At 38.4% G+C, this 64,308-nt stretch overlaps 1 protein-coding gene across 5 annotated transcripts; it reads right to left on the reverse strand.

Annotated features, from left to right (window-relative positions):
* Positions 1-27,454: 27,454 nt before the first annotated feature.
* Ube2v2 (ubiquitin conjugating enzyme E2 V2) lies at positions 27,455-55,660 on the reverse strand. Of its 5 annotated transcripts, XM_060391028.1 has the most exons (6): positions 55,527-55,568; positions 53,640-53,712; positions 43,708-43,784; positions 42,951-43,099; positions 40,041-40,166; positions 27,455-28,327 (listed from the first exon to the last, which is right to left on the reverse strand). In XM_060391028.1, the coding sequence occupies exons 1-6, from the start codon at positions 55,540-55,542 to the stop codon at positions 28,181-28,183; spliced, it is 588 nt and encodes a 195-aa protein (XP_060247011.1). In that variant the 5' UTR covers positions 55,543-55,568; the 3' UTR covers positions 27,455-28,180. The 5 variants fall into 5 exon arrangements, with proteins under 5 accessions (XP_060247011.1, XP_060247012.1, XP_060247013.1 ...); XM_060391029.1 differs by lacking the exon at positions 43,708-43,784 and having other exon boundaries at positions 55,527-55,579; XM_060391030.1 differs by lacking the exon at positions 40,041-40,166.
* Between the last annotated feature and the right edge of the window lie 8,648 nt (positions 55,661-64,308).

Raw genomic sequence — 64,308 nt, forward strand, 5'->3', positions numbered from 1 at the left:
GGAATCTGAAGGTCCCTGAGTCTGAACTTAAATTGAAATTGTGAAACAGCTACACAGGCTTTAGTTTGTGCTTGTCTTTCTATTTTGTTCCTGTGTTCCTGAATCTTTGTTTATATTGGACTGTGGGACTGTGACAGCCACTATGGGACAGACTTTCTCTAATCCCTCCCTGTTCCACCCTACCCTTCTACCTGCATGCTGTTCCCTCTCTCCCCCACACACGGAAGTGGGAATGGCAAGAGCTGTAGTCTGTTCCAGTGGCCAGCTGGTGGGGGGCAGAGTGCGAGGGTGGAATCAAGAATGAAATTGTCCAGGACTATTCCCAGCTAGCAAGAGGCCACCGCTGAGTGCACTTTCAGCCTGGCGGTGGTGCTGGACCATCCGTTCCAGGCTCTGGTGTAGTTGGGTGGAGCCTGATTTCCGGGCAAGCCACCCTATGGAACAGGGCAGAGGGCCCATTGAGAGACGGGCCACTATGCCTTTGGTTTCTCCTTCCTCTTCCTTTCTTTTTGGGTGCATTGTACCAGTACATTGTTTTCATGTGCTGTTCTTTTATGATTTTGTTTGTTTATGATGGTCTCAGTAGGCAGGTGACCAAACAGCTGTGCACCATGGTGACTTTGCCTGCCCCATGCTCTCAGTGCTATAAGCTGGGGTACCTCTAGTCACTGGTGGGAGCATGCCTCAGGGCAGGACAGATGGAGAACAGCCAAGAGCTGGGCGGGCTGTGCAAGCTTGCCCAGGATGATAAAACAAAGTTCTTGAAATTATGGCTGGATTGAATAAGAAAAGTTTTGTCTGTCTGGTTAAAATTATGTATGGCCAGTACATGTTTGTTTTTGACTGATCTGAAATGGTTAATATGCTCTGTGTGTCTTGGTTCTAGATTAACAGCTATTGGATATGTTTAAAGGTTAAGTTCAAACTCTTATTTAGAACATATATAGGTGTATATGCATTTGCAAGAGCTATAGAAGCACACATGTTTTTAAATAGCAACACTGTGGCTTGTCATGCTATGTGATGTGACTCTGCCATATTGAAATTGTCATGTGGCGTGGGGCAGAACAAAAGAAAAGAAAAAATTTACAGAACCTCTTAGTTGTAATGAATTCTGTATATCATACTATTTCCTTTTAGACTACGAAGACAAGTCTTTTAAATTGGTATTAATTTTAGAGATTGAATTGTTTGCACTGGTAAAATTTGGTTTTGACTTTTAAAATTATGGTTATGCTTTGTCACTTCACTCCTAAAAAGGGTATTTTATTTTGATATGCAAAAACAGATTTCTTCTAAAAACGTGTTTGAGGCTATGAAACATTTTAAAGCTTATCAGGTATTTTAAAATAATGACCTTGGGTGGCCGAACAAAGAACTTGGAACAGTTTCTCATCCTTTTGTGGAAGGACAAAAGCCTTTGGTATTTATTTTATTAATTTTACCAAATGAAACCATGCCATATTGTTTGAGCCAATTAAGGATATTAAAATTTTTACAGTATATTATGTCAGGATGGTAAAAACCCATGGAATGATTTAGTAAAGAAATGATGAGAAAGATTTTGATGGAAGTTTTTATGTTGTCTGAAAAGCAAGAGAGAAAGCAAGAGACTAGGATAATAAAGAAAGGAAAAATAAAATGTCTGGTTAAACCAGAAGAATGAAGCTAGGAAAAGCCTAATCTGAAGGTATGTAGAATGTTATGGAAGGTCAGAGTATATATGGAAAGCCAGAGGGCATATGAACTCTATTTGCTTTGGTTTCTCATACCTGCAAATATGATTTGAGAAAGAACTGTAAAATATGTTGTTCTTCATTTAAAAGGCTGGTGATACTTCAATACAAAATGTTTTTTATGCTCTTTAAAGGGGGAAGAGGACTGCAGCTCCATGTTAGCACAGGGTTATACAGGGCTGTAGTCAAGTCATAGTTAACCATTATATGAAATACATGCCTGACCGCCAGTTCCTGAGTGAACAGATTAATGCTGTTTCTTTCTGGCCTATAGGTTTGGTATGGCCAGAATAGTTCAAGTACAGTTTAAAATTGTTCTATGCTGTTCTGTTATGCAGTTGGTTCTAAAACTTATTTGATTACAATGTTAGAACTTGGTTACAGGAAACTGTAAATGAGCCACAGTATTATACCATGGGAGATAGCAACACCATTAGCGACACCTAATGGCAATGTTTTATGTTGGCAGCCACAGACTGTAGCAACACGTGGCTAGCTGCCATGTTGGTTCAGGGATAAGAAGGTGGACCCATGGTTTTACTGCCATCTTTGTTGAGGGCTGCCAGCTGTGGTCAGTTCCCTGTTTAGTGCTAAGTGCAACTTTTGTCCTTTCAGCTTTTTGCTGTTCAGTCTTAATGCAATGTGGTAGGAACAGCAAAATTGGCTAGTCCCTCTATGAACTGTATCTGATTAAAAGTTTTGCTTTGATTTTAGCTCAGAAATATATTTAAAGTTACGCTAATGACTACAGTTGATTACAAGATTGAGCGTTACCTAGTCTTTTATTTATGTTTTCAAGGTTAAGCTTAGGATGGGTAACTGTGAAGTTTGCCCATGTACATGTACTTAAAATAGATATGGTCCTAAAATGCTCATCTAAGGAATATGCCAGCATTAGCAATTATAGCATTCTGTCTTATAGGATGCAGTTTAGAGCAGATGACTAAAGACAGACAAAGAGTAACTCAAATATGCTGGCCCTCACGCTTGTCAGGATCTGTGAAATATGGCAGTTTAACATGTGTGAACTAATTATGACAGAGAGTTCCAAAATCCTGGCAGTAGCTCCCCAAGGTCTCCGAGAAGATTTGAGCATAACAACAGATGACTTCGACTCTGGATTGTGGCATGCTAACCACTGAGCAAGACTGCCCCAACTGGCCGAAGCTAAGGCCCAGGCTAAAATGTGGACAAAGCTGTGGACACCTGAAGAGTCATTGTTTCGTGTTGCTAAAGGTGAGGTAAGACCATCTTTCATGTTCTTTTTTTACACAAAAACAGTCATTCATCTTTTGTGCATGATGGTTGGACCACCTCTGCTCATGATACCATGAGACCTCAGGAGCCAGGGACAACTGCCTTGGTGGTAGACTGACTACTCATCACTGTCATTTTGACTGGAATATATACATATCTTATAATTTATTCTTCTCAGGTCTCTGATCACATTGATGATGAAGCCAAGCTAATGGCAGCTTTGCAGCTAAAGAGCAGACAATTATACCCACTGTTAATTCATTGGTCAATTCATTAGCTAGTTAGAACTACTATGTACTAGATCTTTTATTCAGAAAGGTAAAGAGGTTTGCCTTGCTCAGAGGCTTCATGTTAATTGCCTATGTCTTACAATAAATAACTGGATAGAAAGATGTAAAGTTTATATGAGGTCTGAGGATATGAATGTTTAAATTATGAGAGTCTAAGAAATATTGTCTAAAGGTCAAGGAAAATGTTTCAAAGTTGGTAAATGCAAGGAAGATTGGAAGGTCTAACTAGATGTTTTAAGATATATAAATGTAAGTTGTAATAATATAAGAAAGTAATTTAAGGCATATTGAAAATGGGAGATATTTCCGATTTCTCCCTGCTATTGTGCTTATGTTGTTTAAGATTTCTGAAGTTCAAAGTTAAGACATTGATTAATAGAGTTCTGATAAGCTGATAGAGCACTGACTCCTTATTATCCAGTTACAAGCTTGAGATTTTAATTTCCTTTTGGTTGTCTTCTGGAAATAGACTTAAATGTGCTTCTCATCATGCTAAAAACATCTGTCTAATGTGTATATCTGACCCAAAGACCATAGCTTTTACTAGGTCTTGATGGCATGAGTCTACTTCTGCTGTCTTGTAGACACCTTTTAACTGCTTTTTCTAAAGTATGGTGACACTAATATAGTTCCTTATGTAAACTAAAATTCATATGAATATCAGGAAACCAAAAAGTCATGACACCTGGATCTGGCATAGCTCAAACTGAACCCTGATGAATTTTTCCCTTGGTCTTGGGATTCTGTACTTTCCCCACTTACTAGACAAATTTTAATTTCTGTCTCTAGTCTGAATTTGTCTCAGCAGAGTTTCACCTGGCTGACAGAATATATGTGGGTATCAGCTATGGAGTACAAGCTGAGATCTGGACTTGCTGGAAGCTGGCGTGATTGCTCCCTGCCTCTTCAGATGGATCAACTAACTAGACACTTCTGAGGACTGCCCCATTGCCCAGCCTTTGGCTGGCATTTCAGCCTTCCTAGCCCCTGATGTCAACAGCCCCATGGTCAGCACTGAAGCAATACAGAAGAAAAGACCTCCACCTTCATCCCGCCTAGCAGGCTGAAATGCTAAGTCAAAAGGTCAAAAGGGGCTCCCTGACATTAACTGTTATCTTGGGGACCTGCTTACCTGAAGTAAAAACTGGTATTGCAGCACTGGATGTACAATCATTTAGAAAAGAATGTTGATTCCCTAGTAGAAGTAGTGTTATGAAATAGAAGGAGCTAGGATCTCTTGTTTTTATAGCACAGTGAGCCATGTGCAGTCCTTAGAGAAAAATGTTTTTATGTAAACCAGTCAGGAATGATTAGGACATCCTTAGGAAAAATAACAAAAAGCTTGAAGAGATGCTAGAGCAAAAAGATTCCAGAGGATGGTATAAACCTGGTATAATAGTTCTCCTTGGCTTACTATCCTTATAGCCACCCTGAAGGGACCCCTACTCATTTTGATTTTTGCCTTTGCACCTTGTATTTTAAATTGCTTGATGGCTTTCATGGCTTGGGTGCAATACAATTAATGGTACTCCGATCCCATTGTGGAAAGGTAAATCTGGCAGACTCCATGAGTCAAACCTGGAAGACCCATGATTAGGTCTTCAAATGATCATGGGAAAGGGGGAATGAAAGACCAAAGAATTAAAAATTAGTTTTTTGAGTTATTGAATCAAAGTTGAAAGCACAAGCCTGAACAAAGGCCAGACAGATGAAGACATGTCCAGCCACCTGAGGAGAGGAACAAGCCTTACTGCATTCTTTTCCTGACCACTAGAGATGCAATTGCTAGGAAACTGCCCCAGATGGCCAGGCCAGAACCATTTATGGTCTTGGTGCCAAAAGTAAACCAATCATTTCAAAAGTCAATTTCCCTTACCCAATCATGTAACACCAAGGCTCGGAGCAACCGCCACCCCACTTACAGTTTTGCTCTTTAAAAACCTTGTTCCCCTAGACTGCCCCACAGCATACCTCTCTGTTTCCACAGGGAGCTTACAACCCGGGCTCAAGCTTGTATCTAATAAACACTCTTGTGTTTGCAGCAGAGATGATTCCTGGTGTTCTTTGGGGGTCTCACGAACAGAGCATAACATCTACAATCCCAGGACTTGGAAGATCTCTGGAGATCAGGAGTTGAAGATCAATGGCTATTACAGTGATTTCATGGCCATCTCAGGCTACATAAGATCCTGCTTCATTCTTAAATAAATATATATATAAATAAACAAGAAACATTAATTGCTGAATTAAAATTATAAAAATAAAAAAGCAACACATGTGGGGTTGCAAATGTCTATAATATCAGCATTCGGGAAGTGGAAGCAGGAAGATTGCTGTAAGTGGAAGTCAAGGCCAGCCTGATTTATGTTGTGAGTTCTATGCCATCCAGAGATACATAATGAGATCTTGTCTTGACTGGTCAAAGCAAGGCAGACCTCTTCTTTTCATCGGTTCCTCAACTGCACTCTGGCATTCCAAAACCTGATCCAGTTGCATGCTTATTTCCTGCAGGACCTTTTCACTGGGAAGCTATGCCAACATCAGCTGATCAGAGGCCTGGAGAGGCCTGAGGGTAACAAACACATACCACTGCAAGCCAATTTGCTACCTCCTGCAGGAAATAATGTCTCTACCTCCACCATTTGCCTTAAGTTGTACAGTTTATGGAGAAATGAGTGAGAGCTTCAATCTTTAGTTGAAAATGTAAGATCAGAACTCCTTCCCAGAAGGGAAAATACTTTCTTTATACAAACTCCATTTGATTTTCTCTGTTTTAAAAAGAAAAGGAAAATAATGCTTATCTGTTCTGAAAGAAAATAGCCACATACCTGAGAAATGAAGAAGCTGGTGTTCATTCCCAGGCAAGGGAACATGTATTCACAAGAAATGAATGAAGTTCTGGGAGCTGTACAGCAGTGTCTGGAAATGCCAATTGAACTGGGGCAAAGAGTTTTGCGTCACTTAGATTTAGAGCAATGTGGGCAGGCAGCTGCAAGTAACCTCAGAGTTCTACAGAGTCCCCCTGGGGCTGTGAGGCTGCAAGCACATGAATGTATCACTGTTTACACAGTGCTGGCAACTCTCCTGTCGCCAAGAGCAACATTCAGACAGAAATTATTGTACAGATAGTTCAGATAAAATGTCTAAAAAGAAATTCCCATCCTGATGTGGCAATGTTAAATTTAGATGTTTGGAAAAGCATTACCACCTCCTCCTCCCCTCGTCCACCAGTGCAAACACACTTTGAGAGCAGAGCCTAAACAGCAGAGGAATTTATAACCATAGATAGCCAGTAGGGAGTTTGGGAAAGAAAAGCAAGGTGGGCTGTGGCTGAGAAGGCCTCTGTTCCTCTTTGAAGAAAAGGAATAGAATGTATGCACCCATAATAAAGTATTTACTTCTGATTCATAAAATGTAGTAGTCTGTTATTTGCTACCTCCCCAAGAAAAGGCATACTTTTCTACTCGAAATATGATCTACTAACTAGTAAACTGGAAACTTACTAGAAATACCTTAGTTCTTGTTCTAGACCTTCTGAATTAGAAAAAAAAATTACATTTTAACAAAGCCCCAGTAATGCCATTAAAGTTTACTGGCAAACCATACAGTAAAAGCGAATCAACTCTCTGTTTGCCTCCTACAGGACCACCAGAGACCAGCACATGGCCTATTCAATACTACCTAGAACTCATGCTTTAAAGAGTGAAATGACTGAAAGCTAAGCTTAGCAATGACTGCTGCTCTAACAAATCTACTCCAGTCTTTTCTGTTGACTAAACCTTACCAAGACTATGTGGGCTTTCTCTGTACCTTACTAAAGATGGTTGTCTGAGAAGCACATGTTTGACTTGGCCCCTCAGAACCATTATTTAAGATATACAAGCTTCATAACCAGAGTTATGGGCAGAGTACAGGGAATCTTATGAAAGTAGGGAGAGATGGTAGGACCTGGATAGAACAGGAGCTCCACAAGGAGAGCAACAGAATCAAGAAATCTGGGCACAGGGGTCTTTTCTGAGACAGATACTCCAACCAAGGGCCATTCATGGATATAACCTAGATAACCTAGAACCCCTGCTCAGATGTAGCCCATGGCAGCTCAGTATCCAAGTAAGATCCCTAGTAAGGGGAACATGTCTCTGACATGAACTTAGTGGCTGACTCTTTGATCACCTCCCCCTGAGTAGGGAACAGCCTTGTCAGGCCACAGAGGAGGACAATGCAGCCAGTCCTGATGAGCTAGGGTCAGATGGAAGGGGAGGAGGACCTCCCCTATCAACTGACTTGGAGAGGGGCATGAAAGGAAATGAGGGAGGGAAAGTGTGATTGGGAGGGAATGAGGGAGGGGGCTACAGCTGGGATACAAAACAAATAAACTGTAATTAATATAATAAAGTAAGAAAATAAGTGACAAAAAGACATACAAGCTTAATAATTTGCTTATAGAAATTGCCTTCTACTGTACTGAATGAGAAGACCAAGGTAATTAATTGTATTACTTCCAGTATGGATGCTCAGTGGTTTCTCATTATCCCATTCAATCTAAAATATTACCATTTGTGTCTTTAGATGATTCTATTTTTTGTTTTCTTAGTCAATGAACTCTTAAATTCTAAAAACTTACCTTTTATTTTGTAAATTCATTATCTATGTTAATCTTTTTTTCTTAAATTTTCAGGTTTTTCTACATGGAATTATTAATCAAGTGCTAAAAATCCTTGTCCAATCTATTCTCATTCATTATTTTATTTTGTATTTTGAGAATATATTCTCGATTTTATTTAGTTTTTTAAATTTATTTATATTTTTATTAATTATTTTATTTTATTAATTACCATTTATTCACTTTGTATCACCCCTGTAGCTCCTTCCTTCCTCCCTTCCCAAACCCATCATCCCTCTTCCCAATCCCTGTCCCTCTCCCAGTCCACTGATAAGGGAAATCCTCCTCCCCTTCCCTCTGATCCTAGTATATCAGTTCTCATCAGAAGTGGCTGCATTGTCTTCTTCTGTGGCCTGGTAAGGCTGCTCCCTTACCAGGGAGGTGATCAAAGAGCAGGCCAATCAGTTCATGTCAGACACAGTCCCTGTTCCCATTACTATGGAGACCACTTGGACACTGAACTGCCATAGGCTACCTCCATGCAGGGGTTCCAGGCCATCTCCATGAGTGGTCCTTGGCTGGAGTATCAGTTTTAGAAAAGACCCCTGTGCCCAGACTTTTTGGATCTGTTGCTGTCCTTGTGAAGCTCCTGTCCTCTCTAGGTCTTACTATTTCACACTTCTTTCATAAGATTGCCTGCACTCTGCCCAAAGTTTGGCTATAAGTCTCAGCATCTGCCTCACTACCCTGCAGTGTAGAGCCTTTCAGAGGCCCTCTGTGGTAGGCTCCTGTCCTGTTCCCTGTTTTCTCCCTCCTCTGATGTCCATCCTCTTTGCCTTTTTAAATGGGGATTGAGCTTCTTAGCCAGAGTCCTCCTTCCTGTTTAGCTTTCTTAGGTGTACAGATTTTAGTATGTTTATCCTATATTATACGTCTAATATCCACTTATGAATGAGTATATACCCTGTGTGTCTTTATTTATATTTTTATTTACATTTTATTTACATTTGATTCACTTTGTATTCCAGCTGTAGGGCCCTCCCTAGTCCCCTCCAAATCCTACCCACCCTCCCTCATCTCCTCTCATACTTCTCCCTAATTCTGCTGATAGGGACTCCCCTACCCTCTGACCCTAGCCTATCAGGTCCCATCAGGACTGGCTGTATTGTATTCTTCTGTGGCCTGGTAAGGCTGTTCCCTGCTCAGGGAGAGGTGATCTAACAGCCAGCCATTGAGTTCATGTCAGAGGCAGTCCCTGTTCCCACCTAGTGTCCTAGGGAACCCACCTGGACACTGAGCTGCTATGGGCTACATCTGTGCAGGGGTTCTAGGCTATCTCCATGCATGGTTGTTTGGAGTATCAGTCTCACAAAAGACCCCTTTGCCCAGATTATTTAATTCTGTTGCTCTTCTTGTAAAGCTCCTATCCCCAACAGGTTTTTCTATCTCCCCCTTCTTTCATAAGATTCCCTGCACTCTGCCCAGAGTGTAGCTATGAGTCTCAGCCTCTGTTTTGATACCCTGCAGGGTAGAGTCTTTCAGAGGCCCTCTGTAGTAGGCTCCTGTCCTGTTCCCTGTTTTCTCCCTCTTTTGATGTCCATTCCATTTGCCTTTCTGAATGAGGATGAGCAACTTACTCAGGGTCCTCCTTTCTGCTTAGCTTCCTTCAGGTGTACAGATTTTAGTATGTTTATCCTATATTATATGTCTAATATCCACTTACAAGTGAATATATACCCTGTGTGTCTTTTGGCTTCTGGGATACCTCACTCAGGATGATCTTTCCTAGCTCCTATCATTTGCCTGCAAGTTTCATGGTTTCCTTGTTTTTTATTGCTGAGTAGTATTCCATTATGTAAATATACTGCAAGTTCTGTATCCATTCCTCTGTTGAGGGACATCTGGGTTGTTTCCAGCTTCTGGCTATTACAAATAAAGCTGTTACAAACATGGTTGAGCAAATGATATGATAGTATACATGAGTGACACCAAAAATTCTACCAGGGAACTCCTACAGCTGATAAACAACTTCAGCCAAGTGGTTGGATACAAAATCAACACAAAAAATCAGTAGCCTTCCTGTATACAAAAGATAAAGTGGCTGAGAAAGAAATTAGGGAAACAACATCCATCATAAAAGCCTCAAAGGACATAAAGTACCTTGGTGTAACTCTAACCAAGCAAGTCAAAGACTTGTATGAAAAAAAATTTCCGTCTCTGAAGAAAGAAATGAAAGAAGATAACAGAAGATGGAAAGATCTCCCATGCTCATGGCTTGGCAGGATTAACATAGTAAAAATGGCCATCTTACCAAAAGCAATCTGCAGATTCAATGCAATGCCCATCAAATTACCAACACAATTCTTTACAGACCTGGAAAGAAAAATTCTCAACTTCATATGGAAAAGAAAGAACCCAGAATCACTAAAACAATCCTCTACAATAAAAGATCTTCTGGAGGTATCTCCATCCCTGGTCTCAAGATGTATTATAGAGCAACAATACTAAAAACTTCATGGTACTGGCATAGAAATTGAATGGTGGATCAATGGAATCTGATAGAAGACCCAGAAATAAACCCACACACTTATGGGCACCTGATTTTTGACAAAGATGCCAAAACCATACAATGGAAAAAAAGATAGCATCTTCAACAAATGGTCTAACTGGATGTAGAAAAATGCAAAGAGATCCATACTTATCAGCCTGCACGAAACTAAAGTTCAGGTGGATCAAAGACCTCAATATAAAACCAAACACACTAAACCTGTTAGAAGAAAAAGTGAAGAAGAGCCTTGAACTCATTAGCACAGGAGACAACTTCCTGAACAGAACACCAACAGCACAGGACAGGCTCTAAGAGCAACAATCAATAAATGGGACCTCATGAAACTGAAAAGCTTCTGTAAAGCAAAGTACACTGTAATCAGAACAAAACAACAGCCTACAGATTAGGAAAGGATTTCACCACTCCTATATTTGACAGAGGGCTAATATACAGTATACATAAAGAACTCAAGAAGTTAAAAAGCAACAAATCAAGTGATCCAATTAAAAAATGGGGTACAGAGCTAAACAGACAATTCTCAATGGAGAAATATTGAATGGCCGAAAAACACTTAAAGAAATGCTCAACGGCCTTAGTCATCAGGGAAATCCAAATCAAATCAACCCTGATATTTCACCTTACACCCATCAGAATGTCTAAGATCAAAACCTCAAGTGACAAAACATGCTGGACAGGATGTGGAGAAAGGGGAACCCTCCTCCACTGCTGGTGGGAATGTAAACTTGTACAACCACTCTGGAAATCAATCTGGCACTTTCTCAGACAATTAGGAATAGTGCTTCCTCAAGACCCAGCTATACCACTCCTAGTCATATATCCAAAAGAGGCTCAAGTACACAAGGACATTTGCTCAACCATGTTTGTAGCAGCTTTATTTGTAATAGCCAGATATTGGAAACAACCCAGATGTCCCTCAACTGAGAAATGGATACAGAAATTGTGGTACATCTACACAGTGGAATATTACTCAGCATAAAAAAAAAAAAAAAAAAAAAAAAAAAAAAAAAAAAAAAAACAAGGAAATCATGAAATTTGCAGGTAAATGGTGGGAACTGGAAAAGATCATCCTGAGTGAGGTATCCCCGAAGCAGAAAGACATACAGGGTATATATATCCATATAACATAGGATAAACATACTAAAATCTGTACACCTAACGAAATTAATCAAGAAGGAAGACTCTGGCTAAAATGTTCAATCCCCACTCAGAAAGGCAAAGAGGATGGACATCAGAGGAAGAAGAAAACAGGTTACAGATCAGGAACCTGCCACAGAGGGCTTCTGAAAGGCTCTACGCTGCAGGGTATCAGTGCAGATGCTGAGACTTATGGCCAACTTTTGGGCAGAGTACAAGGAATCTTATGAAAGAAGGGAGAGATAGTAAGACCTGGAGAGGACAGGAGCTCCACAAGGAGAGCAACAGACCCAAAAACTCTGTGCACAGGAGTCTTTTTTGAGACTGATACTCCAACCAGAGATCATTCATGGAGATAACCTAGAAGCCGTGCACAGATGTAGCCCATGGTAGTTCAGTGTCAAAGTGGGTTCCATAGTAATGGGAACAGGGACTGTCTCTGACATGAAATGATTGGCCTGCTCTTTGTTCAGCAACCCCTGAGGGGGGAGCAGCCTTACCAGGACACAGAGGAAGACAATGCAGTCCTGATGAAACCTGTAGACTAGGATCAGAAGGAAGGGGAGGAAGACCTCCCCTATCAATGGACTGGGGGAGGGGCATGGGTGGAGAAGGGGGAGGGAGAGTGGGATTGGGAGGGGAGAAGGAAAGGAGCTACAGGGGGAATACAAAGAATAAATTGTAATTAATAATGTTTTTTTTTTTAAAGAAGGCAGGCTGAGCAAGCCATGTGAAGCAAGCCACTAAGCAGCACCTTCCATGACCTCTGCATTAGCAACTCCTTCCAGGATGCTAACCTGCTTGAGTTCCTATCCTGAATTCCCATGGTGATGAACAGTGGTGGGGAAGTGCAAGCTGAATAAAACCCTTTCTCTCTAACTTGCTTTTTAGCCATGGTATTTCATCACAGCAATAGGAACCCTAAGACAGAAAGGCTTCAGTTTGGCTTACAGTTCTACTACATAGTGCATCATTGAGGGAAATCAGTACAGAAACTCAGTCAGTAAAGGGACTTGCAGGCAAAAGCTGATAGAGAGGTCATAGAAAAACGCTGGTTTTTTTGGATTGTTCCTCATGACATGCTCAGTTTGCTTTCTGTTCCAACTCAGGACCATCTGCCTGGAGTGGCACCATGATGACCTTGATTTTTTTAAAGCCTACTTTATTTAGGGTTATTAAACACTTCTACCTCCCTTCCAACCCCTCAACACTGGGTAGGAGGGAAAGATTAGTGGAGACAGGGGCGGAGTTCTCTCTGCTACTTCCCATTGGGTAGGATCATAGGATTCTTTTGGGGACAATACCAATACCAGTTGTCCAGAAATTCAGAAGTTCAGGTAACCAGAAAATCAGCAAACAGCAAATGCAACAGCAGGACAAACCAGCAGCAAGCAGTCTTCCTCCAAGTAGCCATGTCTTCTTCCTCTGGGCTGTCATATTTATACCCCTCAAAGTCCTCAGAATTCAACTAATTCCACCTAGCGAAGACCATGCTCCACATGAGACACTTAACAGGTATGAACAAACTAAAATCCCCGATTTGAAATTTTAAGAAAAACATGTTTATATATCATAAACCAAGACATCCACAACAGCACCACTTCAAATAGGCTGGGCCCTCTGATATTAATCACTACTTAAAAAAATGTACTACAGGCTTGCCTAAAGGCAAATCCTATGATGGTAGTTTCTTAATGGAGGCTGGCTTTTTTCAAAAGATCTAGCTTGTGTCTAACTGACATAAAACTAGCCAGCACAATTGGGGAGGACTGCTACAAACCTGAGCATGACATAAATGTTCACACAAGAACTCACAGATGGTTTGGTTACCTATGTAAGTGTTGCACAATATCAGCCAGTAAAATTTCAGAATGAGTGGAGGAAGGGTTTGTGAAGTTCCATCAATATAATAGAAGAGCTATTAACAGTTGTTGGCTGCTGGGGGAGAGAGAAATATTTGTTGTTCTTCCAGAGGACACAAGTTCTAGTTAGCTTAGAACCATCTGTAACTCCAGCTCCAAGACATCTGGTGCCACTGGTGGCCAACATGGTGTTCCATAGGCACTTGTCTGTGGGTGTACATGCCCAAATGCAGACACACACACCTAAATACAATTAATGAAGGAAAGATTGCAGATTAACAACGATGTGTTTGTATGTCATATTAACAGGGGTCAATTGTGCTGAATTGTTTATGTCAACATGACATAAGCTAAAGTCATCTGAGAGGGAACCTCAATTAAGAAAATGCCTCCAAAAGATCATGCTATAGGCAAGGTAGGAGATTTTCTTAATTAGTGATTGATGGGGGAGGGCCCAGCCATTGTGTGTAGTGCCATCCCTGGGATGGTGGTCCTGGGTCCTATAAAAAAACAACTGAGAAAACCAGAATGAGCAGGCCAGTACAAATCAGTCTATCATGGCCTCTTCATCAGCTCCTGCCTTCAAGTTCCTGCCCTGATTTCTGTGCTGGCTTCCTTCAGTGATAAACTACAGTGTGAGAGTAAAAGCCAAATAAACCAATTCCTACACAGGTTTCCCCAATCTGTTCTGTCCTTAACAGACTCAAAAACCAATACAAAAAGTCCACATGCCCAAGTCACATTGCAAAAATACCAAAAATATGAAAGATCGAGCCAGTACCTTCTAGCAAAGCATGCCAGTTCTGTGGAAATGTTTGCCAATGAGAATTGCCTGGGTGAATGCCAGGACAGAAAATTAAAAAAAAAAAGTAATGAAAATAGTCATATAATTCAAGAAGTTTAAAGAAGACACAAATAAACAGCTCAATGAAATTATAAAGCACTTAAGGAGAATAAAAAACCTGAGTGATGCCCAAGAAAATACAAACAGAAGGCTGATAGAAATAAATAAAGCAGTCTAAGACTTGAAAATGTAATTCAATAAGAAAAGTAAAAATTAAAAACACTGAAAAGGGCATAAATAACCTTTAAGAATTTATATTTAAATATAAATATATAAATATATAAATATAATATCTGGGCACAGGGGTCTTTTCTGAGACTGATACTCCAAACAAGGACCATTCATGGAGATAACTTAGAACCCCTGCACAGAAGTAGCCCAAGGCAGCTCAGTATCCAAGAGGGTTCCCCAATAATAGGACCAGGGACCATCTCTGACATGAACTCATGGCCTGGCTTTTGGATCACCTCCACCTGAGGGGGGAGCAGCCTTACCAGTCCACAGAGGGAGACAAAGAAGCCAGTCCTGATGAGACCTGATAGATTATGGTCAGATGGAAGGGGAGGAAGGCCTCCCCTATCATTGGACTGGGAGAGGGGCATAGGAGAAGAAGAGGGGGTGAGGGGGGCTTGGGAGGGGATGGGTGAGGGGGCTACAGCTGGGATACAAAGTGAATAAACTGTAATTAATAAAATAAAAATTTAAGTAAAAAAAAAGAATTTATATCCAACAAACCAAACCTAAGGAAAACATGGAAAGCAACATTTCTGAATGAAAAGGGAACAAGCATGGCAGAGACACTATGGTAAGAAATAGGAAGCCATAATTATTAAAACACTAAATACCTTTAAGGACACGAATGCCAACGACATTTTAAAGTGGCCACAATTAACACATAAATTTCAAATACTAACTTTAAATATCAGTGGCCTCAATTTTTGCATCAAAAGACACAGACTGACTAGATCAAGAAACAAAATTCATCTATAAGTTGTCTACAAAAGAAAATCTTACTTTTAAAGGTATCCTTAGATACTTTTACTCCTTTATCTTTTACTGCCTTAGAGTAAAGAATAGATAAAAGTACCCCCAATCAAATGGGACCAGAAAGTAAGTAGGTGCTGCTATCCTAATATCTTACAAAAATAAAAGACTTCAAACTAAAAGTAATCAGAAGAGCTTTAAAAAGCACACTCCATGCTAATCAAATCAATAGTTAAACAAGACATTACTAACCTGAAAATGTATGCACTAAGCTCTGGGGCACCCACTTTCTTTAGAAATGTACTACTGGATTTAAAGACACAAATTAACACCAAGGCACTAACAGTATCTGTATTAGCCAATGTTCTCTAGAGAAGCAGAACTGATATAATGAATCTAATGTATATGTATGTATTAAGAGAATTTATTAGAGTGGCTTACAGGTTGTAGTCCAACTAATCCAGCAATGTTCTACCCACTGAAAGCTCAATAATCTAATAGCTGTCCAGTCCATGAGTCTGAACATCTCAACTGGTATTTAATATATTTCTGCTGTGCGGTATTTACCAGAGAAAACTGTTTGGACATGTTTCATGTCAATAAAAAGTCTTTATTAGCTGGCTAAACACCACACTGGGTGCTCAGGATCCTAGTATAGTCGCAAGCCTTTGTCAGGGTGAACTTTTGAACACAAAAACCATGTCCTAGGTTGACATACCCCCAGTTAACAAAAAATAATAAGACAGAAACAGAACTACAGATGCCAAAAAGCAAGGATAGTGCATTTAGAGACTTTCTCAGGTCTATAGATTTGATGGATTAGGCCTTTGTTTTAGTTTTGGAGGGTGGTACTCTCTACATGCTGAGTTTTACAGCCTGAATGGCACTTCCATCATGGAGTCAGTTGTGCAAAGGTCTGGGGCCTAGTAAGATCTAGTTCTGTTACACCTCAGAATCTGGGTGCTAATACAAATGAAAGATTGAACTTGCCACACAGAGTGAGGGCAAATAGGCAAAGAGCAAAGCTTCATTCTTCTACATTCTTTATATAAGTTCCCAACAGAAGGTGCAGTCCAGTTTAAAGATGAATCTTTCTACCTTAAAAGATTCAATCTCAAATGATTCAATCAAGAAAAATCCCTCCTGATACATCCAACCACTTGGATTTATGTTAATTACAGATATAGTCAGGTTGACAATCAAAAAAATAACCATTACAGTAAATGATTTCAATACATCAACTTCTCCAATAGGTTAGATATCTAAACAAAAATTAAACAAAGAAACATCAGAACTAATTGAGCTCATGGCTCACTCTTTGCAATGTGAACCCACTCATTAGTTCTGGCACAAATAACTGGGCTCCTGAAAGGACCCAGTGTCCCATCTCTGAGTATCTGCCAACATTTTGGGTAAGCTTCTTCCAGGATTATGAGATGGTGATTTCACCTTTCTTGTCACAAGGTATCAAACCTAGGATACCTGGAAAGGTAAGCATGCCTAGCATCAGCAAGGCAGGAACCTCAGGAGCTCAAGGGAGCCTGGTCTATTAATTATTTTTTATTGCTGTGGTAAAGCTCCATGACAAAGGCAACTTTTACTTTTACAGGTTGGAAGCTTAGCTGGGTGGGGTCTAGCTCTGAGGCACCCCTTCTATTATCCATTTTGATCTTCTCATATCTTTCAGCACAACCCTTGGCTCCAGTATTAAATGTCCTGGTGTTCTTTTTCTCTTCAAACTATTTGTTTTTCTTTTTTTCCCACTTGCTCTGGTTCATTGTAAAACTGCAAAAGAGTGATTACTAATAATCAGGCATCAGAGTCAATATTTGGTCTCTTTCTCCATCAAACACTCAGTTCAATCCTTTTTTAATTTACCTTCAGGCAAATTCTTAGCATGAAAGCAGTCACATTCTTTGTCAAAATATCACATGAATGATCTCTACCCCAGGTGCTATTGCTCCTCTCACAGTCCACATGGCTGTCTGCCCTGTTTTCTAGGCTTGTATGAGAACAGCTCAATAAATCCCTCTTACAGCATTCAACTGATTTTTCTAGTCCAAAGTCCTAAAATCTTCCACATTCTTCAGAAAGCCACACACTTAGGCCTGTTACAGCAAGAGCCTACTCCCTGGTACCAACTTCTCTATTAGTCATTTTTATTGCCATGTTAAAACAGCACTGCTAGGGCAACTTATAGTTTAATTGAGCTTATGGTTCCAGAAGATTAGTGTAGGCATGGCTGAGAGCTCACATCTTAATCCACAAGCCAGAAGCAAAGAGAGATAACTCTAAATGGTATTAGCCTTTTGAAACTCAAAGCCCACCCTCAATGACATACTTCCAATTCTCCCCACCTCCTAATCCTTCTGTCTTCACTGGATTTTTATCACTGTGATTAGACAAGAATTTGTAGAGGAAAGAAATTATTTAGCTTACAGTATCACAGCACAGTTTAGCATGAAAGGAAGTCAGAGCAGGAACTCAAGCAAGGCAGGAACCTGAAGGCAAGAACTAAAACAGAAGCCCAGGAATAAATACTGCTTATGGGCTTTCTCCCAGTGACTTGTGCATGTGTGAAATGATGTCTCCAGGGCACGGCAGAAGTCTCCAGGACATCTCCTGGTAAGAGGACAGACCCCCTGGCTACCAATGAACAAAGTTACCACACAGGTCCATATGCCTGAGGGGAGCAGTGGCAATTCCTGAGAAGCACCGCCATTCAGTTGACCATACCCAAAAAGCTGAGCAGGCCTCCTTCAGAATCCTGTCAAGGAGATTCTCCCTACCCCAAGATTCCAGCAGGCACCAGAAATTAACAGCCAACACCTGAGACAGCCAGATGGGTAGAGGCCAGCACAAAAGCACAATCAACAAAAGGCAAAGCAATATGGCATCTCCAGAACCCAGTTATCTAGGGGCAAGTAGCCCTCGGCACCCTAATATAAGTGAAATTCAAGAAGATGACCTTACATCTATGCTTATGGAGAGGATAAGAGGAAACAAATAAAATGTGTAAAGAAATAAAGGAAAATAAAGTCAAACAGATTATGGTCATCCATAAAGAAATACAGGAAGATGCAACCAAAGACTTTGTGGCCTTCACAGAGGAAATAATTAAATCACTGAAAGAAATAAAAGAAACAGGAATGTTCAAGCAAACTGCTGAAGGAATTGAAGGAAAAACAGGAAAACAGTCAGACATGTAAAGTATATCAACAAAATGGTTCAAGATCTGAAGATAAATTTGGAAAAATTTAAGAAAACAGAAATGAAGGACATCATGGCAAGGAAGAACTTCGGGAAGAAAACAGGAACTACAGAGGTAAGCATAACCAACAGACTATAAGAGATGGAAGAAAGTAATCTTAGGTGTGAAAGATACAATGGAAGAAATTGATGTATCTGTCAAAGAAAATGATAAATCTAAAAAATTCCTGACACAAACCATCCAAGAAATCCAAGACAACATGAAAAAACAGAACCTATTCTTAGGTTTCTGTTTATTCTTAAAAGGAATAGAGGAAAAAGAAGATTCCTATCTCCAAGGCCCAGAAAACATTTTCAACAAAATCATAGAAGAAAATCTCCCCAATTTAAAAGAGAGGCCTATAAGCATACAAGAAGCCTACAGAACACCCAATAAATTAGACCAGAAAAGAAAATCCTAGGCTGGAGAGATGGTTCAGAGTTAAGAACACTCGCTGTTCTTCCAAAGGTCCTGAGTTCAATTCCCAACAACCACATGGCGGCTCATAACCATCTATTGTGAGATCTGACACACTCTTCTGGTGTGCAGGCAGAATGCTGTATAAATAAATAAATAAATCTTTTAAAAAGCCCACGTCTTAAAAAAAAAAATTAAAAAGAAAAAGAAAATGCTCCCGCCACATAATAATCAAAATAGTAAGTATACAGAACAAAGAAGAAAAAAATACTAAAAGCTGCAAGGGGAAAAGGCCAAGGAACAGCAAACCCATCAGAATCACACCTGACTTCTCAACAGAGACTATGAAAGCCAGAAGGGCCTAGATGGATATCATGCAGACCCTAAGAAAAAAAGTACTTATGGTTGGACATACAAGTTTTGGATGGAGATGCTAAAACTACACTTTGGAACTCACAGCTGGTCAGTGAAAGGGTTACAGAACTTTGAGAGTTGAAAGGTCTGAAAGAAGTTTATAGAGAGAAAAATGCTACAAATGTATGGTGATGGGATAGTTCAAGAGAGAATGCCTTGTCTAAAAAAAAAAAAAAGAAAAGAAAGAAATATCCCTCATGACTTTTGATGAGGATTAAAAGGCATTGTTTTATCACCTAAACCTGTAATTACGGTGTGAACATGCATCTTAGTGCTGTATGTGCTTTTTATTCTGCCTTTTCTTCTATGCATCAGTCATTTAACAATGTGTCAAGGTGTTTACTAAAATTTAGTTTTTTCTTTTTCCTAACCACAGGGAAGGAATAAAAAAATGTACAATCCGGCTAGAGAGATGGCTCAGTGGTTAAGAGCACCAGCTGCTCTTCCAAAGGACCCAAGTTCAAACCCTAGCACCCACATGGCAGCTCACAACTGTCTGTAACACATACACGCAGGCAAAACACCAATGCACATAAAATAAAAATAAAAAAAAAATGTACAATCCAAGCAGAGAAAATGTTTAGTGACATGTACTATGAAAGAAAGGGAAATTAATTAAGGCGGGCGTGGTGGTGCATGCCTGTGGTCCCAGGACTCTGGGAGGCAGAGGCAGGCAGATCTCTGAGTTTTAGGTCAGCCTAGTCTACAAAGCGAGTCAGGCTAGCCAAGTCTACACAGAGAAACCCTGTCTGGAAAAACCAGAGGGGAGGGGCATACAAGACTAACTTAAACTCAGAGGTGGGAAAGACCCTGTACTTTAACTTAGAGGGATTGTTGACAACTTCAGCACAGATCGAATCTCAAGTTCTTCCTTAGTTAAGGAACAACTGCCAGCTTTTCTCAGTGTAGAGGCTAGTACTAATGATCTATGGAAAACTTGCAACCTGAGACACTATACTTTAAGAGACTGCATTTCTCCCCCACCCCCAATTAAATGAATATTCAAGACATACTAGCAGTTAGCTAGGACTAAGGAAATTCTGAGCAACACTCATTCTGCTAGTGGGAAGTAGGTAGACAGTGACTCTCACATTAGAGTGCAATTTTCCTTCCTGACTTGAATAAAATCTTGTTAGGGAACCCTGACTGGCCACTTCTCTCTACACATCACTAATATTTGATGCATAGGAAAAGCTGATTCTGTTGGGAAGGAATTAAAAATGATGTTCGTGTTATCTGATTTCATCTACAATATGACAATTCATTTAACCAACCCAAACCAGTATCAGATGCAGTACCAATAGGACAAATAATATGTACAAAAACCTAGATACTAAAAAAAAAAAAAAAAGTCAGTCTTTCCTAGAATTAAAACTATCCACTACACATGACGGATACTATGAAATCAACGTGATTAAAAGAAAACCTAGAATTAAAAGATAGCGAAGGAACCAGTGTGGTTAAAGCATATGATAACACATGCAGAGGGTTGGGGAGATGGTTAAAATGCCTGCTTCCTTTATCTGTTGCCTTTACTTTGTTAGGCCATAATGCCTTCTCCAATTTTTTTTTCAATAATGGATCTAACAGAGCTGCTAGATGTAAATGGTCTGTAAGATACACAATGGATAGATGTGATGATATAATCCAGGGATTTCTTCTTTAGAGGCTTTATCACTTTCTCTCCTGTAGACTGTTTTCCTCTCTACTCAGCTTCATTTCTAATAAATCCTAGGAAGAACCATCCTAGCATTTTATTGTATCAAACAACATATAACCTCTATATGAATAAAATAGGGTGTCTGACCAATAAGAACTGTGAACTCAGAGAAACAGGAGGTTTGGCGGATGTGCGTGACCATATTAAAAGATTCAACACTGCCAAATAAACTTTTATTATGGCAGACCTAAGCCAAACTACCTTAGACTTCCAGTTGCTTTGAAATACATATCTGAATATACATCCTCAGCTAGCTTTCAGCAACCCAAAAGCTAATTATGTTATCAGGCAGTATCTAACACATATAGCAGAGTATTCCTCATGCTGCTGTTGCCTGCCTAGATGTGGACCCCACTTTATCAAACACATTGTTTCTCTAATAAAAATCTATAAGCACTTCCTTCAGTGGAAAATGTCACTTAGGGAAACATGAATTTGTGTTCCCAGGTGAGGCCATGGTCACATATTTTACACCATATTCAATCTTATTTCCTTGAAGACCAGAAGAGTGTTTTTGCATTAACACGTATGATCATTATTTATGTGACGAGAAAAAAATAAAACAATATACTTTATCAGTTATTAAGATTTTCTTTTAATTACATGCTGATCGCCTATGAGACTTTGACCCTACCCAAAGAACTACATAGGTAATTAAAGAATGTTGAGAGTAAGAGAAAGTCTTCCCCAGGAAAGAGCACACCAACTGATTACAATACTAATTGGTCAGCCTTGAATATAAATAACACTTGAATAAAAATAACACTATACTGAGGAGTATATAAATAACACTAGGCTGATTTTGTATTTATGTATTTAGGAATATATATATATGGGTGCATTGTATACATACGTATGTAACAACAATAAAAAAGGTATTTTTATATTTAGGAATATATATATGGATGAATTGTATACATATGTATGTATGTAACAATAAAAAAGTCATGATTTTGAAAGAGAGCAAGGGGTATACAGGAAAAAAGGGAAGAGGAAAATGACAATTATACAACAATCTCAAAAAATAAATTTTAAAGTCTGATATTAAAGATTATAGAACTCCATCTTGCATAATACAGAAGTATTTACAAGTATATTTATTTAATATAATAAGTGCCTTTACACCAAAACAAAGAAAAACAACTAATTTTACAGCTCTCTTCTATTTTTAAGTGGAAAGTTAGTTTGTGAGTTTCAGGCCAGTTTGATCAATAAACAAGTCCCAAGCCAGCCAGGGCTACACAGTTAGACCTTGTCTCAAAAGCATGTATATAAATATTAAAAAAAAAAAAGCAAAATTTTATCTTAGTATGAGAACATCCTATTAAAATCTTCCTTCACATTATAACATGAACTTTTCCAATTTCTTTGTAATCTACTGATGACACCAGGCATGGTAGAACATGTCAATAATCTAAGCCCATCCTCTTATAAATAGGTAATTCAAGGTCCTGTCTCAACAAAATCAAAATCTTAGGGAAAATAAACAGAAATTTCTTTATTTAGCTGCTTCCCTGAACAGTGATTGAAAATTTTCACATGAATTCAATTATTTTTTTAACTGACCACAATTTTTTACAACTGGTTCAGTCTCTAAAGCATAAATTAAAAAACAAACAAAAACTTTGCACCGAGATTTTATTTACATAATGCATACAATGTAATCACTAAATTTCTTCAGCATTGAGCATGTGCTTTTCTTCATCTGGGCATCTGAGGTTGAGAGACGCCCTTGACTGGACTCCACGTGTTATCTCCGGTGTCTGACTGCTGGAATCCTACACCTGGAGCTGCTCAAAGTAGGGTCTTTCCTTTAAGTGCAACTGTCTCTTGGTTCATGATTCCTCGTCTTCATTATTGTTCTTCTTCCCTCGTCTGCCTCCTCCCCTTTTTTCTTCTTTGGTGGCTCATGTTCTCCAAGCATTGCTTTTACGCCAGACATAACTTAAGTGTATACTTTCCTTAAATATTTGACACCCAGGTTCTTAAAGCAGTCTTGCCTTTATATGAACTTAAGCTCACTTACAAGGTCACTCAAAATGCTCATCTTTAGCACTCTACAAGTAACTCAAGTAACTGTTATTTATCACGCTTGGTGCCATTCTGTGCTCTTCATCCAAAGATATTAAACACAAACCTTTTGCTCCCCCAGTACCTTTTTCTTTCATCATGAAACTGTCACAACTCTCCCATGCTTGGAAAATATCAGCAAAGAAACATGTAAGAAGGGCAAGTTGTATATATATGCTTGGAACCAAGTCACCAATTATTTCTTCATGGGGAGACCCAAAAAGTGAAAAGAACAAGCCATGGCCAGCTGGAGTTCAGCTTCAACTTCTCCTGGCCCACTAAGTAGTGCTGGCATCCAAGATGCTGGTACAGTTCTCCACAGAATCTGTATGACAACAGCCTGGAAGCAGAAATCAACCTTGCTTTTGTATATAATCTTTGGCCAGTGCTTTTTTTTTTAGTACTTAATTGTTACTTCAAAAGACAAAACAAAAAAAAACTGTCATTAACACCTACATTTGGTAGTAGACCAATCACTGCCCAACTGTTACATAAGATTTAGCAGTTATCCAACTTGAGAAAAAATAGTTGCTAGATCTAAGTTAAGAAAGATCTTTTCAGGCTGGAGAGGTGGCTTAGTGGTTAAGAGCACTGCCTGTTCTTCCAACAGTCTTGAGTCAATTCCCAGCAACCACATGGTGGCTCACAACCATCTATAATGAGATCTGGTGCCCTCTTCTGGTTCGCAGGCACACATGCAGACAGAATGCTGTATAAATAAATCTTAAAAAAGAAAAAGAAAGATCTATTCAGCTATTATCATTGATTTCATGAACTTGCAAGGGGGGACCTGTGTAAGTCAATATTTTTAAACTATATGGAATAAGGAGATGGAGCAAAACTATTATTTCTTATCTGAGAAACTTTTATTGGTAATATAAACATCATAGCAACCAATTTATATCCAATGGTTGTTTTAAAAATTCCTGTCTCCACTTTCCCACCTCCTGGTAGAGACATGTTGGGTTTAAAGGCACATACTACACTGCCCAGCTTTCTACACAGCTTCTGCAAATCCAAACTCAAGTCAGCAGGCTCATTTCCCCAGGATTTTAATCATGTAATTCATTCCATGAGTTTCTCCAACTCTTTATTTTACAAAATGGTGAAAGGAGAGAACAAACTCCTAAGTTGTTCTCTGACCACACACACACACTCATCCATGCATGCATGCAAATATACAGGTATACACAAAATAAAGGTTTTTGGGGAAAAGGTTCATTCACTCTTTGGTAACTTCTCCAAAGAATATTAACTTTAGAAATCCTGTTCTTGTGGATTCCCTGCTTTTTAGTAAATTCAGTATTAAATGGGAATTAGACACTCGTGTTCCTATCAGTTCTATAATATGCTGCATCAATTCCTTTTCAATGTGTTTCTAGTACATGTACATCTTTCCAAAATCTGGAGGCATTACAACTAGACAAAAGCGACTTAAACTGAAGCAATAAAGTTATATTGGTACTTACCTGAAAAGTAGAGTGTTTGTTATCCTTCCTTATAATAATATCATAACTCTATATACAAATACCTTAGAAGTATTCTTATTAAAAAAACTAAAAAAGATTCCTTACTTTTCAAAATCCTTTAAAGCAAGCTACAAAACTGTATCATCTTAAACATATATATGAACTCATTTAAAAAGCTAACATGACTTGGACCAATAACAGTTTAATGTTGTCATTCTATATGACAGAACCTACATATGAACTTATGAGAATGACCTAAGGCCATGCACATCAAGCCTATTAAGAGTGGTTTTCAACAGTGCTTTAAATTTTCAAATATTAATTTCACATGCACTTGCAATATATAACGTTTCAATTAACATTAAAATCAGTCTATTGGTAAAGTAGCTTGTACTGATAAACCAAACTAATTCCCTCTTTATTCACCTACTCAAATGTGGGGTATAATAGTTTTTTTAAAGAACAGTATACAATTATAGGTTATTTTCACATCCAGAAGATTAAAATGCCTATGATCTTTCCCAATGTTTGTTACAAAATCCTAGAAAGTTATACACAGATCCCTAAATAAATGCAATAACTTTATTTTAAATTATCAAATAAAAAATTACCAATTCTGAAAATAAGCAACCAAGTAATTAAAGCCATTAAAGTATAACATTGACCTATTAGGACAAGAATTTTACTTTTTAACTTATATTAACATATAGTCATCAAGGGTCATATTTGAAAATCTCTGAAACAAATTTCTATGGCAATTTCCTAGTCTACTTGTACAACATCCCTGCAACCCTAGCCACTTCACAAAGAAAAATCTTTAAAATTGATGGCTTATATTTGAAAGAGGCTCTATTAACACGAAAAATTTATTAATTAATGTATCTTAGATTACCATATATATTATAATTGTTACATGCAAAATGGATTCTGTTTTGGATTATCTGTTAACTGACTCACAGATTTCTGCTAAGGTCCACAATACCTAAAGCAAGAAAGGGTTGTTTTATAGGCTTGACAATAAATTTGGGTAGAGGTGAGGGCATTCACAATGGTACAGACAAGAAGACATGAGACCAACTATCAGATCCTACCAAAACCTACCAAAAGCATCCCAATACTTACTAGCTTCCAAGTATCAAGAGACACATTTTCAGGTAGAAAAGTAAGTATCAAGACTGAAAATGACTCAATGGCATTAGTTCAATTCAACTTAATCTTCAACCATTAAAATATTAGCACAATACTTCAGGATAATATTTGAAGTCTGTTTTAATAAATTACAAACAGAAAAATGTATGTGTATGTTTTGTGTTATTTTTAAATACTTAGAATATGTTTGAGGGGCTGCAATGGCTCAATTGTTGAAAATGCTTGTCAGAGATCAGAACCCTTGGAACCTACATAAAGGTAAGAGAGTAACTTCAGCCTTGGAAAGCAGAGGCAAAAGCTCTATCTCTGCACCAAGCTGATTAGTAAGCCTAGCAGCATCAGTGACCTCTGGTTTCATTTAGAAACCCTGTCTCAAAGCAAAAACTGAAAGAGCAATTAAGGGAGATTCCTGACACCAACCATAAACACATACACACACATACATACACATATACACACATACACACACACACACACACACACACACAAAGAAGAAAGAAGAAACATCTTCGATAATTAAACTAGCTACGTTAAAATTAGTATATTTATGCTGGACATGGTGGCGTACACCTTGAACCAGTACTTAGGAGGCTGACACAGGAGTCCTGCTGCAAGCGTGAGACCATCAGAGGCTACACAATGATACCCTGTTTTAATGCCAATAACAGTGGCAATGATGTTCAGACTGTCAAGAGTTTAGTTAATGCAACTTGACTTAAAATAAAAAGGTTTTAACTTTTAAACAGCTTGATCAAAGCATGCCAAGAAACCTGCCCTTGCTATAAAAGTAACCAAAATAGTTTAATAATCCAGTCTACAAATACTTTCCTTTTACTTTCTTTATAAGTAAAGTTTGGACATCTAATTTTTTATTTTGACGATCAAACTGTCACTTTGATAAAAGAATAAAAATGAATTTTCAACTTCAGACACATTTTTGTTAAAGCGAAAGTAGAGTAGAATGGATAAAATTAACTTCTAGTGGTCTTAAAAAGTAAAGAAGAGAAGCAATGAGATGGCTCAGCAGTGAAGGCACTTGTCCACAAGCGTGATGACTGGAGTTCAATACCAGGAACACATATAAAAAGTGAAGGAGAGAACCAACTCCACAACAGTATCCTCTGACCTTCACACAGGTGAACACACATATGCACATACACACCCAAATAAAATAACAAAGAAAAATATTTGAAAGATAGGGAAAGAAATGTCTTCAATATATTCAATATAATTAACTAAAAGCTTCATAGAAAAAGAAAGGTGCCACAAAAAAAGGAGTGAATACTTGAATAATTTACAGTCTGTAACTACAAAAATTGCTAAAATGCAAAGATTCTGAATATTACCTATGATGAAATCAAATCTGAAGTGTAGTAACTGAGATTCTTCTTTGTGGGAAGAAATTAAACTTAAAAAAAAATATGTCAAAGTAAAGGCTCTGTAACTTTGAACCACAAGCTCATAAAATAAAATAAAAGATGTGTTTCAATGAAAATCTGTGCTGTTCTCTCAGTATTTTTAGTTTTATTTCTGTTTTAAATTCAGTCTAACGTGCCAGCCCAGGGTGACCCAAGATCTGCATTCTTTCTGCCTCTCCCACCATCATGCCTAGCTTAATAAGCTCCAATTTTTGCCACCTTGATATGGCTACTTTACATATATCAATTTAACAGAAATAGCACAATCTCTGAGGACACATTTCGTATTTTATTTACATTTTAAGTCTAATTTTAATCTCAAAATCACATATCCATACACCTATTTCCTTTTCGTTGACTTCACTTAAAACTTCTAAGCATGTTTTATTACACAAAGACTGTAAACAAATTATCATGTCTGTTACATGTAATAAATGAGAACAGCTTAACAGAAATTCATCAATACCCCCAAACATCTTTTTATAAATACAGGTATCAAAGCAATCCTGAACCTATTTTTGATACTAGTAGTAGTCAGCACCCACACCACTTCAAGAATTAACACAATTTGTGACTATTCATTATACCTGTTACTTTAAACAATTCCAACTGCAGCTCTAAGTATGACGGTTAAAGCATGCCATTTCTGTTCTTCCTTCTTGAGACTTTACTTTTCAGAACAACAAAGGTGTCCATGGCCATCTGACACTCCTTTGCCATGCTTCTGTCTTGAAAACCTGAATTCAATTTGAATATTTCAGGTTCATGTTTAAATGACAGTGCTTTAGGTAGAGAAAGAAAAATGGTGCTGCACTTGTTACCTGAAAACATAATAGGTGTACATATATTAAATATATTCTTACAACTGTCCAGGTCATGTTTACCAGCTGAAATTCTTTTACTTAATGTGTGGGTATTTTGCATGGTGATACTTAATCAAAACATTAACATGAGTAGAAGGTTGTTGATTTAAGACAAGTTTTGAGATCCACTATTAGTTGTTGTATGTCTGTCCTTCTGGTGGCTGTGGAAGCTTCATATTTTCTTTGGACATCATTAGGCGTCTTAGCTCTTGAAGTACAACTTTAATGCTATAGGAGTTTTGCCATTTTGCTAATACTGGTATGCTCCGTGCATCCACCTGAGAGAGGAGGAAAAGAAAGACAATTAACTACCAAGTGTACAGTATTGCAGAACCATAGCTAGACATGGTAGAGCACAGCTGGAATCCTAACAGAGAAAAGAGGATTTCAAGTTTGAGCTAGCCTGGGCTACATATGGAAACCTTGTCTTAAAAGAAAACACAATAGTATTATTAATGATGATAATGTACTAGATACCAATATTTTAAATATACTTTAACAAGAACACTATACTATGAAATTATAGATTTTAAAATGTGTATTTTAGGGTCGGTGAGATGGCTCAGCAGTTAAAAAGTGCTGGCTGCTCTTACAGAGATCCAGAGTTTAGTTCCCAGCAACCACATGGTGGTTCACACCATCTATAACATGATCTGATGCTCTCTTTTGGCATGCAGGTGTATGTGTAGATAGGGCACTCATATACATTAAATAAATATTTTAAAAATGTATATGTTAACATTAAGGTTCAGAGTTCATGTATTTTAAATTTATGCATTTTTTAAAAATATTCCTTAACAAAACTTTTCTAAAATTCTAAATTAAGTATTTTCTGTATTTCAAAATAAACATGCAGCAATCTTGTTACCAGAATTATTATATGCATATAAACATTAAATAACTATTTAGTAAGCATTTATAAGTGCTTCTTAATAATTAAAATATGAGTATAAGGTTACTGATTTAAGACAAACTTTAGATTACTAACATTAGTCAGAACACTGCTTTCTATTTTCAACAAGGAGGAAAAAAAGGTTAAACTACTTCTACCCATAGAAGTAGTTTATGTAATTGTACATTAAAACTGTATATAAGATGACTTAATATAGTACAGCTTTTAACAGACAACTGTAAGAACAGCACTAAAGAAATTACTGGAGGCCAGGAAGGGTGCTGCATACACATCTTAATCCGAAAATCAGGGGCAGAGACATGAGTTAGAAGCTAGCATGGCCAGCCTATACTGTGAGCTCCAGGCCAGACAAGAATATATAGTGGGATCCTGTCTCAAAAACATGGGGAGAAGGACAGGAAGGGCAGATGGCAAGAGGGTAGAGAAGAAGAAGATGATAGTGGTGGGAGGCAGGAAAGGAGGAGAGAGGAGGAAAAAAGAGAGGAAGAGGGAAAGAGGGAGAAAGTGGGGGGGGGGGGAACTACTAAAGCTAGTAGGTTCATAGTATCCATGTTAGAAAAACAAAACAGTTGGATCTCGTACAATTGCAATGAATCTGAAAACTACAATTAAGAAAATAATGCTACTTTGCAGCCAGTCCTGAAGATACCTGATAAAACAGGGTCAGATGAAAGGGGAGGAGGTCCTTCCCTATCAGTGGACTTGGAAAGGAGCAGGGAGAAGATGAGGGAGGGAGGGTGGGATTGAGAAGGAATGAGGGAGTGGGATACAGCTGGGATATAGAGTTAACAAAATGTAACTAATAAGAAAAAAAAATAATAACAATGCTATTTACAATAATAGGACCAAAATTAGTAAGACCTACGTACCAGGAACTGAAATACTATTGATAAAATTGGAAAGACCTAAATAAGTGTACACGGATTAGAAAGTTAATACCTTGAACATGACAATACTCTTCAAGTTGATCTATAGATGCAAATAAATGCTTATCAAAATTCCAACCTGTCAGGCATAGTAGCCCACTTCTGCAATCCTCAGCACTCAGAAGAGCCTAGGGCTACATTTTAAGACCCTCAAAAACAAATTTTCCCAATTTCCTTTAAAATATTTTTTGTCCTAGAAATGAACAAGCTAATCCTAAAATGTATATTAGAATGCCAAAAATAAGAAAAATATGAAAAAGAAAAGTTCTTATTTCAAAATGTTACAAAGTTACAGTGCTGTCTGCAGAAAGATTAATACAAAGTGGAAGTCCAGAATATTTATATAAGCAAAAATTCAAAATACGACATAGATCAGAAATATTAAAACCAGAAAACTGATAGGAAAATATATGGTAGTCAACCTTCATAATATAATTTTTGACAGTAGTTTCTCAGACATTAATACCTAAAGCACACTTAACAAAAGAAATAACAGACTTCATCAAAATTAGAAATGTTTGGCCAGTCTATGATGACACATTCCCGTAGTCCTAAGTACTGAGAGGGTGAGGCAGAAGAATCACTTGAGCTAGGAGTTTAAGATCATCTTGGGCAATACAAGAATGTCCTGCCTCAAAACATAGCCAACAAATTTAAAACAACTGCACCATAAACCACACCATCAATAAAGTAACAAGTATGATACAGAGCACTTCTCCAGTATATAAAGCACTCTTAAAACTAAATAATAAAAAGTTAACAACACAATTATAATGTATAGACTAAAGTAGATGCAAACAGGTAGCTGGTAAGATGTCTCTCAAAGATCAACGGCTCCTAAACTGAAGCCCTTCATTTGTATATGGACAGGCCTAATTTCTTTTTATTAAGAGCTCCTTGGAGGTGGCAAGATGGCTCAGTGAGTAAAGGCACTTTCTGCCCTAGACTCAATCTCCATTATTTACATGATAAAAACAGAGACTCAACCCCTGAAATCTATCCCCTGACCTCCACATGTGTGCTGTGATATGGGTACAAATAAACCACATACATACATATGCATACATACACAAATTAATTCAACTTAAAACAATTATTTTAAAAGTTTTAGATAGAGCTACATATAACTAATGTATATACTTCAATACAGTTGGAGATTAAGTATAAACCAGATTAAGTATGAAATCATCACCAGAATCTAAGTCATAAACCTATTCCCAGCTCCAGATTATCTCCTGCTCTTATTGTCACTTCTGTATGTGATTAGCTTCTAATGTACACAGTGTTTAAATGTCACTTTCTAGGGTCCTGTGTTTTTATGTCAACTTGACACAGCTATACAGTTATTTGGAAGGAAGAAAAAGAAAATGTTTCTAAAGATTGGGCTGTAGGCAAGCCTATAGGACATTTTCTTAATGATTGATGGGGATGACATTTTCTTAATGATTGATGGGGAAGGGCTGGTACTAGTACAGTACCAGCCCTTGTCTGGTAGTCCTGGGTTCCGTAAGAAAGCAAGAGTGAGCAAGTCATGTGAAGCAAGCCAGTAAGCAGCACTCCTCCATGGCCTCTGCATCAGCTCCTGCCTCCAGTTCCCTGCTCTGTAAATCCTTGATGATTATCTGTTATATGGAAGAGTAAGTGAACTTATTTACACTTATTCACAGTGTTTGACCACAGCGGTAAAAACCCTAGGACAAGTCTGTCTTGTTTTTGTCTGCTTTCATTCTCTTGCTTCTTAAACAGACATCATGAACCGTTTTTTTGCTAACTGTCCCAGTCTTTGTGGTAAGAAACTGCACATAGTTTCATGGCAACAGACTCAAAAGGCTTTAAGAAACCAAGGCTCTACAAGGCATTTAACCATTTTGGCCATGAGTAAACTTAAACTGAATCTGCACCACATTGAGCATTCAGTTATACTGAAGGATAAGAAGTAAAGAGATCATAAGAAAATATATCCTATCATATCAAAATCTGTACCCTATCAGTCTATAAAATAAAATAGCCTCCAACACTCGAGCCCTCACAGCATGAAACTCTGTAATACATACTCTACCATCTAACTACAAACAAGGAAGGTTTACCAAATAAACAAAAAACACAATTACTAAAACACCCACCATGACTACTTGTGTATGTAACATGTATTAGCCTCAAAACACATAAAACTATCCTCACACAGTCAATATGAAATTCTATTTATCAGTTATAAAAGTAACTATCCAGCCAATTATAGTGGTACATCCCAAGTTCCAACTTGGCCTGGATTACAAAGCAAGACATTATCTCAAAAAACAAACAAAAAATTCCAAGTTCTTCAATATCAATGAAGAAAAACACTCTGAATCCAACATTTATCTTACTCTAAGCTCATTTCTATATTCCTAGAATTAAATCAATATTTGCTTTTCTGTTTTCAAATCGCAAATGATAATATAAAGCATTACTGAGAAAATATATTGATGAAATACTCTCATACCCAATTAGTGGAACAGACACTGACACAACTATACATAAGCCTTACAGCTTAGTACATACTCCACTACTAGGTGTACTCCCCCAGAAACACTACTCACACTACATTCAGGTTATAGTGGTGGATCATGAACTGAGTGAGAGCTGCACAGACCTTGCTACTTTTTCAGAGGATCTGAGTTTGGACCACCTCAAATGAGGTGAGAAGAGCCACCTGCTGTGCCATTCCTTCTGGTGGTATCTCACATAAAGGTAAGGGAACATAAAAGAAAGAAGCCTTTGTTTTAAGCCTCACTCTTGCTAGCAAGTACATCAAGCTTGTGACTGCAGCTGCTCAGACATCCAATTTCATGGACTACCACAGCCATTGCTGGACTACCACAAATAAACCATTTAGTAAATCACACACACACACACACACAAAAGAAAGAGAGAAAGATGCTAGAAGTGCTGCTCCTTCATTGACAGCCCTATTACATACATGCAAATTAAGTTTTAAGATACTAGGAACATTAAAAAAAAGAAAAGATGAGGATGGCCAGCTGCTGGCTTCTAGGCAGAGTGATGACCACCGTTGCTTAGTTCCAGCCTGTTGAGCTGACACAAAGGCTTGTCATGGAATAGCCCTGACATAAGGCCTATCCACTCTCCTAAGCAGGTTGTGGAGTTTTAAGTAATAGCTATGAACATGAGCAGATTCCTCACTTGAGCTGCACTTCTTACATGTAACATAGTGAGGCTTGATGTAACAAGCCTAAATGTTCAGTAAACAAAACCTGCAGTATTGCCATCTGATTTCTGAAGAACAATGTAGCAGAACATAGTAAAGATTTTAAATATTCCCTAAGGGTTTTCCAGAAAAAAAAAAAAAAAAAAAGAACTATATAGATGATATAAATGAAATTTTTTTGAAAAAAAAAAAAAGGCCCCAAAATGTGATTATCTTAATACAAATTTATTTTACCCAATACAATGTTATACGACCAGTTAAAATAATTAAAATATCTTCTATGGTATAAAAACAAATAAACAGGAAGGAAGACTTTGGGAAAGAAGGAGACCAATGGGTAGAGCAATGGTGAACAAGTGAGGGCTACCTAAAAACATTAAAAGGAGAAAAAAAAAAAACAGAAAGAACTACAAGATTATGAAAAGATTCAAAGCCATGTATATTAAGAAATAATTATATGACATTCTTGCCACTTGGATGTACAAAACTGTCCTTTTCTTAAATGTCCTTCTCCCTCCCTTAACATGGATGCTTGACTGCATTAAAATCTTTCTTAATGAACTGTGCTGCACACTGACTCATCCAGAGAACTCTCTGACACAGTCAAGAATGCAGGTTTCATGCTGGGGAGATGGCTCAATCAGTAAACCACTTATCCTACAAACTCAAGGAGCTGAGTTCAATCCCTAACACCCAGTTTTAAAAAGCGAGGAAAAGCAGCGTGTACCTGTATCCCACCATGAGGATCGAGTGAGGGTTGAAATCAGTAAACCCAAAGCCAAATCAGCAAACCCCTGGTTCAGTAAAAGGCTCAGAACAATTAAAGATGACATTGGATAGCAACCTCTGCTGCTGCGAACATACATGGTCACACAAACACAACAACATTAAAAAGGAAAAAAAAAAAAGATGCTTTTTTTTAAAAATTATTTTTACTTTTTAAATTGTGTATGTAAGAGCGTGCACACATGAATGCATGCATATTAATGCAAGTGTCCTTGTAGTCCAGAAGAGGGTTTCAGATCCTCTGGAACTGAAAGGACAGGTGGTTGTTGAGTACGTCCTCTGGAAAAGCAATGCCTGCTTATGTTGGCTCATTTTTCTGTCAACTTGACAGGAGCTCAGATCATCAGAGAAGAAAACCCGCCCATAGGCTTGGCCTTTAGGCACACCTATGGAACATTTTCTAGATTGATGTGGAATGGCCCAATTCACTATGGGTAGTACCACCCCTGGGCTGATTGTCCTGGTTGAAATAAGAAAGCAGGCTAAGAAGCAAGCCAGTAAAAAGCGCTCCTCCAAAGCCTCTGTATTAGCTCCTGCCTCCAGCTTCCTGCCCTGACTTCCTTCAATGACGGGATAGACTGTATTCCTGCCTCCAGGTTCCTGCCCTGCTTGAGACCCTACTCTAAATTCTCTCAGTGATAGACTGTGATGTGAAACTGTAAGCTGAAGTAAGCCCCCTAGTTGCTTAGAGTTTCTCAGAGCTCAGTGTTTCATCAGAGCAATAAAAAACTAAGACAAAGCTCTTAATTATGGAGCCATCAATCTCTATAACCCCTTACACTGTGTCTCTTGAAAAGACTGAAACTTCCCTGGTGGTCTGAATAGAAAAATTCAGAAGTAATGAATTTTCTTGACTGTTGCTTAGCTATTCAGCTTTATTCTTCCAGCTTATATATAACTTTCAATTCTTTGCTCTGTTTTGTTTTGTTTCTGTCCAGAGACTACCTTGTTTAGCAAGTATTCCCAATGGAGAACTTAGGAATCCTCTATATTGCCTGAGATCTAGGTTAAGGTGAACCAACTCTGGAGTGACTTTCACAGAGGAAAAATTCACTCAGCAGCACATTCTGAATTCAAAGCACATTAGGCATGGCCTCTCCTATGACATATATTCTAATCCATTCTATTACTTTTCCTCCTTAAGTACATTTTGTCACATTTGCAACCTCATGGAACAGGAACCCTGCTCATCTCTTCCCCAACACAACTGCCACCTTGCTTTCATAGCCTCAAACTTTTCTCCTGCTGAGACCATCTCATTTCTATAACAAGCAGAGTCAACTAATTCACCATTCCCCCTCCTAGTGGTCTCCTTCGTTCCCAAAAGGAAAGTTTTTGGTTTTGGGAGAGGGGATGGTGTACCATGCCGTAGGAGTGCTGGGATTATGGGTACAATGGCCACCATAATGGGCACTGTTTTTACTGTGGGTTTGAGGGCTCAAACTCTGCTTATCAGGACTGTACAGCAAGTGCTTTTAGCTACTGAGCTATCTCACTGCCTATCCTTCCACTCCCCTACTCAAACAAATTCTAAACAATTCAAATTGACAGCAGGAGAAAACAGAAATGTTTCTTAGATTATTAATAAATTTTTGCCTGTGTTTATATTTTTTAACTGTTAGAAATGAAAATAAAATATCCAATGTTTTTTGTTTAAATTCAACTGAGTTTTTATTAAAATTACTTTGTATGGAGCCAGGTGCGGTGGCACATGCCTGTAATCCCAGCACTTGGGGAAGCAACAGCAGGCAGATTTCTTTGAGTTCAAAACCAGCCTGGTCTACAAAGTGAGTCCAGAAGAGTCAAAGCTACACAAAGATACCCTGTCTTGATAGACAATGGAAGTAGGAGAAAACAAGAAACAGGACAGGAGCCTACCATAGAGGGCCTCTGAAAGACTCTACTTAGCAGTGTATCAAAGCAGATGCTGAGACTCATAACCAAACCTTGGGCAGAGTGCAGGGAATCATATGAAAGAAGGAGGAGTTAGTAAGACCTGGAGAAGACAGGAGCTCCACAAGGACCAAATATATCTGGGCACAGGGGTCTTTTCCGAGACTGATAACTCCAACCAAGGACCATGCATGGATATAACCTAGAACCTCTGCTCAGACATGGCAGCTCAGTATCTAAGTGGGTTCCCTAGTAAAGGGAACAGGGACTGTCTCTGACATGAACTCAGTGGCTGGCTCTTTGACCTCCCCCGCCCCCAAGGAAGCAGCAGTCTTGCTAGGCCACAGAGAAGGACATTGCAGCCAGTCCTGATGAGACCTGATAAACTAGGGTCAGATGGAAGGGGAGAAAGACCTACCCTATCAGCAGACTTAGAAAAGGGCAGGGAGGAGATGAGGGAGGGAGGGTGGGATTAGAAGGGAATGAGAGAGGGGACTACAGCTGGGATACAAAGTAAATAAACTGTAATTAATATAAAAAATAAAGATTTAATTAAAAAAATACTCTGTCTTGAAAAATCAAAAAATTACTTAGTAGAAAAAGAATTCTCAATGAAAAAATTGAGATGTTCAGCCAGGGGTGGTGGTACACGCCTATAATCTCAATACTCAATATGCAGAGGCAGGCACTTTGTGAGGGCAAGGGCAGGCACGGCTCTGTTATACAGAGAAACCTGCTTCAAAAACCAGACAGATAAGACAGATGTTGATTAATTGATTAAAAAAAAAAACTGAAATGCTCAATTTTTTAAGAGGCTGCTCCTGGAGAAAACTTGGGATTAAATTCTAGTGTAAGAAACATTGAATATTAGTCTTTTCTGCTAAACACTAAAAACTTATATTTATAATGTTTTATCTCTTCCATCTTTAGGAGAATATTTCAATGCGCCCATACACACACCTGATAAAGCTTTTATTTATACAAATGCTCTGATGCATTCTCAGTGACTTAAGTGGCCAACTCCTTCCATTTTCTTTCATTTCCTTTGCTCCAACTTCAAATATCTCCCGAATAGTTCTAATTATTTAGCCACACTTTGAACCACTGGGAAGAGTGTGCAAGTTTTTTCTTCATTATTATTATTTTTGTAAGTTTCTTCATAGAAACTTTTTAAAATTGAAACAATAACATGGATCAAAAGGCAAGATTTCCAAAACCGGCTAAAGGTCAATAGCCACTTGCTGTCTGAGCTTAGTAAATGAAACTGAGAGTAAAAGGGGGTTTTTCTTAGGCCATAGAATATGCTTTAGAGCCACTGCCATTAAAAGCAGATCCACAGAAGCAATGTCAGTCACATCTCATGCTTACAGAAAATTAGACCAACACCCAAATTTTATGACTTGAACTAGTATTTTGCCTATCTTTCTATTTCACTTTTCTAGTAATTTTATAATGTTTTATAGAAGTACAAATCTGTAACAGATTAGAAGCAATTTCGTAAACAAATTAACATCATGCTAAGCAGCACAGCCTTAGGGTATACATTACTGTGTAAAAATATTCATTACAGGGTACTCATTGCCAAGCCTGTCACCCTGAGTTTGACTGCACGAAGCTACATAATAAAAAAAGAATACTGACTCCTTTTAGTTGTCCTCTGACTGTGACATAGGTCCATGTGCAGCAAACTTTTCAGTGAAAACTTAAAATAACATAACTGCTCAGCAAGTGGCACATAGAATTTTAACACTGAAAATGAGGAATGTAATTTTTATAGTTTAATATGGAGAATCTCAAATTGGCATGTTCATGACAACATACAAAGTGAGACACATGTACATACATGTAGGTTTGCACAGTAATAGCACAGTGGCATTAACAGGAATGACACCTACTAAATTCAAGAAAACGTTACATGGGACCAAAGCTAAAGGACTTTAAAGCACAAATGATACGATACAATTTAGATTTTATCCTTATGCTCTACTTCACTGTAACCTCTAGGCACCCACTTTAAGAAAAAGTCACAATTTCAATTTTAAAATGTTTTTTTAATTGAAACAAAATAATGGTTATTATCCTAGCTACTTGCTTTGTAAAGACTGTAGGAAGCTGAAAATTTGGGTAATCTAGTAGAGGATCCCACATAGAGGGAGAGAACTGACTCCCAGAAAGGTGTCCTCTGGCTTCCACAAGAGCACACCTGCACTTTCACACACAATTTGTGCTGGTTAGTTTTTATAAACCAGAGTCATCTGGGAAGGGGAAACCTCAACTGAGGAACTGCATCCATCAGAATGGCTTGCGGACAAGTCCCTGAGTACATTTTCTCAACTGCTAATTGACAAAGAAGAGCCTGTCATACCATGTACAGCGCTATCCTGGGGCAAGTGAGAAGAACAAGCCAGTAAGCAGTGTTCTTCCATGTTTCTACCCCAGTTCTTACCTTGAACTCTTGCCCTGAGTTCTCTCAGTGATGAACTGTTTCCTGTAAGTTTAAAATGAAATTAAACCCTTTTCTCCCCAAGCAGAACTAATGGCCCAACAGTAGTACCAGTCAGACTCCAAAGGTAGTCTCATCAAGGATTATTTCCTGAGCCTCCCTTTGTGCCAATCAGCCAATCTCAGATGTGGAGCTGGTCGTCCACCAATAGGTTAAGACCATCCATGTCAAGAACAAAAGATAGAAAACATCTTGCCCACATGCGTTTTCTAGCAAGAGTTGGGTTCTGGTACACCATCTGTGCATAAAGAATGGCCATGCCCATCTACTTTTGCTTTATTTACATGTTCCTTTGTGCAAAACCAAAACTGTTCTTTGTTTCTAACATTATTAGCATAAACTTGTGGCTTTTAAAAAGAGAAGAAAAGAGAACAGAAGGGAGAATGCATACATACATACATAAAGTATTATTAGCATGAAAATATTGGTAAGGAGAGGGAACACAGACACAGAGGAGGTAAACAAGAATACAAAGGGTCAAGAATGTGGACAGTCTTACTTCCTGGTGGGGGATAAAGTTTATCCTATTATGCGGATGCTATTTTGCTCCCTAACATATATTCTGCAATAAGTATGCGCTCAACATGGCACCTTAAGAACATGAGTCCCCAGTGCTTGGGAGGCAAAGGCAGGCAGACCACTGTGAGTTCAAGGCCAGCCCGGTTTACATAGTGAGTCCAGGACAGCCAAGGCTACAGAGAAACCCTGTCTCAAAAAAAAAAAAAAAAAAAAAAAAAGAGCACAAGTTTCCAAAGTCCTATGAACCTAGGAAAAATCTCCTGACATTAGAAATTCAGCTATCCTGAGGCTTCAGCTATCCTGAGGCTGGAGAGATGGCTTAGTGGACCTGAGTTCAATTCCCAGCAACCACACGGCAGCTCACAACTGTCTATAACTCCAGATTCAGGAGATCTGACACCATTACACAGACATATATGCAAGCAAAACCACTAATGCACATAAATTTTAGAAATAAATTGTTTAGAAGGTAGGAAGGGGAGGAGGGAGGGAGGAAGGAAATACAGCTATCCTACTAACTTACATGGGTACAGACAGCTTACTCTCTTTGGTATGTCCTTAAATTTTTAATTCATGTTCAGCCATGAATATTCAAATACTTGTTCCTCAAAGAAAAATATTCTTCATAAGTATTCATTCCTTCTCAAAAAAGAAAATACCTTAACCTAAAAATTAATTTTTGGTTTTGTTGTTGTTTGATACAAGGTTCTTTGTGTACCCTTGGCTGTTCTAGACCTCAGTCTATAGACCAGGCTGGCATTGAACTCATGGAGATCTGCCTATCTCTGCCTCTTGAGTGTGCCACCACTGCCCATGGATTTATTCATCAAACAAAGATTTATTCACACTAAGATTGTTGGTGCAATTAATAAAATTCTAAGAAAAGTGTTACCATAACCTGTAGATATCTGAAGATTTTAAGGATAGGACTGGTGGCTTAATGCCTGTATTCCCAGCACTCAGAAGGCTGAAGCAGAAGGACTGATTCAAGTTCAAGGCTGGCCTGGAACTAGCTACAGTGTGACATTCTATCTTGAAGGAGATGGGAAGAGGGGAAGGAAAGAAAAAGTAACCTAGGACAAACTTTATCTTTCTTGTGTCAGGGCCAGGCTAGCCTCAAACTCCCAATGATCCTGCCTCTACCTTTTGAGTGACAAACTACTCTTTCAGCTGAACAAAACCTTTCAAAACTCCTACTATAGATTATATGCTATATAAAAATAAAGTTATTATCATAACTTACCATTCCACTGGAATTATTGATTCCATTCATATTAATTTTTGTTACAAATCTAACTGATGGAGGAGCTTCTGGGTATTTAGATCCACATTCTACTTTCAGGCTATATATTCTGTTTTCATAGTTTGTCTGGAAGGATAGGGAAAAGAAGGGATGATCATAATGACAAAACTAAAATACTGCCCAACTATCAATAAAAAGAATATAATATGAATATACTTGTTACGATGATGTTTGTTATTGTGTATAAACTTCTGTACAAAGTTACTTGAACTTTGTTAGGAAAAAGGCACAAAGAATACTTAAAGATGAAACTAAAGTAGTTCTACAAAACAGAATCAGAATAATCAACTTACTTTTTGAAACACAAATGGTGTCTATAACAAATTAGAAAAAAAAAAAAACCTTAAATTTAGATTTTGCCTTAAAAAAAAAAAAAGATATCCTGAAAAGTGTGTGGCTTGTATCACACATAATAAAGGTTTTCACCTTCCAGAACAAAACAAACAGAAGTAGGTCCTTCTCTTCTCCTCCAAATCACGTCACAAAACCTGGCAGGCATACCCTAAAGTAGGCTGTTTAACCTCATATTCTATAGCCAGAAAACAAGAAAAAATTTCATCTCTGAAAAGATAGGGATACAAAAGAACCTAACGGGCCTTGTTCAGTACTCCCCACCCTGTTTAATACTATTGGATCAGGCTCCCTCTATGCAAACATGCTCTAGATTGTACAATCTTAACCAACCATTGTAAAGTTCATTACAAAGCCTACCCTGTCATGAAAAACTCTAATGAAATAAATGTGTATTATACACCTCAGCCATAAACCTTGCAAGGTGGAGAAAAGGTAGCATTCTTCCTCCCCTACAGCTCCAATGCAATGACCCATGGAGGAGAAGGCCATGGCATTGCTTTGCCTGTGTCTCAAGAAGCTAGGAGACAGAAACTACAGAAATAGACTTCAGCTGGGCAAGGAATGATACCAGGAAATGCAAGTAGCTTATGAATCCCACTGGGGACACAAATTGCTGAGAAACAAAGTAGGGACTGTAACACTTCCTCCTCATTGGGAGCTTTGCTAAGAGTCTGCCTGCAGGACCACTGATAAGCTTAGTCATACTCTTCAAATACAAAGACTACTGAGAGCACTGGCTGGAGAAAAATCCAATGTAAATAATTTCAAATTTATACTTTACCAAGTTTTTACTTAAATCTTCAAAACATTCTATGCCAGAATGTTAAAACCAATTGCTTTTAATTTTTTTAGGTAGATTATCATCATAATGTTTACAGGCAGTGAAAAACCAGAGTTTACATCACAAACACCAAGTTATAGTCTTTTAACCAGAAATCTTACATTTGCTTTCTCAAGTGTCTTATGGAAGAACCTGAGCAGGAGAAATCAGAAAGAGACTTTTAAGAGTGTACATGAAGTCTTTAAGCTGTGTACTCTTAACAGAGTTGGTATAAAAGGACTGCAAAGAGAACACCAGCAAATGCCATAAAATACACTTACTCATGTAACACTGCTAATCATATGAAACACTTTTTTTTAATAACCAGGAAAAAAAAAACTACATTCTACCCAAACAGAACAAGTAAAATTCTTTTATCAGAAGGTAAGAAAGAAAATACTAGACCTCATGCCAGAGGCCATAATTCTAAACTACTCAGAAGGCTAAACTAGCGTGATTAAAGCACAAAATCTACTTAGCCTACACTGAGTTCACAGACAGCCTGGAGTTCACAGACTGTATCTCAGAATAAAAGAGTCTGCAGATATAGCTCAGGAGTGGAAAACTTGTCCAGTATGTGCAATGCCTTAGATTCAACCCCAAGTACCCCAATAAGCAAGAAAACAAATCTTTCAAATTTATATATTCTCAGGAAGTCACAATCATTAAATAATACCTATGTTAAGGCACTGCATAAGAGTATTGAATAAAAAATGCACTGAAGAAAGTTTCTCCATCAGAGAAAAAATAACTTCACACAAACCTGTGAAAGACCTAAGAACAAATGCACAAGAGGTCAATAGTAACACTGGAAAATATTTAAGAACCTTAGCCAGACAGTGGTAATGCATGCTGTAATCCCAGCATTCAGGAGGCAGAGCCAGGTTCATCTATATGAATTCGAGACCAGCCTGGTCTACAGAGTGAATTCCAGATCATCCAGGGCTACAAAGAGAATTCCTGTCTCAGGGGGTGTGGGAGAGTCCTATTTTTTTTTTCTACTGTTGTTGAAAACTCCATGTGATATGCATACTAATTTCCCATGTTCTACCATTGAACTACCTCTAAAAGAGTATAATTTGCTACTATACTTTACAAATCAGGCACTAAGACTTACAGTATCCCAGCACTGTGAAATATTACTTGTCAAAGCAACGTGTCATCTTCAGTTACATAAGAGAGCAGGTAACATATGATAGAACTCTTTCCAAATATACCTTCCATATCCTCACTTCTCTTCCTTTCTGATAGGGAATGTTCTCTATCCCCGTCTCCACCTTCAGAAATTTTACCAGTCAATAGTCCTTTATGGTCTCTGCCGAAGGCAACTCCTCCGATACTCAACATTCCTTAATTTACTCCAGGTAGAAGAAATATGGTGAGCTTGCTCAGCCATATTAGAATCTAGCACTTGGAATGATTTTTATTGCTTCTTTACTAAAACACAACACTTTGAGGGTAACAACCACGCCACTCCTCCTCCACCCCAGTCCTCCTGATAATCAAGCTTATACACTTCACCCAGGAGGCATCAATAAATAAATGTACTTAGAATAGATAAAAATGAAGAAATTCTGTCAAAAGTTCTGTTGCCTTTCAGTATCAATAAAATTAAATGTTCACTCAAAATAAACAATAAATATTAACAGTAAACATGTACAATTTATAGCACTGACCCTTGGTGGCCCAATAATCATGCCTGTCCACCTTGTAAGTGTCATGTCTTCATCATCTTCAAGGCCCCAGCTAACCGTACCATCACCTACTCCTTTCTGTCCTTCTTCAAGTTCTTCCAACAAGCGAAAATTACGAGGAACTTTAACGCCTACACAAAAAAAGTCAGTGTAAATGTAAAAATCTCATAATTCTTAAAATTCATGTTTAAATTAAGCCATGTATAGATAAGTTTTCACAAATTATTCCACCTAAAGGCCTCAAAAAATATCTGACCTAATAATCCCTCAAAATGAAAATACAAGCATATATCAATTACAAATGGCTTCTTGGTTAGGTGGGACTTTGTGACCACTTCCCTTTCTCCATGATGGGGTTTTGTTTGGTTTGAACCTGAACAGGTCTTGCCCATGCTGCCAGTCTGTGTGAGTTCCTATGTGTCAGAATTCTCTAATGGAGTGTAACAGTATACATCAATCACACTCCAGGGAAGTCACCATGCCCAGGAGTAGTAGGCTGACACAACACAGACTCCATTTTTGTGTGTGGACGGGCTTTTTGTTTCATTTTATTACTTTTTGTCTTAGTTTTTCTGATTTTTCATTTTTTTTTCATACACACACAGAGAGACCATGACAACAGATGGGGGTTGAAAGGATATGGGAAGAGTTTAGGGAGAAGAAGAAAGTATATGATCAAAATACACTGTATGAAAAATTTTTTTAATTATTTTTTAAGCTGAATGGTAGCAGCACATACCTTTAATCCCGGCACCCAGGAGGCAGAGACAGGTACATCTCTGAGTTCGAGGCCAGCCTGGTCCACACAGAGAAACCCTGTCTCGAAAAAAGAACAAATAATCAAAATGCCACTACAAAACATTTTGTCAAACATAACCAACAGTACTGAGCATGTAAATTCCTTCTTGGTTTTATACATATATTAATCATGAGGAAATCATAAAATGAACATTTTCCCCTAGCTGAGGTTCTTAGCCAAGAACTCTGACATAAGAGTAATGGGCAAAACAAGACAGCTCAATTAGCAAATGGCATACATGATTATACACACTCCAATATTCTTGATGAGAATTTTATTCAATCTTAGAAATATAACAAAAGATAAGGTTTTCTAGCATACTGAGGTTGACCACTCATGGTCCCAGTAGTTAAGTCTCCTGTCCCTGAACAAAGAAGTTCTACATCTGCCAGATAGTCCCCATCACTCAACCTAGGGCCTCAAGCATCCCACACAAACACTTTGCCACAGAGCAATACTCCCAGACCTGTTAAGTTTTGGAAAACAAAAACTTTGCAATTAAATTGCAGCCATCATCTACAGAAGCAATTTATACAAACTCTAGTTTAATAGTAAAATTTTTATTCTCATTAATTCACAGAGTAAAAAAACAGCAGATAAGATTTTCTTGCTAAAATGATGAACAATTTAATAACAAACAAACAATTCAAATAAGGCAATTTAAAAATAAACAGCAAGACAGGTGTTGTGGCACATGCCTGTAATTCAGCACTCAGGAGGCAGAGACAGGCGGATCTCTGTGAGTTCGAGGCTAGCCTGGTCTACAAAGTGAGTCTAGGACAGCCAAAGCTACACAGACAAATGCTGTCTCAAAAAATAAAAAAAAATAATAAATAAAATAAACAGCAATTTAATTTTAGTTTCCAAAATAAGTATTTCAAAAACATCTAATATTTAAAATATACTTTGTTATGTTTTCCTTTTTTAAAACAGGGTTTCACTATGTAGCTCTGGCTAGCCTAGAACTCATTATTTTAAACTGAAAACATGTTTCATTCACAGATGAGAAGAGAAACCATTTTTTAAGACTTATTTTTATGTATATGACTGCTCCATCTGCATGTACACCTGCATACCAAAAGAGGGCATCAGATCACATTATAGATTATTGTGAGCTACCATGTGTTTGCTGGGAATTGAACTCAAGGACCTCTGGAAGAGCAAACACACTCTTAACCATTGAGCCATCTCTCCAGTAGAAGAGAAACATTTTAATACAGGATTTTAAATCTAACACATTTCCCCCCTAAAGAATACCTCTCTTAGTAGAATACTTTTTTCTTGGTCTAAAACAGCATCAGCTACATAAGAGTTCAAATAAAGTATTACAATTAAACTTTAAGACACATATGCCAGACACTAAAATGTGACGTAGAATTGAACTAGACAAAATGAAAAAACAAAATTTAAATCAAACTCTGAACATTTGAAGCATCCGAACTATAACTTCAACCACATGTTAAAAGCCCTCCAATTTAGATAATATACAATGTATACTCTACTATGGCACAGATGATATATTAATATAAGATAGAAGACTTAATCACACAATGGTTAATCTTTATGTAACAACCACAAGGACTCTGACAACCACCCTAAAACTATACCGATTATTAATTCACAAATCTATTTGCTACATATTAATACCACTAGATAAAGGGGAAATAAGCCTTGGTTATGCTAATGAATTTGGACATACCATATCTTTAGGACGCTTTCACTTCAGAATGGTACATTAAAAGCAGTAAAATATCACCATGTAAGATTGTACTTGAGCAATTTACTTTCTCTTTCTTAAATCACTGGCATAGACCCAATACCACATGAAATGATAACAAAATAGGTAAACAGTTAAAAACTTGCTGAACTTAAACAATGCTTTTATTCTTTTCTCCTATCTGTAAACCAACCTAAGTCAAGTGCTTCTGAGACTGAGCATCCAGGGACGAAATGCCTTTTCCTAAGATCTTAAAACTCAATGATAAAATTGGGTAGTGGAGTCTTTCAAATAAAAAATACCAAACTGTTTGTATATGCTATAGATGTTACAAAGAAATAAACAAGCTTAAGGAAGAACATAGCAGTAGCTTAACATGCTCCAGTAAAACAGCTAACAATGTTTAAAGCTAAACTATGAAAGGGGTGCTTTCCTTAGAATAAAGTAGGGAGTACAGGCAAATGACCACACGCTCTGGCTTCTCTCTTCTAGGTTTAATTTCTCAGTAAAATTAGGAATGGCACATACTGTGAAAGACAGATGTGTAGTCTTTGTTAGAAGACTGGTTTTAACTGGTTATAACTGCTCTTCTGGATAATCCAGGAAGTTGTAGTTAACTTCCATAATCAGAAGACTATATGAAACAAAATAAACAGCTATTCCTTCAAATCACTGTTTATGAGGTAAGCACTTTAAAAATAAAGACTTGTTTAAGATTTTATTATTTATACAGTATTCTGCCTGCATGTGTGCCTGCATGCCAGAAGAGAGCAGCAGATCTTATTATAAGCCATCATGTGGTTGCTGGGACTTGAACTCAGGACCTTTGGAAGAACAGCCAGTACTGTAATCTCCAAGCCTTCTCTCTAGCCCAAATTAAAAAATTTTTAATAACAAGTATTTCCTGAGGAAATTACTTCATGTCCATACTGCTTAGTCAAGAACAGCTTGTAATTTGAGTAAATAGTAGCACAACAGCATACCAATCTGTGCATTTGTACTTTTCAGTAACATTTCAGTCACTACTGAAAGACCTAAGTACAATAACACATATCTCCAGAGATATGCAGTATGTCTGATTATTAGCTATAGTGCTATTCTTTAAATTTATTTATTTATTATATATACAATGTTCTGCCTACATGTACACCTGTATGACAGAAGAGGGCACCAGATCTCATAGATGGTTGTGAGCCACCATATGGTTGCTGGGAACTGAACTCAGCACCTCTTGAAGAGCAAACAGGTGCTCTTAACCACTGAGCCATCTCTCCAGCCCCTATATTGCTATTTTTAATGTGAAGCTAAACTTCAGGTCTTAAGGTAAAAATCAGATCCCTGCCATTCTGTCACATGGTAATCATATACCATCATTCTAAAAAGGTCATCGATTAGAAAACAAACAGCATTGATCAAAAGCTAGTGTCTGTCTACACAGGACTCTAAAGATGATACCCAACACCAAAAAGGAGGACAAAAAACACATTGACTGGAAGGAATGGACAGAGTACCATCTTCATCTCCTGGCCCTAAGAACAGCAGCAAGAACTTAAAAGCCTGAGTCCTCAGAGGGACAGCAGTACCCAGACTGAGGTTAGTACCCCCTGACATGGTAGAAGAGAAGCACTGGGGCTTGAGGAGAGAGAGGGCAAAGAACGTGAAATGTTTGCATGAGTGCAAGTTCTCAACAGAAGAAAAAGAAAACAAGAACAGGGATGGGGTTCAGAAAACTAAGCTCAGATACATTCTAGATGGTTCACTGGGCTTTCTGAAAGCACACTTGGAAATAGCAGTACGAACTAAGATAAGCCCTATAAACATAAAAAGGCACAATACTTATGCAAACAAGGGTGCTCACTGACAAGCTGATTTTGAAAACAAATGTGCTTTTTAAATGTAATCAAATTTAGTTCTATTACTACAACGTTAAGTGAAAACTTGTGACAAAGGTGGGAGAAACACATGCAACGTATATTATCTGAGAAGAAATTTCTATCTAAAATAAAGAACTTCTCCAAGTAAACAAACAAAAAGCCAGCCCAATTAAAAATAGTCAAAGAATAGGACACAGTGACATAGATCTACAATATCAGCACTTGTTAAGTGAAGCCCAGAGGGTCAAGAGTTCAAGACCAACTGGCAAAAAATAGATAAAGATGTTTGCCACCAAGGAGACCTTTCAACCCCTAAACTCCACATAATGGAAGGAGAAAACTCAATTCTCCACAACTTATCCTGACTTCCATATTCACGTTGTGATACAGACAGACAGACACACACACACACACTCTCTCTCTCTCTCTCTCTCTCTCTCTCATGCATACATACATATAAATGTTATAAATGTTGGTTTCAGGTTCAAGAGATTCACAAGAAGCAGCCAGACAGGAAGACAGGAGGGAAGAGGGCATCAAGATGGGTTAACATGGAGAAGAAACCACGTGGGCTGGAAGGACTCTAAAGATGGCATTGAAAGGCCCAGATAAAGAATACAAGCAAGTATTCATAAGATATGGATGGAAGGTAGCCCAGATAAGGATGGTTAAGGCAGATAGCATTGGATGGGGGCTGGGAGGTGAATGGTGAGGTTATTGAGTTAGCATAGGTAGAAATATCACTCAGCCCAAGGGAAATAGGCAATTGTAAAATCTAAGAGGTGTCTTATTACTGGTGATAGCAGGCTAAATAATACCAATGTCATAATCTTAGGGCAAATAATAAACATTATATAGCCCAACAGCCCTCTTTTTATTTATCTACAACAAATTAATTTTAATTTTAAAAAGTATTTCAAAGCCAGTTTTGGCTGCATAATAAATTCAAGCTTAATCTAAATGACACCCTGTTTTAAAATTTAAAATTAAAAACAAAAACAAAATTGTTGGACACAAAATCTTTTCAAGAAAACATAGGGCTAGAGAGACGGCTCAGTGGGTAAAAGCACCGTCTATAAGTCCTGAGTTCAATTCCCAGCAACCACATAGTGGCTCACAACCACAATACTTAAATCTGATACAGATAGAGCACTTATACATTAAATAAATAAAATTAAAAAAAAAGAAAGAAAGAAAAGAAAACAAAAAATGGCTAACAAACATACAAAAGAGTACTCAGCACCAAAGGCGTCAGGGAAATGCCAATCCAAACCACAATACGGCTCTTTTTTTTTTATACAGTGTTCTGCCTGCGTATGCACCAGATCTCATTATAGATGGTTATGAGGCACAATGTGGTTGCTGGGAATTGAATTCAGGACCTTTGGAAGACTAGCCAGTGCTCTTAACCTCTGAGCCATCTCTCCAGCCCCACAATACAGCTCTTTTTATGGTACCTCCTAGGTGATCAACTTTGTTAAGATGAAGATGAATATCTCCATTCCAGCCACTCAGTGTGTCAGAAACTCATTAACATGAATGATAAATACAAACTTTGTATTTACGAATGATAAATATAAAATTTATGAAAAGCACACAGCCACATAAGTAGGTATGAAGCTCTGATGAAAGGTGATGAAAGATGGAGGGATTATATGGTCCCAATCAGTGATGGAATGAACAAAGTTTTCCCAGAAAACAAGGTGTCCCAACCCATAGCAGAGTACTGCACATTCTTGTTCTAGACCAAAGAAAACTACAGAGAGGAAGCACAAGTCTGTTCACAGATGCAGTATGGATACTCTCAACTTGGTGAAAGGGGGAGAGAGAGAGAGAGAAAGAGACAGAGACAGAGACAAAGATATTCCTGGACTGACAGATACTACTTTGCCTTGGTAGGTGAGGCCCAAAAGGACTACCAGAACTGAAAAATTTTCAGTCTCTCTAAAGATGATGTTCATCAATATGTTGTTAGGAAGCCCTCAAAGAAAATAAGCAGCACAGGACCAAAGCACCCAAGATTATTTCACATGTCCTGAAACATACATGTTGACATTGCTCTGAAGAAACAAGACACTAGTAAAAATAAGGGTTTGCAGACTTTTGGTGAAGAAATGAAAGAAGCCAAAGAAAAACACCAGAAACAGATGGCCAACAGACATAGACTGTCCTCACTGCGATCTTCTAAATTTGAGTCCAGCTTGAATGACTCTTTTTGAAGTAACAAATAAAAGATTAGACCTTGAATCTCAAATAAAGCATTAGGATACCATGCCACATCCTATGCACAGGATGGGTAGAACTAAAAGCCAGGGATCATTGATGAACATGTGGAGAAAGAAAGACCATCGCACACTGCTGCTAAGACTGTAAACTCAGTTCCCTCCGGAAGAGCACAGCAGCAGTTCCTCCTACAGTTAGGCACAGTCATCACCATTCCCAGCAATTCCAATTCTAGATATCTACATTAAAAAAACATATTTCAGAACAGATAAAAATATTCACAGCAGCCTTATTCCCAATAGCCAAAATAAATTTTTAAAAGTAGCCAAATGTCTATCAACAGGTGAATAAACAAATAAAATCTTCAGTATAGATATACCACATTTCTTCAACCACAGTATAAGTGTTGATGTATTCTACAACATAGATGGCCCTTCAGCACATTACACAAAGTATAAGGTTTTCCATCATTATAACCAACTACCTCAACAACTTAAGAGCAATTTCAAGAATTATAGTACTTCCTCAGGTGTCCACATTGCTTTTAGACCTGTGAAAAGAGAGACCCATCAGAATGGAAGGACATGGTGGAGAAAAGCTACTTACCTCATGACCTTCAGGAAGCACAAAACCATAGAACAAGAAGCAACTCCAGTGACCTTAATCAGGCTCTCTCTTACTTTCCATCCTACCCCTCATCATATTATGAATGCATCTTTGGATTAACCCACTGATTACACCAAAGTCAATCAACTCTCAAAGACTAGATCTGCCAAACAAGAACCAAGCATTAAACACGTGAGCCTTTTAGAAGGGTAGTCATATCCAAACCATAACAGAATGAAAAAGACCACATATAACATGGTTCCACTCATATGTTTTTCATACGAAAAAATATAAGGCATATCTGTTAGGACAGAAAGTAATTTGGAAGCTGCTAGACACTAGAAGTAGGATAATGTTAATAATGTGTTTAGAATTACTTCCTAAGAAACTGAAAAGGTTTTAATGTGACTGTAGCAATAACCGTACACATTGTGGTATCATCCTGAAAAAAGCACTCTGAAAGAAATGAGAGTAGAAGAGATGTCACCAACAGACCAGAGCCAGGATATCCTGGAAGGCCTCAGTCTCGGATACAGTTATTTTTATTTTGTGTTTATTTTCTATACAATGCAAGTTTTTACAGAAGCTTCTGTGCCCTTGTTAAGGGTAATGACCCACTGTTTGGAGTAACAAGTAGAAGTCATGATTGATAAATAGGTAGTACAAATGCAGTGCTTTAAATAAATCAATAATTCAGTATCTGAAAAGCCGTTCTGTTAACATTATTCTATTTCACACATCTCTAAATACACCAAACTCCAGTAAACTGTACTGATTAAATACACTTAAATAGTACACATCTCAGTAAAGCTGTTTTGCTGGAATTTTGTTTTGTTTTGTTTTGTTTTTTTTATGGTAGAAAAATAATTCCCTAGAACTGAACTCAAATGTTAGCATCCTTATGATCTGGTCAAGGGCCAAAGAAGAACGGTGTTTTTTTCAAAAGATTAGAACTTGGTAACTGCTGCACCTTTCATGGCTTAGTCCTGGAAACTTGACTAGGAGCAGTGAGGGAATGAAGACAAACACACATACAGAAAAGCTGGACAATGGTAGGCTGTGTGCACTCTGATGGAATGGTATCAACTACACACAACTGGGAACCTCAGTATCTTTATTATAGCAGAGAGAGGAGTTAAGTATTCTCAGGAAGTTTATGGAGGCAAGAAGTGTGAGGATGAAAACACAAAAAGGAGGAAACTAAATTGCTACTCTTTGTAGACTATCAACATTCCTACTCCCATCCCACCATACACTTTGTCATTCCTGAGGCCTGAGGGGGATTTCCCGTGGATCTGACATGGCCATGTGCACATCAATAACACACACTCATTCAGAGCTGTGTCAGCTCTTAAAAACGCTCTTTACATGTTCTCTCAGGGCTTTCTTGGCTTCTCCAATAACTTCAAAATCCCTTAAGAAAATCTAATAACTCTGTGGTGATTTGACATTGTAGTTTGAATGAAAATGCCCCCATATACTCATGTTTGAATATTTGGTCCCCAGTTGGTAGAACTGTTTGGAAAAAAGCTAGATGTGACCTTGTTGGAGGAGGACTGTCACTGAGGGTGAGTTTCAAGACTCCCACTTATTCCCAGTGTGACATTTCTCTGCTTCCAACTTGGGAGATTAAGATGTTGTGGCTGCTGCTTGACTGGCAAGCCTTTGTTCCACATGAGCTAACCCTCTGAAACTCAAAGTCCCAAATTAAACATTTGGTGCGTTGTTTTGTTACACAAAAGAAAAGCAACACAGAAGTTGATACTAGGGACTGGGCTAATAGTGTGAAATGCTTAGTATGTTTTTGGGGAAATGCGGAAGACTTTAGGACTTGGGACTAGGAAAGTGGTTGAACACTGTAAGCTGGATTTAACAGACCTTAGGAGGTTTGGAAGACAATAATGCTGAGAAGGCAGAATGTTTCCCAGCTCAAGAAGTTTCACAATAGTAGCAACACAAGCAAGCAACAATTCTTGACATTTTGGCAAAGAATGTGGCTGCTTTCTGCCTTTGTCCTAAGGATCTGCCTGAGGCTAAATTAAGAAGTATTGGATTGATTTCCTTAACAGAATTTTCAAGACAGCTTAATACTATGTCTTCCGGTTATTATTTATAAGTCTGTAATGGAAAAGAGCAAGCAAGGAAAAAACATAAAACGTACAGTTTGGAACTGAAAAGAACATATATAGTATATATACAATATATATTATAAGCTTTTCAACTGGTAAAAAGGCCTGAGGAATTTTCAGCTCCTAAAAGGCAACGAAGGAATGCTGCTGAAAATTTAGTAGCCAGGCTCCACCCCAGGTCAGCAGTCACCTGGCAGTGTTGTCCATGTTGTTCTGACTATAGAGTAAGGAGGAATAGATGAATAAAGGGACTGTGGGAATCTTCATCTGTGGTTAAGGAGAACCTCTGAGCCCAGGCTTGTGGCAGGGGAGTCCTAGTGGAGGCCCTAAGAGGCCATTGTGTGATGCAGTGAAAATGATACCTGGCCTTGTACTGGGAGACCTAAGATGAAGAGAAGATACCAGAGCCATGGGATGTTCCCCAGGGGAACTGTAGACAGGAATTGGAATAGTTACAAGAGAGAGAAGTGTGTTGCAGGCAGCAAAGCTGGAAGGCCAGAGCCCTCTGACAGCAGAGGCGAAGCTACAGGATTTGTTGTTTGCCCTGCTGTTTTCCACTTGCTTGCATTGGTGCATTATTTCCTCACTGTGTTCCCTTTCCTTTTTAAAATGGTAATGTGTATTCTGTGTCATTTATTTTGGAAGTATGAAATTTGCTTCTTGATTTGGAGCTCCAATTAAGAGACTGCCTTAAGTCCAAGACCCTACACAAAAGGAAAAATCTTACTTTTCCCCTAAGCCTCTCATCTGCATTAAAAGAAAGTACAGTCCCATCAAAACACTAACACAATCTAAGTGATTTTTTTTTTAAGTAATGCGGTACCTAAGTTGTACTCTTGATACCAGAGGGGACCTTAAGTAAAAGCCAAAAGTATGAATATAGTACATGTTGATGGACTATATGTTTATATGTACTATATAAACGTGTTGATATAGTGGGTCATTCATTTGGACAACTGTGTCACACTAAGCTACCAAAGAAGAGAACTGTATGTAAGATATGCACACCATCTTTACAATTTTTCTGTAAATCTAAAACTATTACAAAGGAATATAGTTTTTTATTTCTTTGAGACAGGAACATACTACCTAGCTTAGGCTAACCTTATGCAATTCGGGATCATCAAGAACTTAAAATCCTGCTGCCTCGGTGCTGAGATTATAGGTATGCACTACTACAGAACACACAGAACTTTCTTTTATTACACAGTAAATTATAATAATTGAAATAAATAAAATCTTGACTCACAGATTCTAAATATTAATAAACATCCTTTCCCTTGACTAATATTTAAGCTAAGTTCTTTGAAATCTTTGACTCACAAAGAAACGAAGAAGGAAATTTCAGATCCACTTCCATGTGAGAAGGAACTAAAAATGTAAAAGTGGAATTCATCTAGAAAGGAAGGAATGTATGAAAGTCAGTTTCTAGACTAAAATAGAATAAAGTTCATCCTTTGAGGAATACTCCAAATTCAGTTATTCATTATGGACAAAGCACTATATTATACAATCTTGCTTCTATTCCTGAGCAGTTTATATATATACATATATATGTATATATATATGTATATATTTATATGTATATATATGTATATATAATATTATATTAATATATTATATATATTTTAACTTCTTTGGTTTCTCAATTTTCTAAATAGAAATTCTCAGTCTAATTTGAATTATTTCCCTCCAAACTTTTTTTTAGTTGGAGTTCAAAGGCCAGCCTGGCTACATGAAGCCATGACTCAAAAAATAAATTAAGTTCAATTTTCTAAAATGTATTTTAATTATACCAAGTTTTCCCATTTCTTTGGTCTAAAACCAGTGAAAATAACACACAGGATATAGATATCTAATATGCAATACATATGCAAATAATCCACCAAATCTTATTTCCAAGAATAAAACAGTTTAACAAAAATACATGCCACGTACATTATCTACTTACTCTTTTCAAAATAATTAACACTTTCATATACATAATGTTAAATATCACTAAGTGGGGGCTAGAGTGGTTATCGCTCAGTGGTTAAGAGCAATATCTGCTCTTCCAAAGGACCCGGGTTCAATTCCCAGCACCCACATGGCAGCTCTCAACTGTCTGTAATGCCCATTCCAAGGAATCTGATACCTTGATGTTAATGCACATAAAATAAAGTTAAATAAATAAATATTTGAAATATATCATTAAGTGTTAAATAAATTAATAAATGCAATCACAAATAGACTTTTTCATACTACAATGCACCATTTTATTAGATTTTTAAGGCATTAAGCACAACTCTTAAAAACATGGCCCCATTAATAGAAAATATATTGTTATAGCATTAAAACGTCACTTTAAAAATGATCTTGGCCTTAGTCAGCTCTGACCAGAACACTGATGTACTTATTTCACAGAGGTAGTAGAATTGCTAAAGATTCTTGTCTATGAAACTTAGACACAATGAAGATACGATTTAATCAATATTTATTGCCTTGAAATGTAACAATCACAACATCCACTCAACCTCTTCCATTTCTACAACCTAGATTCAATAAGAACTAAAAAAAAAAACAAAAAACTCATGAACCATCATTTTTAAATTATAAAAAAAAAAAAAAATCAACGGTCTTAACCTGTTTTAACACTTTTTTAAGTCATCAAATTTCTAAACCCCGTGAACACTTAAATTTCAAGTATCTGCTAAGAGAAAACTGAACATTGTAGACAGGAGTCGAACACTTTATCTCAGGCACCAACTGTTCTGTAATTAGCTTTCGTCTTGCTCGGTGTACTGTAGTTTTTCACTTAAAGAACACATAGCACGCATTCGGCCAGCTAAGTGAATCAAATCATCGCTCTCTTATTCGGAACAGCGGCCGTCTTCCCGCACGTGTCAGGTGGCATCCCGGCCGAGACCCCCCAACTCCAGGCAGGGCGCCTCTCCGCCATTGCCTCCCGGATGGGCAATGACACCCGCCACGCCGGGCCGCCCCGGCACACTCCACCCACAGCTCGGCGGCGGCGGCCCGCCGGTGCTCCCGCAGGGCCGCCGCGGGCGACGGGCGCGCGGGCTTCCGGTCGCCGCGGGCCGGACACGCGCGGCCGACCTCCCCGCCGCCCGCCCCACCCCCACGTAGCCCTCCACACTGCGCACCCGCAGTCCCGCGTGGCCCGCCCGACAGGCGGCAGCGAGAGCGCGGCGGACCGGGATAGGAACCGACCTGTGGAGACCGCCATCTTCTCCTGCTACTAGACGCAGCCGCCGCACGCAGAACGTCATGCGTCACTTCCGCCAGGGCGCCGCACTCCGTCACAGAGGACCCTGCGGTGGGGACGAACCCGGTTCTTGTTTCCCAGGCTGAATTTGCTCCTGCCTGTCACTGAGACTCTTGATACTACAGTTATCCCAGTAAAAGCAAAAACAACAAACCTCGGGAGGGGTTGAAAGACAAAGAGCATTCCGCAAGAGCTTTAAAAACCTTTGGAAGCGCTCTCCAATATTGTCTCTTAGTTTATTCAATTGTTCATTGTGAAATTCCCCAGTGACTCTTCGTATTAAATATTGAAATACTGTCTAGACAAAGGATAGCAGCCACATCACACCAAACGCGTTATTAAGAATCAATGTAAAGCATGGGTTTGCACACAACCCTGCAATGCTACGCTTGGGCTGTAGCTCTGCTCTGATGACACATAACCAAAAGCGATTTAGGAATGTTAATTTATTGGCTATGATCTACCAGTAAGGGAAGCCAGGGCAGAAACTCAAGCAAGAGCTTGAAGCTTCCAAGCTTATGTTCACCTACCTTATTTATAGGCTCAGGCCGACTTACAGATAGTACCATGCACGCCCAGCTAGATACTCCTACAACAATCAGCAATTAAGAAAATGGCCCCATAGACATGCCCACAGGTTAATCTGATTTAGACACGTCTTAAATTGAGATTTCCTCTTCTCAGTTCTGTCAAGTTGACAACAAAGATTAGCCAACACAAGCCCAGTCCTTATCAACTTGACAAGCACATCATTGTTAAACCATAATCTTCCTTTCTGGTTTGTCCCCAAGATGTCATAATATCAAAATAGAAAATACAGTCCCAGTCTTTAAAAATTACAAGACTCTAAAAGTCTCTTTAAAATATCAAAAGTTACATACAATAGACCACACACACACACACACGCGCGCGCAAATTTTATAGACTACTCAGAATGCTGTTGGGTACACATATCAGTAAGATTATTGCTGAAGACATCACATATGTCGCTCTCTCGCTCTCTCTCCACTGGTCAATATGTAACTCTCAACTAGCACTCCAACACTGCCTTCATGCTGTCGTGCTTCCTGCTATGATGATAATGAACTAAACCTCTGAAACTGTAAGCAAGTCCCCAGTTGTTCGTTTGTTTGTTTATTTCATAAAAGTAGCTTTGGTCATAGTGTTTCTTCATAGCCATGGACAGTACCTGACCTCTCTGTTATATGGATTATAGCACACATATTAAAGGCTTTAGAGCTGACATCCACATGTAAGAAAACACACAGAAACATAGATAATTGTCTTTGGGGCTCTGCGTTATCTCTCTCTGAATGATTTTTTTTCTAGCGCTATCCATTGACCTAATTTTTATACTTTTAAGAGCTTATTGATATTCCATTGTATAACTGTACCACATGTTCATTATCCATTAATCAGTTGATGGATATCTGCTACCAATCCCTGGTTATTATGAATGCAGGAGCAATGAACAAGGATGAGCAAGTATCTCTATAGCAGGATGTAGAGTCATTGCATATATGTTCAAGAGTGGCAAACTAATTCTTCAGATACAAGTATTTTTAACATTTTGGAGAACTGCTATACTGATTTTCATAGTGGCTGTTTGAGTTTGCACTTCCACCAGCAACAAATCTGTGTTCCCTTTTCCCCAAATCTTTGCCAGCACATGCTGTCACTTGTTTAATTAATCATGGCCATTATGACTGGTATAAGATGAAATCACAAAGTAGTTTTAATTTGTATTTCCCCAATGTAAGGGTGTCAAACATTTCTTTAAATATTTCTTAGCCATTGTGATTTAGTCTTTTAAGAACTCTCTGCTTAGTTCTGTACCCCATTTTTAAAATCAGTTATTTTGTGTCCTGATGTTCAGCTTTTCAGTTACTTAGGTGTATGTTTTAGATCCTAGCCTTCTATCATATGTATAATTAGTAAAGATTATTTAGGTGACTGCTTTGTTAAAATGATGTTGTCCTTTGCCATACAGAAACTTTTCATCTCATGAGGGTTCATTTATTTATTTATTTATTTTTGTATCGGTGTCTGTGCTTTAGTACCTGGTTCAGAAAGTCTTTTCCTGTGCCAGTGAGTTCGAGACTATTCCCCATTTCTCATCTATCAGACTCAGGGTCTTATGTTGAGATCCTGTATTGATTTGGAGTTTAGTTTTGTGTAGGGTGATAAATATGGGTCTATTTTTCACTCTTCTACATGCAGTCACCCAGTTTGACCAAAACTAGTTGTTGAAGATGCTGTCTTTCCTCCAGTGTGTGTGTGTGTGTGTGTGTGTGTGTGTGTGTGTGTGTGTGCTTGTTTTACTTCTTTGTAAAAAATTATGTATACTTTGATGTGTGGGTCTTCGATTCAATTCCATTGATCAAAATGTCTTTTCATACCAATAGCATGCAACTTGAAATCCGAGATGCAGAAGTTCCTATTATTCCTGGTTTTAGTTGTCAGGGTTTTTTGTTTGTTTGTTTGTTTTCATATGAAGTTGAAATTTGCTTTTTCAATTTCTGTGAAGACTTGTGTTGGAGTTTTGATAAAGATTATACTAAATCTGTAGACTTTAGTAGGTTTTACATAGAAGTTTATTCCTTTCTTTTAGGTTTTTAATTTGATGGAATACAGATTTTTAAAGTATGTCTTCATTATTCTTTGAATTTCCTTGGTGTCTATTGTAATGGCTACTTTTCAATCTCTCATTTTATTAATTTAGATATTATCTCTTTGTTTTCTGTTTAATTTGGCTAAAAGTTTGTCAATCTTGCTAAATTTTATAAGGAATTAAATCTTCATTTTAATAACTTTTTATTATTGGGAGGTTGGCTTTTATTTTATTTAAATTGATTTTATTTATTCAATCACTTCAGCCCCAAGTTTGAGTATTTCTTAGGGTCTACTGTTTGTGGATGTTACTTCTTATTATCCTAGGATTTTCAAGTGTGCTACTAATTTATGAATATGAAATCTTTCCTGGCTTTGGATGTAGGCTCTTAATGCTATGAACTTGTGTGTTGGCTAGTTTTATGTCATCTTGACACAATTTGTAGTTATCTGAGAAGAAAGAGTCTCAACTGAGATAATGTCTCCGCATGGTCAGGCTGCAGGCAAGAGTGTATAGCATTTTCTTAATTAGTGATGGATGTGGGAGGGCCCAGTCCATTGTGGGTGAGGCCACTTGTGGGCTTATGTCCTGGGTTCTATAAGAAAGCAGGCTGAGCAAGTCCTGGAGAGCAGTCAGTAAGCAGTTCTACTCTGGGGACACTGCATCAGCTTAGTCCTCCAGGTTCCTGGCCAGTTTGAGTTCCTGCCTGGGCTTCTCTCAATAGACTGTGATCCAGAATATGTATGTCATATACCCCCTGTCCCCACAGATTTCATTTGGCCATGGTGTTGCATACCAGCAATAGTAATCTACTAGGACAACTTGTCTCTTAGTCTTGCCCTTATTGTGCCTTATAGATTGAGTGTGTTGAGTTTTCATTTTCATTCCATTTTTTAAAAATATTTCTTTTCCTTCTTGGTTATTCTCTTGGTTCATTTTCATGCAGTACTGAGCTGCATCAGTTTTCTGTTGTTGATGCTTAAGCATTCTTTAATTAATTTCTTTAATTTTTACAAGTTGGAAGCTTAGTTGTATATGATCTTGCCCTAAGGTCACTCCTTCCTTTAGTTTTGTCCATTTAGCATCAGGCTTTAAAAAAAAAAAAAACAAAAAAACATTTTTATCTCCTTGAGCACATGACTTAGCTCTTTTACATTTCCTGGTTCCTTTTCCCATCAAACTGTACATTTTATATTTTTCTTTGTCTCACTTGTTCCCTTTTATTATAGATCTTCATAAGAGTGACCACTATACGGACTGTCTCTGACATGAACTCAGTGGCAGGCTGTTTCACACACACACACACACACACACACACACACACACACACACACAAGGAAGGAACAGCCTTGCTAGGCCACCAAGGAGGACACTGCAGCCAGTCCTGATGAGACCTGATAAGCTAGGGTCAGATGGAAGGGGAGGAGGAACTGCCCTATCAGTGGACTTAGAGAGGGGCAGGGAGGAGCTGTGGGAGGGAGGGTGGGATTGGGAGGGAATGAGGGAAGGGGCTGGGATACAAAGTAAATAAACTGTAATTAATATAAAAAATAAAAATTTAATTTAAAAAAGAGTGTCCACTAGTAACCATAGGCACAGTCAATCCTAGGCCCTCCTAAAATTTCCTCTGTCAAAACCATTAATTCAAAACTCTTCAATTTAGCCTGAAGCAGATTTTTGGGACAGAGGCAAAAATAGCCACATTCCTTGCCAAAACACCACAAGTGTGCTCTATAGGCCACTTGTTATTATATCCCTCTGAATCCTTTTGATCTGGGCCCTCAGTTCAAATTTCTCTCAACACTCTCTTCCATGTTCCTATTAAGCCCCACTTATAAACTCCAACTACCTTTTTGCATGTATTAGTGCTAAACATGCCTGCATGCCAGAAGAAGGCATCAGATCCCAGTTTGGGATCCCAGCAGGGAGCCACCACGTGTTTGCTGGGAATCAAACTCAGGACCTCTGGAAGAGCAGGCAGTGCTCTTAACCGCTAAGCCATCTCTCCAGCCCCTCCAACTGCCTTTCTTTCTTCTTCTTCTTTTTTTTTTTTTAAGATTTATTATGTACACAGTGTGTGTTTGCATGTATACCTGCACTCCAGAAGAGAGCACCAGGTTTCATTTTAGATGGTTGTGAGCCACCATGTGTTTGCTGGGAATTGAACTCATGACCTCTGGAAGAGGAGCCAGTGCTCTTAACCCCTGAGCCATCTCTCAAGCCCTCCAACTGCCTTTCTAAACCAAAGCTTCAATGCCTCCCATATTTCCCCTGGACAAACAGCATAGTCATGCCTTTCACAGCAGTACCCCACTCCCGGTTCCAAGTTCTGTTAGCCACTGTTCTGTTGCTTTGAAGAGTCACCATGACTGTGGCAACTCTTATCGAAAGAAGCATTTAATTGGAGCTTGATAACAGTTTCAGAGGTTTAGTTAGTTGTCATCATGGAGGGGCATATTGCAGCATATAGCAGTCATGCTGCTGAAGAAATAGTTGAGAATACCTCGGGTGTAGAGGAATTTTAAATCAGAACATAGCTGCTCTGGCAAGAGATCACATCCAAAAGTCTGTGAGATTTGGCTGGAATAGAGACATGCCTTTAATCCCAGAAGACAGAGATGAGCAGATATCTGAATTCAAGGCCAGCCTGGTATAGAGCAAATTTCAGGTAAAGAAAAGCTTAGGCCTAGGCATGGTACTACATGCCTTTAATCCCAGCACCCATGAGACAGAGGCATACAGATCTCTGAGCTCTTTTGAGTCAGTGAGTTGAGAGGCAGTACAGTGGAATTGAGTTTATGGCAGTTTAGTTTGTGGAATTCAGAGGTAGTTTTACAGAGACAGATTGAAAAGAGAACAAAAACTAGACACAGGTGAAGTCAGAATGAGCCAGAGAATGAGAAGGAGCCAGATATTGGGACAGATTGCTACAGTTAGTTTGAGCCAAGCAGAACAATTCAGTTAGAAGTGGAGAGAAGCCAGTTCAAATCAGTCAGCTAAGAACGGCGTTTGAGCCAGAACAGCTGAGTTGAACCAACCAGCCAGAATTCAGAAAGAATTAGAAAGGGTAAACTTATTCAGCAGTAAGTTTCAGAGACTGAAAACATTCTAGGCCTATATTAGATTGTATGGAGGATAGAAAATTCCAGGACTAGGCCTAGGTTGGAGATGGAGGTGGTAAGCCGCTGAGACAACAATTACATCAGGTGAATAAAAGTTACTTTTACACTTGGGCAGAGAGAAAAGACACTCGATTTGCCATGGACTTTTAAAACCTCAAAGCCCACTCCCAACAATGATGACACACTTCCTCCTACAAGGCTACACTCACTCTAACAAGGCCACATCTCTTAATCATTCTAATTCTTCTCAAATAGTGACATTTCCAGGTGACAAAGCATTCAAATATATGAGCCTAAGGGGGGTCATTATGATTCAAACCTCTACATATACATATGAACTCAGAGAGACTTTGACAGAATGCACAATTTCTAACAAGCCAAAATCCCAGAACAGAAAAGGTAAAGTAGACAAAAATTCCCACCCTAAACTAAAAAGCTATTTCAATTGATAGTTTCTAGAAAATCAAAAATTTTTTTTTTCATGGAGTGATACTGACTATATCAACTATACCTCAGGGCAAGCCACATGCTTAGGAATGGCTAACATAAAGCAGACTCCATGCTTTTGTTTTGATTTTGTTTATTTCTCTTTGTATTTATCTTAGTGTTTTGTTGCTGTGATGAAACACCATGACTACTGTTATGTTGTGCAGGCAATTTAACTGGCCTGCCCTTAGGGGCCTTTAGGGTCCTGACAACATCCTATATCACCTGAGTCCTATATCATCACCTGGGCCAGGTGCTTCAAATACAATCTGTCTGCTTCTCCCACCCACTCTCTCTCTGCATTGGTTTCTCCCTCTTTCCTGGGCTCCCTCCCCCATCTTGAGAGACTAAAGAATTAAAATTTAGGTTTTTTGGGGGTATTGGTTTAAAATATAAAATTCATGCCTGAACAAAGGCCAGCCAGGTGGAGACATGTCCAGTCACCTGCAGGGGAGGAATTAGCCTTACTGCATTCTTTTCCTGCCCACTGGAGATACAGTTGCTAGGAAACCAGCCCAGAAAGCCAGGCTAGAGCAGTTCATGTTCTTGGCACCTAAAGTAAAGCAATTATTTCAAAAGTCAATTTCACTTACCCAGTTGTGTAACGCCAAGGCATGTAATCCACCACTTCCAGGTTTTTCCCTTAAAAACTCTGTTCCCCTAGACTACCCCCCACCACCCGTCCTCTTCAACCAGGGAGGTTGCTGTGACCTGGGCTTGAACTTGTAATAAAAAGATCCTCATGTGTTTTGCAGCAGAGTCAATTCCTGGTGGTCTTTGAGGGTCTCACGAACTGGGCATAACAATCTCTCTGTCTTTCTTTGTCTGTCTCTCTCTTTTTCTCTCTCTCTGTTTTGGTTTCTTTCCCCTTCCCTCCTCTGTAACTTTTCTCTACCCCCCCAAAACCTATGCTCCTTTTTCTCTTCTCCTCTAACCCCTCTACCCCTTTCCTTTTCTCCAATAAATCTCTGTCATATCAGATCTGTTGTATCTGTTGTATGTTGTATGTTTTCAACATATCTTAACATTGGTGGCCCTTAGAAGGCTTGCTTACAGTTTTAGAGGTCCATTGTCCATTGTCATCATGGCAGGAAGCATAGCACCATTCAGGGAGACATGACACTAGAGTATGGTTTGAAAATTCTATATCCACAGATGGCAAGCAGAGAAAGCAGCAACACTGGACCTGGCTTGGGCTTCTGAAACTCCAAAGCCCATCCCTGTGACATACTTCCTCCAACAAGGCTACACTTCTGTCAAAAAGCAGCTTCCTAATGACCAAACATTCAAATATATGAGCCTATGGAGGCCATTCTTATTCAAATCACCACAGAGCTTATGTTTTTGTTTCATTTTGTTTTGTTTTATGAGAAATAAAGAAAATGAAGTTGGATGGACAAAGAGGAGAATTGGAGGAGTTGGGAAAGAAAAAAATATGGCCAAAATATATTGCATAAAATTTTTAAAAATTGAAAAAATACCCAAGTCTCTTATCTATGAAATTTTGTAAAAGAAAACAAATAAGTTAAATACTTTCTTTATTTCTCCAAGAGAGAATAACAGGCAGGTCACAGTTATAATCAGATCAAATATAATCTAAAATCCAATGTATAAAAATCTCAGGGTCTGACACCTGTGATTTACCCATGACATTCTAGTCTCCAAAAGACTTACCCACTCCCACCTGTCTGGCTTTGCCACCTGCAGCACAGGAAATTCGTCTTGTAGGCTCAGGCTGGCTTTACTCTACAACTGCCTGTGTCATTGGAGGTCAACCCACGATCCTGACCTCTTCAATATCCTGGGGTCTCCACTGAAACTGAGGCTGTACCTTCAGCAGTGACCTAAGTTCACTGAAACTGCCACAAAATGTCAAGCGTCAGTTCGACCCCTTCAGTTCGTCAGCTTTCGTGACTTCAAAGCCAGAACCATGTGGGACTCTTAGGTTATCTAATTTAGCTGCAGCCTTGGCACCTCTGGACCACAGCTTCTGTGTGATGATCTTTAGGAAATATTTTCCAGAATGTTTAACTTCAATGGTGCTGCTCCCTTATTAGTCGCAGTTGATTTTTCAGCTCTAGCTTATCAGCATTACTTTTTCCAAGAAACCAAAGGTCTCACTTCCACAGATTAATTCATACATGTCACACAAATGACCCTGATAAACTTTTTAAGAAATTCTCAAACTCCCCCTCTGAAATTTCACAAGCCACGTCTAAATTGTTTGACATTCTCTCACCATTATCATCATCCATGTTCTCATAACAGCTCATTAAGCTCTGAGCACTCAGTCAATCACTTCTCCAAAACCCTCAGTAATCCTCTACCAAAACAACACAGCTGGTTCCAATATAGCAAGGTCCCACTCCCTGGTCCTAATTTTTGTTTTGCTTTGCTGTAGCTATGAACATGAACATCATGAATAAAAGCAACTTTGGAAAAAAAGCTTTTATTTAGGCTTTCCTTCTACAATATATCATTGAGGGAAATAAGGGCAGAAGCTGAAGG

This window comes from Meriones unguiculatus, chromosome 9 (assembly GCF_030254825.1).
Source record: "Meriones unguiculatus strain TT.TT164.6M chromosome 9, Bangor_MerUng_6.1, whole genome shotgun sequence".
In the NCBI taxonomy this organism is placed as follows: Eukaryota; Metazoa; Chordata; class Mammalia; order Rodentia; family Muridae; genus Meriones; species Meriones unguiculatus.

Excerpts from the sequence above, each read along its gene's own strand:
- Ube2v2 (XM_060391028.1), bottom strand. Across the intron at positions 43,100-43,707 it reads CCTGGGTGCCGGGATTAAAG|GCGTTAAAGTTCCTCGTAAT; the intron begins GTATGTGCTGCT and ends TTTTTTGTGTAG. Across the intron at positions 40,167-42,950 it reads TGATTATTGGGCCACCAAGG|ACAAACTATGAAAACAGAAT; the intron begins GTCAGTGCTATA and ends CTATCCTTCCAG.